The 70,658-nt window shown below is 43.9% G+C and overlaps 2 protein-coding genes across 5 annotated transcripts; both read left to right on the top strand.

The window, feature by feature from the left end:
- The first annotated feature begins 20,492 nt into the window (after positions 1–20,492).
- MTHFD1 (methylenetetrahydrofolate dehydrogenase, cyclohydrolase and formyltetrahydrofolate synthetase 1) lies at positions 20,493–60,844 on the top strand. The gene is made up of 28 exons (XM_063399535.1): positions 20,493–20,751; positions 28,547–28,631; positions 30,893–30,952; positions 31,635–31,688; positions 32,035–32,171; positions 32,294–32,394; positions 32,711–32,847; positions 34,299–34,410; positions 38,228–38,355; positions 39,021–39,118; positions 39,665–39,838; positions 40,350–40,486; positions 40,776–40,822; positions 43,104–43,211; positions 43,313–43,387; positions 45,175–45,277; positions 46,444–46,520; positions 47,480–47,620; positions 50,151–50,219; positions 50,750–50,861; positions 51,049–51,188; positions 51,606–51,647; positions 52,667–52,767; positions 53,476–53,653; positions 54,032–54,139; positions 55,304–55,456; positions 59,435–59,543; positions 59,725–60,844. Exons 1-27 carry the CDS (start codon positions 20,711–20,713, stop codon positions 59,522–59,524), a joined length of 2,808 nt encoding a protein of 935 aa, XP_063255605.1. The 5' UTR covers positions 20,493–20,710; the 3' UTR covers positions 59,525–59,543; positions 59,725–60,844.
- Positions 60,845–62,630: 1,786 nt separating this feature from the next.
- AKAP5 (A-kinase anchoring protein 5) lies at positions 62,631–70,341 on the top strand. 4 transcript variants are annotated; one of them, XM_063399530.1, is made up of 3 exons: positions 62,631–63,440; positions 63,922–64,042; positions 64,730–70,341. In XM_063399530.1, exon 3 carries the CDS (start codon positions 65,363–65,365, stop codon positions 68,018–68,020), a length of 2,658 nt encoding a protein of 885 aa, XP_063255600.1. In that variant the 5' UTR covers positions 62,631–63,440; positions 63,922–64,042; positions 64,730–65,362; the 3' UTR covers positions 68,021–70,341. The 4 variants fall into 4 exon arrangements, with proteins under 4 accessions (XP_063255600.1, XP_063255601.1, XP_063255602.1 ...); XM_063399531.1 differs by having other exon boundaries at positions 63,922–64,053; XM_063399532.1 differs by lacking the exon at positions 63,922–64,042.
- Positions 70,342–70,658: the final 317 nt, after the last annotated feature.

Raw genomic sequence — 70,658 nt, 5'->3', positions numbered from 1 at the left:
AGATTTAATGTGGAGTTCTTGTCCAGTGTCTCCAGTCTAAAGCCCTGGTGCAGATGTGGGAGCAACCCACGAAGGAGTGCTGTGACCCCAGAGGGGATGCTGCAGACCATGAAGGGGTGCTGTGACCCCAGAGGGGATGCTGCAGACCACGAAGGAATCTGTGGCTCAGGAAGGGATGCTGCCTGTTCCTGGCAGCGAGTTGCCATGGCTACAAGGTGAGGTGCTTTGGGGGGAAAAAGGAAAAGATGAACTCTGGCAGGCCTGCCAGTTTGCAGCCTGCCCTGGGAGCCACGGTGATGCCTTCTGTGGACAGGACAAGGACAGGAGAAGCTCCAACCCCTCAAAAGGCCACTGCCTATGCTAGGGTTTCCAACTTTGCTGTCAGATGCAAATTTAGATGAGCAAAAAATTATTAATTCAAACCTGATTAGTTCATTTTCTCATTCTTCACGTACACTTCTTAGCCTTTCAAGCTTACTTAAAAAGGGACAGAAAGATTAGGCTGGCAAGGGGAGGCCACAGCATTCTCCTCAGAGCAAACACCAGATTTTGTGCTACAAATGGGAAAACAGCCTGTGTGTCATGAGAGAGCAGTGTTTGGTCTTTTCTTATCCTGAATGTCCAAACCCTGTGCTGATGATCTTTACTGATACATATTCAAAATTGTCATGCTTTGTTGAGGTGTTTGTTTGTTTGTATTTGTGGGGGTTTTTGTGTGGGTTGTTGTTGTTGTTTTGTTTTGGTGATGGTGGTGGTTGTTTTGGGTTTTTTTAAATATTTCATTTTAGAATATTTTGAGTACTGTGAAAACTGTTCCAGGGGAGTGGAATACTACAAAAAAATTCTTCACTTGAAAGAGTGGTTAAGCACTGAAACAGTCTCTCCAGGGAAATGGCTGAGTCACCATCCTTGGAAGTATTCAAAGAATGAGTAGACACAGCACTTCACAAAATGGTTTAATGGGCATAATGGAATTTAGCTTAAGGCTGGCCTTCATGATCTTGGAGGTATTTTCCAGCCTTAAGAATTCTATGATTTTATGACTGGCTTGAGCTTACATTGGTTGATAGCTCAGCTGGCCATCTCCTGGCTTGTTTGCTTCTGAAAATCCTTTGGGTACACCTTCACTGCAGGACTAGCTACTCCTGCCCCAGACTTCCCTCCTGGGGGCAGGTTCTGTGAATGGCCAGCTTTCCCCAAAACTATGATAAAGAATGATGGAGAAAATCTGATTTTTTAGAAAAAGGTATATGGTTCTGTATGCTCTATTTTTCAAATTCATGTAACTGCAGCACTTCAAATCCTATTGGAAATAATTTATACTGTAAAATTGCAGAAAAGTTATGTACCCAAAGTTCACATGGAATATTAAAAGTCTGGGTTTGAGGACTTACTATGAATCCCAAGGGAAATGGCAATTTAAATTGGACAGCTCCATCTTGCAAATTTCTGGAATATTCATTGCCACAGAACAATTGTGTGTTTTATCTTGGCATTTTTGTCTTAATATGCCAATAATTTGTTGCTCACAAATGTAGCCAGCCAAGGTAAGATGAGAGTTTTAACTTCAGGGGGTTTTTTTCCCCTTTTTATGTGGAATTTTGTGGAATTAGACCTTGGGAAATATTTTACCTGTCTCTGTAATAAAATTACTGTTTCATTCAGTATTTTGCATGGTCAGTACAGGCTCATGTCTGTCAACAGGACCGAACTACATCAAGGCATTGCTCCCCAGGCTGTGAAGGTGGTCGTGATTAACTAACACCAACCACCAGCTTCACTCAGAAAAACAGCAATTATTTTCTCCTGCCTATTAAATACTGCATGTTACTTGTGTTTTCTAAAAGAAAGATTGTGACTTTGTGCATTTTTGCTGAATCTTTTTATGATTCCTCAATACACCTGTATTCCCGCAATGCAATATTGATAAAGATACTCTGTTTTCTTGCAAGTTGTACATCTCTTAAGAATATAAAAACCCTTTTATAGTCCACAATATTTTGATTGTGGTTTTTTTTATTTGTTTATTTAATTTCATTTTGTTTTATTTGAGAAAACCAGAGTAGTTTGCTCTTGTCTGTGGCAAGGCTGGTACCTGTTCTTTGTGCTCCTTACTGAAGGATTGGCTTCAGGGCCTGCATTGTCCACTGCCCCCATAATGTTTTAACCAGGAAGGATTTGGGCACTGAAACCCAACAACAGTGGAAAGTGACCTACTTTTAAACTTGAGAAGAACAAGTACTTTGCCCTTGATAAGAACTTCCTCGAACATCAGCTGGTAGGAGTCCAAGGTATCATAAATTAATGCTGTTTTTCTCACAAGGAAAAAAGGGCATCATGCTTTCCTTTTATTGCTAAATAACATAGTTCTTCACAATGAGGTAGCCAACTGATAGCAATCAGGAGAGATAAATAAGAATAATTCACTACCTTTTCATTGTATCACTTGTTCAATGAAGCCCACTGCTGCTGTTCAGTTTTACTCTATTTCTCAAGATAAAGCCTCTTTAGCTTCTCTACTAACTTTAAATTTAATTTCCTGAATAGTAAATGCCTTTTAAAGAGTGTAGTGCTGGTCTTCCCCAGTCAATGTTCTTTCAAGTTATTGTGAATCACAGAGCTAGAAAAGGCAGATGTGCAGGGGAAGTGACACATTTTGCTGTCCTACTTATGGCTCAAGTCAGGGAATAAAAGTAATGAACAGGATATAATGCAATATGGGAACACCACTGTCACTCAACAGCAAACTCCTTTCATTATTTACAAAAAGCTTTAATGTACTTGTGGATATAAAAAGTGAGTGGCAAGCCAACAAAGGAGTTATTTTGTACCTCTGAGATGCCATTGATTACTCTGACCTGGAACAGCTGGTGAGAATGTATTTTCTAGGAACATTTCACCAGCTGAAAATTACTGTGCAGGAACATGTCAGCTGCAGCGAGGAATCCATGCACATAATGCGTCAAAAAATTTTCCTAGAACTTTTTTATTTCAGCACAAAAAAAATGTGTACCATGGACGCCCCACCAGCATTGTCATTTTTTCAGCTAGAGTTCACCTCAGGCAGGAATTGAGACATACTGCTTCAAACTAAGAGAGGAGCTACTACTGGTTTCTTGGAGGAGCTGTTGACTCTCATCACACCTGCTGAGGTCTTGGTCCCAGACACAGCATGACTGCGGATGCTCTGCATGTACAGGAAGATTTGGAAAGCTAACCCACAGCTAAATCCACTTGTGCACTCTTAGGAAGGACTGGTCTCAGGTGGGAGCTGGCACTAATAGCTGAGGGATGATGAGGAGCATGTTTTCACATTTCCATTCAGCTGTTACTGCCTATGGGTGTGTTTACTGAGCATCACTGCAGAGCTGCAGCATGAGGCTTTAAATTCACCTCTGACTTTACCCAAATATCATTCACAGTTGGATATCACAACTCACCTCCTCAATAGCCAAGCCTCCAGACTTCAAAACTCCACAGCAGGGATCATGTGCTCAGTCCTTGTCACCCTGAAGGATCAATATTTCAGCTGAAATTCAACTGCATCCAGTGACAAATAAGCTCCACATCTGCTGGAGTTTCTGAGCTGGGCACAAAAGCTCCCTCATTATCTATTAAATGAGTGGTGGATCTGACCAGAGACAACAACAAAAGCATGTCCCCTCTGGACAGAGTTGTTTAATGGACAAAAGTTTGTTTCCTTTGGCAGTATGGAGGAGCACAGGCATGAAAACTATCACAGCAAGTTACTGCAATGCTTCCCCTTGTAATCTCTGCAAATAAAGAGGGACTTGAATACCCTCACCTTTATTAGCAGAAATCCCAGCAGATCCTCTTGTCATTAACGTCATATAAGAGGATAACCTGCCTCTGGCTTCTCAGATTCTTCTTAGGCTGTTGCTGCTCTTCTTTTCCTCTCTCTACAAGGATATCAAGAATAAAATATGAATGAGCATTCTTCAGAACAAAATTGGCTGAAAATGGTATCTAGGGATAAGCAAATATCAAGAAAGAAAAAATTGCACATCTCTTGGATATTTGATGGCTTCTCAGGGTTAAAAAAGCTGATTTAAGTTGGGAAAACTTTTCAAGAAATAATTACTTTGTTTAAAATGAGCTACAGCATAGCCTGTGTGTGAGGGCTAGAATATCTTTGCAGCCTAAATCTTCCCAAAGATAATGAATACTCATATATTGGACATAAGACTATACATGACAGTCCATAATAGTTATTTTTAATTAAAATATTTGAAAATGCATGTTAAGATATTGCTTTGGTTAGTGTTGAGGATTTAACATTGTTCAAATTTTATCTCCTTAGATGAAACAGTAAATTAAACTGCATACATACTGTTCTCACAGTCACTTCTATTAGTCAGAGGCAATCCCTTGATATTTTGGTAGCATAACAGTCCTTAAATGCACATCATACTACTCAATATCAAATTATCCATACTCTGAAGATATTTGAAAGGGTATTCTTGTATACCTCCTGCTGTAGCCTGGATCTAACCAGTACCACCCTGTCATATTGTCTCTTCATATGTCCTGCCCTTAGAGGCTGCCAGCATTATTTGTGCCCATGTACCACTCCAGGGGTAGGGAAGGGGACAAGAGAGGCTGTGATCAGGTAAACAAACAAGAAGAAGAGCAGGGTTCCAGTGTCCCCAGTCCAACCTCATGGTGCAGCTTCCAATGCTGCATGAAGTCCCCAGGAAGGGTTCCAGACTTCTCCTGAAAGAGTCTCTAAACCCCCATCATCTGCTCTGAAGCACCACTGAAACCTGCCTGGTGACACTATCTGAAAGAATAAAAATGTCACTGATTATGATTATTACTCATGGCATTTATGACACTAATCACAGGAAACGCTTGGATGATCCTCATCTTGTCACTCCAGGGGTAACCATGCTCCAAATCCCATCATTGTGCACATCCCTCAGCCACTCCCTGCAGCCCTCTAAGATCTGCACTGGGGCTGAGTGAGACCTGAGCTCTGTCCTATCTCCTGGCAGAGACACATCATGGGTGGGCTGGATCCAGACAGGTTCTGATGGTTTCCCTTCACTTGGAGTACCACGTGTCACCACTTGGTGCAACTGAATTGTTAATAACTGTAACAGCAATAACAGTGACCAATAAAATGTCAGGAATATTTTGTTACTGCAAGGAACTGCATCAATTACAAGCTGTCAAATCTCTCCCTTCAAAAGCAGCATGCACATGAGTTACTTGCAACCTCAAGGCTTTATTCCTTTTTTTCTTGAGGGTTTTTCCCCTTAGGAAAAAAAACCCAAACTTGCCAATTAACTCAATCCTGTTTAATGTGGCATGCAGCAACTTATTGAAGAATGAGCTTAGGAAAAAAGACTGCACAATTAAGTACCTGTAACCAGATACAGGAAAAAGGAGGTTTATACCTTCACACAAAAACTGAACTTAGTTTACCAATTGCCAGAAATAGTCACAGCAAGGAAGGATCACTCCATACAGGAACACGTCCTTACACTTTTTCTTAAACATCAATTACTGATCAACATTAAAAACAAGATATTTTTCTAAGTAGAACTTTACTCTAAATGTTATATTAAGTCATAGGTGTTATGGCTCATAAATTATATTTTTAAATACACTTTCTGGATGAATGGTCTATATTTCTTAGGAGAGAGAAAATTTGTGGAAGAAGCAGGAAGCTGTCATGCTTAGTTCAGGATTTCTCAGATCTGATACTTTGCAAACATTCAGAAATTTTGCACAAATGGCCCACAGCTCCATTTCACATGGCAGACATCTGAACAGTAACTTCCACAGAAGTAGAACACTCCATCAGGCTGGTGGTGGTCCTTTCCAGATTTTACAGTATTGCCCAACTAAGTAGGAATTCATGCCTAAGTTTTCCATTCCAAAACATTTCTGGTCCAAGAAAATATTTAGGTAAATCACATAGAAAAATAAGACTGTTCATTGTAACAAACTCCAAGTAAATATATGATTCAGCAACACACAAAAAGAACTTTTGCCAGCACATATTGAAATTAGATTTAAAGCAATACCATTAAGGAAAGGATGTGATAAAAGGCAAATAAGTGTCTATCAGGCAGTTTTAGAGGCACACAACAATACAATAATGCTGTGACATTAAGTGTTTCTTTTCCAAGCCTCATGTTATTAGCTGCTTGAGAGGTGCAATTTTTCCAGGCAAAATATACTTCTCACTGATAATTTTAGCTTTAAATTGAAAATTACCTTTAATTTTTTTTTTCCTAAGAATAACAATAATATTAGCTGTAGGGAGCTCCTGTAAGTGTGTTAAAGAATTTTAACACACCATGAAACCCTCCTCTTCTCCTGACAACACTCTGCTGAATGGTCCCAAAGCCTGTACATGGTATCTCCAGTTTCCTGTGCCAGTGCAACCAACAAGAACTCCAAACATGCCATTTCTAGTGCTGCTCCTGTTGTCATGGAAACAGGTGCCAGAAGTGGGTACTTTTAAACTAATCTCAGTTTGATGTAAAAAATGAGAAACTGTGGTTGTGTATGAATTTCCCCCCTCTTCTATTGTGTTTGGGTGGGTTTTTTTTGTTTTGTTTTGTTTTTGTTTTATTTTTAATACAATCTTTGATAGACATTTTCCCTCCACTGATTATTTGCTATACTTTTGGTGCAATCATTGGAGTGAGAGCTAATGAGTTCAAATCCATGCATGGGTGAGGTGCTTGGTAAAGTCTCCAGGTAACAAATTACCAGTCCTTATCATATCTTTGTATAATTGATGTAGTATGAATCTGCTAGAGCTATTGCAATTGTTTTGAAATTCTGATCTATTTTAGCCCATTACTAAACCCAAAGTCCAATCAGTCCCTCCTAGTTATTTCCTGCTTTTTTGATTAAGTATGACCATAATGGTCCTACCATAATAGACTGGCTTTCCTCACTTGCTGAGTATCCAAACGTCACTTCTATTTGGATCTGATCTGGCTGGGTCCCACCAGCCTTGGCCAGTTTGGTAATATCCACTGGCCAGTGGAAAGAAGAGCAGCTGCAGATGATCCATGATTTTTTTGGCCAAAAACGCAATATTGGTCCCAATTTCAAGAACAAATGTGCTTCTCTGTGGGATCTTCTTCAAAAAGCTGATCTAACAGAGGAGACAACCAGCTAGCCAGAAATAAAAACAGTGAAGTTCTGACTTCTGTGATGATATACAAGTTTAATCTGGGAGATTATGGGTGTGAAATTGTCCACCTAATTTTAATGTAGCTACATACCTGTGAAGAGCGTGATTAGATTGCAGAAAATGCAAAATCATAAAGTGAAGGGAAGCATCTGAACTACTTAGTGGGCAGGTGCAAGCCATAGAACAGGAGCAAGTAGTCATGGCTTAGTATCAGAAATAAGAGGTGTGTCAGTGTAACTACAGGATTTTTAAAACAGGGAGGACACAAGCAACCTAATTCATAGGTAAAATTCTGGTTTGCCAGAAGAACTAACCAGGTTTTCATGCAGACAGTGTTACCTTCCTAGCTGCTACCTGCCCCATCACACAGTTCCACCTGACAAAATGTGAGGATTGTGAGACCCACAGGAAAATGTCAGAGACCCTCTAGATGAGATGAAGACAGTACTAGCTAAACAAGAAACTATCACATCTTGTTGATTCCAGGCTCTAGAAATGTCTTCCACAGATAAATCTTTTGGTGAGGCCCTTACACCGAGCAGTATCTTCCTTAAACAGCCTGGACAGTCAGAGGAGAGAAATGCAACTGGGTTAACTGAGGTACAATAATATAAAGGATAACAGGAACTGTGTAAGTTCACAACAAATGATCTGCCATACCAAGAGTAAACTGCTAATATCCTGCTCAAACCTCTCCAGATGCTGCAGGAAGTGTGCAGTTACATTAAACTGCTTTCTCTAAAAGAACTAAGTCCTACTCCTTCAAAAAGCATAAGAGTTTGTTTTTCATGAATTGTGCTCTTTGGGTGAAAAGCAAATGAGAAGTATTAAGCAAGTTATCATTTGGGTATAAAGGAGGAAACAATTTATGGCATTCAGGCTGCTGCTAGGGAAAGTCTGCAATGCAGATTGCAGTGCTTTAAAAGCCCAATGACAAAAATCCAGAAGAGCCATGATTAATAATCATTTTTCTCTATCAAGACTAAAACTAATCTTACAGAAGGCCAAATGATTATTTTTTCCCACCACTTCACCAAGCCTCTGAAGAATCTGCAATCCACAATGCAGGATATCAATATTTATTTTATAGATCTGGCTCTGACTTTGGACCCATGTACTAGCCCTGTCTATAACCCTGTCTCCACTTGCTCCAGATCTGAGTTTGGACCCTGGATTTGGTTCATTACTTGCCTGGGACTGTTGATGAACTCTGTTATCATCATCCATCTCTGCCCATCACATTCAGACAGGATATGAAGACATGAAGACATTCTTCTTATGAAATCAGGATGAGAGAGATGGGATTGTCCAACCTGGAGAAGAGAAGGCTCCAGAATGAACTTAGAGCACATTCCAGTACCTAAAGGGAGTAATAAAAATAAGGAAGAGTGACATTTTACACAGGCAGATAGTGATAGGATAAGAGGCAACGGTTTTAAACTAAAAGAGAAGAGGTTTAGATTAGATGTTAGGAAGGAATTCTTTACTCAGAGGGTGGTGAAGCACTGGAACAGGTTGCCCAGTGGATGCCTTATCCCTGGATTCAAATGTTGAATGGGGCTTTGAGCAACGTGGTCTAGAGAACAGTATCCCTGCCCATGGCAGGGGCTTTGGAACAAGATTGTCTTTAAGATCTCTTCCAGCCCAAACCATTCTGTGATTCTAAGTTCAGCCATCAGTGAAGACACTGACCAGGCTGGAATCACCCTCTGCTCCTGGCCCACCTTCCCTTAGGGAGCAACCAGCCCTTGCTGCTCCCTGACAATTATTTTGCAGTGCAAAAATTTATGCAATTTTTACTTTCCTTCTGCCTTTATTCTGCCCATAGGAAAACAGAAAATAATTAATTAAATGATACTATTTTATTTCCTTTGTTAAGAACAACGGGGTAATACATACGAGATTATTTTATAACAGAACCTTGATAAAGTATGGACGCTGTTTTTCAGACTTAGCACAAACCAAGGGGTCATAGGGTCTGAACTAATTTGCAGTCAGTAGAACCGGGGCTGAAACCTAAAAGATGAGAAAGACAAAAAGAAATCTTTTGTCTTCAGCCAGACAGGACACACAGGCGTGACACACAGGCGTGACACACAGGCGTGACACACAGGCGTAGCACACAGACACAGGCGATTATCCCACCAGCTGTAGAGGCTTTAGCTGCCTGCACAAAAAGAGCTCTTTATTAGCAAATGAGATAAATACACTCAGGTTTTGCAAATAAAGCCGTAGGACCAGACTAATGCTGGGAGCAGCCTTACACCATCCTTTCCCGTTCAGTGTCCGCAGATGATGCAGGGCAAGCTTCTCTTCTCTGTTACCAGAGCTCCCCTTTGTGTCAAATATCTGAATAACAGCTTTAGCTGCACAATTTACTGAGCATCTGCCTTGGGTCCAGTCTCTCAGATTCTGACATGCAAGGGCCATGTGGTCACTAAACTCAGTGTACAGTGGAGCATACTTATTACATGTTGGAGTATAAACACAGTTCTGCAATACTCTGATAGAAAAGTGTGTAACCTATTTTATTCTTACAGCTATAGGAGAGGTTCTGAGGAGAAAAGCAAAGGCAGGTCACCTGGCAGGAAAAAACACTCTATTGTCTATTCTCAGTCTAAAGATCTCACAGCAGGCATTGGGAAATTGCTTTATCTATTAACATTTTTGATTTTACCAGCTTAATCCCACAAATGGTTTTGGTACTAGGGCAAATGGCAGAATAAACAGTTAGGTCCACAAACTTGAATTCTTTGTTCAAGTTAATGGAAACTATAAATATTCATAATGCAGGCTTGAGTGGCAGGTTGGGCTTAATTCACAGGCTGCTAAATTCAGTCTAACATGTTTCCTATTTTTTCTGAATGGTGTAGAGGGCTCTCCAAATAAGCCATAGGATATCTGGACTCTTCCAAGAGAGACTCCTGACAATATTACCACTTGCAGGATATAGCATTGCCAAAATTTTTCTTGAGGAGCAATGGTTTGCAAGGAAGAGACTGATACAGGAGAACTCACATTGCTTTCTATAAATAACTGGCTCCCTCCAAGTAGAATTGGGAGCATGGAAAGGCCTTGGGCAAAATGCTGTCTGGCCCAGCCAGTTCTGCTCCTGAAGCTCAGGGGAGCATGTGCTCTGCTGGGAATACTGCCACTGTCTGAATGTGTGCAGCATGTGCTGTCACTGTCACTTGTCATGAGAGGGTGGGGAAAGGTTCAGCTCACGTCCAAAGCTCCCTCGGAAGTGACAGCACTGCCTTTTACCAAGAGAGTCCTTCAGGATTGCTTAAACACTGCTGTTGGTGCTTTGTGTAAAAGCACAGAGAGAGTGAGCTTGTGACATTTGTTACACAGCTTAAAATGTCCTTTCTGCTCTGTGCAGATTTTCAGCTTGTGCTGACCTTCACCATTACCAAATGCAGTATCTGCCATACCTGTGCTCTCGGGGACATGCTCAGAAAGTCTAAAACTACATTTGAGGTGATTGCTTTTAGCTGGCTTCTTGACTTTCAGGGGAATAGCCTATGGACATAGGTGACAGGTAACCCCATCTAGACCTCACAGAGTAAAATTAAAGAAGTTCTTTGTGAAATTCAAATTTCTCCAGGAAAGAAGCACTGATTCCTGCTCTTGCTATGTGAGGAGCATTAACTTTGAACTTGTATAACCAAAATATTTCTCACTATTTAAGAAAAGATGACTAATTCTTTTTCAGAGCTATTTAACAAAAATAAAAATATTGTGTGCATGCAGAACATGTCGTAAAAGTTAAAAAAAATCCTGAGCAACTTACTTTCTTCCAAGTTTTATTTGCCTTGGCTGGAAGCTACTGTAACTGTTTGTTTGCTTTTTTTTCCCACTGGGTCAAGCACCCACATTGTGACGTTTGCATCATTGTACCACAGATGTTGCACCACCTGTGATAACAGAAGTCACAGGCAGTCAGTGGCAGAACAAATGGCAAGATTCCCACCCATTGCAGTGGGCTGGGATGTCACAGCATGTCCCATCACAACACCACAGCAGGAACAGCACTATCCTAGGATCCTGCCATAGCAGTGACACACAAAACCAAACAAGGACTTTTTAGCCTGTTATCTTGGTCAAAGCTTGAATGGGTGGCAGCCCAAGGTTGGGGTTTGGTGTGGGTACTCTTCACATCACTCAACTCTTTATTTCTCTGTTTCTTAACCTACCACAAGGAAGTATTTGAGATTTGCTAATTCTGGGCCATGGGACATAAGTTTTTAATTCAGCATTGTCATGAGCAGTGTTTGCTGCCTGTATCTTCAGGAAAATCCCTCTTTCTCCCATCAGAAACATCAGCTCTCACTAGGCAATTATCCTCATATCTTCCATTAACCCAGAGGACTGCAGTGATCAGCACAAGAGACCATGGGCTGGGAAGTTTGGTATGGATCTGCTCTATTAGGTTTGAATGGCCTGGCTTTGGTAGCAGGGATGCTACAGGGGTGGCTGTCCAATCCCTGGCAGCTCCAACCTGGACATGCTGCTGGCCAAGGCTGGGCCAATTAGAAATGGTGATAACACCTCTCTGATAATTAAGAAGAAATAAGTTATTGTGCAGATGTAACTGCAGCCAGAGAGGAGCAGGATGAGAATATGTGATGGGAACAGCTCCGCAGACCAAGGTCAGTGGAGAAGGAGGGGCAGGAGCTGCTCCAGGCACTGGTGCTGGGATTCCCCTGCAGCCCGTGGAGGAGCACAGGGATGCAGAGATCCACCTGCAGCCCCTGGAGGAGACCCAAACCAGGGCAAGGGGATGTCTGAGAAGAGGCTGTGACCCCGTGGGAGGCCTGTGCTGGAGCAGGGTCCTGGCAGGAACTTGCAGAGCTGTGGAGAGAGGAGCCCAAGTGGAGCAGGTGTCCTGGTAGGACTTGTGACTCTCTGGGGGACCCATGCTGGAGCGGCCCATCCTTGAACGACTGACCACATGGAAGAGTGACCCACTCAGGAGCAGTCTGGAGAGAAGTGTTGCTCATGAGATGATCTCACGTTGGAGAAATTCATGGAGAACTGTCTCCTGTGAGAGGGACCCCATGCTGGAGCAGGGGAAGGACTCCTCTCCCTGAGCAGAAACATGCGATGAACTGATCATAACCCCCATTCCCATCTGTCTGCACCACTGGTGGGGAGGAGTTAGAGCTGGGAAGGAAAAAAAAGATGGGAGGAGGTGTCTTTAAGATCTTGTACTACATCTCATTATCCTACTCTGATTTTGTCAGTAATAAATTCAGTTGATATCTCTAACTGGAGTCCAGTTTGCCTGTGACGGTATTTGGTGAGTGAGGTCTCTGTCCTTATCCCAACTCATGAACTTTTATTATTATATTTTCTCTCCCCTGTGCAGGTGCAGACGGGAGTGAGAGAGGATTTGTTGGGTGTCTGGCACCCAGACAGGGTCACCCATTACTCCTGTGTACTGCTGTTCACTCACTCTAAGCCAGTCTGTTCAGATTTAAGCCCAAATTCATCTTGCAGTCAAGCTGCCTGGTTTCCAATCCAAGCTCAGAAACACGTGTTTATGTCATGGTGATCTTTGGGACAGTTAGAAAGAAAGCCTGAGCTCACCCAGCTGCTCAGCACAGGCCCTGCCACATGTACCCTGCAGTGGCAGGACACCAGCAGCCCACCAGACTCCTTCATTCCCTACCTCCCAGGGCTTTCAAGAGATGTCATTTGGCCAATGGCAAATGGACAAATTGGCCTGTTCTCCTTCACAGAAACCCTCTGTTATAACATGATACAAATCTTCCAAGTCTAAGCCTGCATTATCTGTAAGAAGGTAATGGTGGGAAACAGCCAGGATAAAAGCCAAGCACCATATCCTGACTGTTTTTCCAGCTCATTGAGTAGCACTGGGGCAATTGAAAATGGTAAATCACAGAGTAAAGGGAAGTGTGAGTGTATGCTGGTGTTTGTAAGCAATTTTAGCTCTAACGTGGATGTTCTTCCTCTCGTAATAATCACACTTAAATAAGAGATAATAAACCTCACACTGAGAGCTACCAGCATCATTTATCACATTTAAAAGGTAATTGTGGAATGCTTCCCACTGGGTGCAGTGAGGTGGGGAAGTAGCTGCTGAGACACAAGCTGAGGGCAGTGATGATGCACACACAGCTCCTCATGCCCAGACTCTTGCCTGCAACCACACAAACCCCTGAGCTAAAGCTTCTCCCTATGCAGCAAGAGAAAGCACCCCAAATGAATCCTTTCCTGTGTGATAAGCACTTTAGGTTATTGATAGATTGGTCAATTCAATTCCAGCATAGAGTCACTTTCAGCTTGAATTTATGGTTCTTAATCTGCAGCTGTGAGAGGTGTCAATGCCATAGGAATGGAAAGGCTTCCCCCAACTCCCAGTAATCCAGTCCTGATGTACAGCAGTAGCACAGCTGAATATGCTGAGTTCAAAGGTCTTAATTCTGTTAGTGGTGCAAATAAAAAGTTATCTATATAAAGTCAATTGAAATATTTATCTTAATAATGCCACTGATAGACTCCTTTTCAACAAAATCCAAGGCCTCAGCCTGGATGAGGAGATCTGTTTCTTTTAACAGAATAACCAATTATTAGTTTTCATACTTTTCACTCCTAAAATCCCATTAATATTGTTAACATCAGTGATGATGAACAATAACATCACACCTCAAGAGACATCCTATGATAAGGGGGTGGAGACCTGATGACACATAAATTTCCTGAACCAACAGGGGCAGAATTACCCTCACTGATTTCAACAGCATTTGGATCCAGCTAAGCCAGAACTGTTTGAGATTTTGGACAAAAACACATTACACAGTGTTTTCCCAAACCAGAAAAGTACTCCTGCACAAACAACAAAAACACAATGACTCATGTTGCATCTAACAAATTCTGGGATGCTCTCCTTCTTCTCACAGAGCTGTGGACCTCCATGGAAGGCAGGAGATGGAACAGTATTGCAGCCACACCTGGGAAGGTGACATGGGGACACAAACCACCTCACAGTGGGCTATGGGTAACAGATGGCTGTAAAAGTAAGGGTGTCTCTCTTCCACTCTGTCCTCAAGGCCTGATCCTTTGAACTCAAACCCATATTTGGATACTCATCATCACTGTGGATGCAGGCTGTGGGCAGTTCTCTGCTTAGTTTTTTTTTCCAAGGCTGAGGAAAAGAAATAAAACATTTTCTCCACAGTCCTAAGTCTCAGCATGCTTCGCCCCCTGCCATCCAGAAACACCAGCTAGTAAGCACGTTTCAAATTAAACTGCTCTAAACTGTGGCAGCAACTCAGACCATACTGCTTGTCTATTCCTATTCTGACACCCTACCACAAATGTCCTGCTCTGGTGTCAATGTTAAACTGCAGGAGAGGGCTCAGGGCACAATCTGTTTGTCTTGTTGACTCACTGCTACAATATTGTCTTTGCTGATCCTGTATGATTTGTGTGGGGACTCCTCCAGAATCTGCCTGCCAGTCCTACACTGCTCTGGTGAGCAAAAGGGACACCAGCAACATCCCAGCTTGGCACTGCTCCTCTTGGAAGGATTATTCATTTTCTACTCCTGGCTTCTAGGCCATGAAGAGGAACACAGGCCAAGCAGACTCCTCCCTGCTGAGCTCACCATATTTCTGTTCCACTGAAGTCTACAGGCTCTGAATCTTCCTGTGGCCCAGGCAGCACCAGCCACTGTCTCTGTCTCAGGAACACTTTGGAGCACAGGCTCATCACATTTTTATCTGCAAAACACTGGAGCTCCAGAGCAGAATTACTACATATAAAAGCATCTACACCAGGGTGCTCAGGCTACAGATGTCAAAATCCAAATCTTCAAAACAGAGAGAACCAGAAAGGTGCTTATTGTGCTTCTTGCCAGCTATGGCTGACATAGGACAAAAATTGCCTTGCAACCACTGCCTTGCTGGATTATTTAAAGGTCTTGGAGACAGGAGCAAAGGATGGACCATTTCATGGCACAGACTTTCTAGTGAGATCTCCAGCTGGTTTATGAATCAGAAGGCTCAGAGAGAGCTCACCATAGCAGACATGAGCAAGTCTTGCTGTTCTTTTGAGAAATCTTTTTCCCAGAGATGTGCAGGACAGGCACTAGAGCTCTGCAGACTTGTGAGATTAAATCACTGGAATCACTGCTTTTCTTCCCTGATGCAGCTGAGCATGAGGGAAGCTGCACAGCTTCAGGGCAAACATTAGCAATGTCTCTCTGAACAACATGCCTCACCAGGCTCTGCCTCATTTATTAATGGAGCAGTTCTTGGTGTGACCACCAGACAAATCACTCAGCTCTTAGGCAAAAGAAGGGAGATACATAGCAGTGTCTGTAGCCATACACTGTTAACTAAAAATTTTTAGGCAAAGAGAATTAGGAGGAGGTGGAAATGTCAAGGTGGTTAATCACAGCTCCATTGCTTCCATTTGTATTCTGCTTTAGGCAATCAATATTCCCTTCTTTATCAGCTATCTTATCTGAAAAATGTGGTAATACAGAACTCACAGGCAGGTTGGGACAGTGAATTAGGCTTTTGTTTACTGCACAGAGTGTCCCAATATGCTGCAGAAGTATTAGGAATGGTTATTGTGTGAGAGAGGGAACTACTTAGAAAATGGTCTCTGATCTGAATTCTCTCTTAACATCAGAGAGTTGAGACAACCTAGGGTTCACATTTATCAAGCACTCTGGCACTGTTCTCAGAGGAATCAAGAGTGACACAAAATTCTTCAAACTGTTACCAAGGCCTTACACAGGATCCCTACGAGGTCAATGGGAACTGTTGGATTTCTGTGTGAAGGTGAGATGATGTAGCTAAAGGAAGCTAGCTGGAAGAACATGAAAAACAGCCAATGGAAAACTCACTCAACTACGTACAAATTTGTGTCATTGGCATAGTAACACAAGTGGAAATCCAGAGATAAACCGAACTGTTATTGCTGTCTTTGGAGTGACAGATAAACCATGGTCAATACAAACTCCCTGCACAGTAGGCAAGTGGTCAGCAAGCTGGGGACAGGGGTCAGGAAAGCATTTGAGAGGTCTGTTTGTTACAACTCTGTGGGGCACAACCAGCTTTACCCCACTGCCAGAAATACCTACAATAAAAGCACCCTTCATGGGTTTAACAAAAAAACCAGTTTGTTGGAGTTAAATCTGTGCTTGGAAATGATTTGGTTAATTTGTCTGCCTTTGCACTGAAATGGACAAAGAGTACTCCAAGTATCAGTTCTGCTGGTTCAGCCATCAGATCAGGAACCATGAAGAAGCCAGAGAGGAAACACCATCCTAACCCAGGAGAGCAACTTCTGTAGTGACTGTCCAACAGCTGGCTGTGTCACCACCTTATTTCAGTGATGGAACACCTGATATGGCTGAACAGACTAGGAGACAACTACACTTGGGAAACCCTTTATGATGGAACGAATCATAGCTCAAGCCATCCACTATTTCATTAACACATCTGAGCTATAAGGGCTGTTCCAAAGAGCGTGCACTGAGATCAATCTCAAGCCTTCAGTCAAAGTTCAGCATCTTCTGATCAAAGGGAGAGTGGACCGATAGCATGTGTTTAAATGTGTCACTGTTACCCCGTGACAAAGTTGTGTCCCTTATGACAGATAAAGGTACATTCTTGGGTAATGTCATTCATTGTTCAGTGGGGCAGCTTTAAGCACAAAAAATTCCCCATAAACATTTGAAGTATCAAAGTCTAATACCGATTTTCTGGTGTGCTTCTGAAAACAGGTTTTCTCAAAATCCTTTTTCTGATCAAGGTTTATAAACCTAATCTAATTTGTCTGTTCCTCCCCTTTATTAGAGACAATGTCCTATCCTAGCCATCCCACCTAATGGGTAAAGCAAAGCTTAAAGTTCTTCACTTTGATGGTTATGGATCAGTTTCTTATGACAAATCACAGTTCTGGGGCCCTGTGTCATCAGCTCACCAGTAACGCTGAAATTCTTTCTGGCATGCATTTTGCAGCCTTCAGAGTTTTTTTAAAGAGCAAGCTTCATAACTTTTGACATGTTGGGTAAGAGGGGGTGGATGCAAAGGTAAACAGTCACACTGTGGGGGCTGCCAAATCAAACCCAGGGATTCTGGCAGGGAGGTGAGGGAGGGAGAACCACAATGCTGGAGCAACACTCAGAGCACAGAGAACTCTTACACTGAGGCTTCAGCCTATCTCAAAGTAATTGTTTTTATCTTTCTTCATCCTAACAACCACTAAGTAGTAAGCCTGTTTTGATACTGAATGCATAAAACATTGATTTTTGCTGTCAACTTTGTAAACATTTTCACAATGTTTGTCTCCTTTGCACTGTGTTTCTCTGAGAGTTCTCATATGTGAATAGGAAATTTAACTTTTTTTACTGAATTTCAGGGCTGGATATGGCTCTGAGCCGGCCAGGAAATCTGTTCAGCCATTTCTCATCACATAATCCCTTTTCTGTTGCTTTCCCTCTCCATTTCCAGCATTTTGAGCTCAGGATGAAAACTAAGAATAAATGTTAAAGAACATGTTCTTACTTAGAGACATGATGTGCACAACTTCAGAGGAAAAATCCCAGCTTGACTGCCACATCAGACAAGTTAGAAATACAAAAGGCCTTCCTGCTCTGACAAAAGAAGGTTAGTCTGATTTTCTGGCATAAGTATATTTAAAATTCATGAGTTCTGTCCCTTCCCGAAAATTAGAATCTGGATCAAAATGAAAGAAGTAATAGAAGAAATTGTTTGGAAGTATTCTTAGTTCCTTTCCTGCAATAAATTTGGATAATATTCAAAGTTTTATCTGTCATCATGACATATGTATTATTCAAAAGCTAGGGCATTAAGAAAAGTAAGAAGGGAAGTTTATTGCTCATACACACATGTAAATCATGCAAGTTAGCAGCTCTGGGTAGGAATCTCCAGCTCCTGATGGCAACAGTGTCTTCTGCTCACTCTGCAAGTAAGGTCACCTGAATATTTTAAACAAAAGAGCTTTCTTTTCTTTTCTTTCTCTGCCTGATATTTTTACTCTGTAATCCTGAGTGTTAGATCTATTTTTGGCAAAGGCTTGTTTTTGTGAGCTTGTCCAGTCCTTAGCTGAAGGAATTAATCTTTTGTAGTTTTTTTCTTTTTTTCTTAACACTGGGTCATTCCCTCCTCCAAGAGTTCATTCAGGCCTCAGATAAAGGCAACAGGAGAAACAACTAAGGCACAGAATTTTAAGCAGCCTAGAAAAATCCCTCCTCTTGACCAATTGCATAATCTTAGTTTTGACTGTATAATACTGCAAGTGTCTGTTGCTGCATTCCAGGAAATACAGGGAATACATAATGAAAGAGGAAAAGAAGTTTCTTCTACCTTTTTGTACTTATTTCTATGGTTTTGCTTATTTAACATATAAAAGCCTTAAACTACAATGTTTTCCTTTTCCAAGTCACTACTAAAGAGAAATTTCTGACCTTTTATCTTACAATTACAACATGTTGTTAACTTAAGGTAATTTAATCATTCAAGGTAGCAATCTCTACCTTCAACAGAAAAAAAAAGGCAGAAAAAGGCAAAAAATATGTCACTGTTTAGTGTATGAAAGAAAACACAAAAATAACTTATCCTCAGATGAGTTTAGAACTATGTATAGTTTATATTCCCCTCTTAGAATGCCAAAGAAGCAACCTTAAAGCCTCTGACCTTCTGAAACTGAAGAGCATGTATATTTCTATCCTCACAGCTCTGTGCCCTCCGTGGAAGCTGCAAGACCTGCATTGCTCTCTTCTCAGAATCTGAGAGCTCCCCAAATCCCTTTGTGAGCTGATTACATTATGGAGCAGCAGAACTGAAAGTTTCCTCAGTAAACTCTTTGGAACAGATACTATATTTTCCCAAACTATGCGTTCTATGTAAAGCAAAAATCGATGTGCAAGCAACTTCACACAAGCCTCAAATTCTCATGCAGGAACACTGCTGTTCTAGCATTCAGTCCTGGTTCTCCACAGCTTGCTGATTTGCAGTGAGATTATTCCTTTTCTTTGCTGTACTGCCGTGTGGCAGATGTTGCCAGGTCCCAAAACCATAAGAGCACTGATTTACTGGGGCACAGGAATGTGCTACTATTCCCCAGCAGCAATCCAACACTGTGGGGTCAGCCCAGCATCAATCCCCATCCGCCAGTTCTCTGCCCCAGAACTCTTTATCTCCAGTTCCTTGAGTCATGGCTCTGTTCTCTAACCATGTGCTAGACATTAGCAGGGAACACTGATGAGTTCCTTAACATTTTTCTGGGTCACAGCATTATCTTGCCTGGGCAAGTCTGTCCCAATGATATTTAACTGCTCTTTCCATCCCCAGCTCTGGCTGGATGCTAATCACTCATTTGCCAGATGTGTGAGAAAACCACTAACAACCAACACCCTAAGAAAGGTCCTAAAACACATGCACTGGTCTGCAGAGCAAGGAAAAGCATTGGTTATGCAAATAACAGTACATGTGGACAACTGCATGGATCTGATGAGAAACTACCACCTTCACCAATTCTAATGGGATTACTTAGTGCAAATACATCCCTTGGAAGCCACTGTTAGGAACTTGTTTCTCACTCTCGAGAATTCTTAGGAATTTAGGTCACAATCCCACCTTCCTTTTCATTGCCCTCTTTCTGGTCAGCCACTGGTTTGGCAGCTTTATGTTGGACAAATGTGTTGAAATCCTGAAAAATAAAATTACTTATTTTTATGCAAATAAGAATGATGGATGCTTTACAAGGGCATGGAACTATTGGGCAAGGGGGGGTGGCTTCAAACTGAAAAGTGAGTAGATTTAGATATTGGGAAGAAATTATTTACTGTGAGGGCGGTGAGGCCGTGGCAAAGGTTGCCTAGGGCAGCTGTGGCTGCCTCATCTCTGGGACTGCTCAAGGCCAGGCTGGACATAGACCCAGTCTGGTGGAAGGTGTCCCTGCCCATGGCTGGGGGGTGAAACCTGATGATCTTTTTAAGTCCCTTCCAACCCCAAACCATTCAGTGAATCTATGATTATACTCTTAACTTCGACTCTTGGCATAACCTCTTCCGAGAACCGCAGGACAAGAAACACAGATTATTCTTTCACCGATATGGGGTTTTCCAACGCATTCGCTGTGCACAGCCCGGCATCAGCACCCCTCACCCTCAGCTCCCTCCGGGACTCCCCTCTCTCTCCGTGGAGCAGGGGCCGGGCCCGCCCGGGAGCGCTGCCTCGGAAGCGTTCCGGAGGCCGCTTTGGCGGCCATTTCGCCGCGGCCTCAGCCCCGCTCGGCCTCGCTCCCGGCCCGGGAGGGAGCGGAGCGGCCGCGCCGCCCGCGCTGAGGGAGCGGCGGGGCGGGGCGGGGGCAGCGCTTGCGCGGCGGGGCCGCCGAAAGTTCGGGGCCACGTGGGGCGGGAGTGGAGCGGCCGCGGGGGCAGCGCGTCCCGCAGACCGCCCGGGAGCCCCGCCGCGCTCACCTCTGCAGGCCCGCTGCTCGCCCGCCCGCCCTCCGGCCCTCGCCATGGCCCCCGCCGAGATCCTCAGCGGCAAGATTGTCTCCGGGTACGTAGCGGGGCCGCCCGCCCTGCCCGCAGCGCCCGGCCGGGTTTCCTCGGGCCGGAAGGTCTGGGAGCCGCGGGGCTTTTGCCCTTCGGGAAGGCACCGGTGTGGCCGCGGAGCTGAGGGATGCCCCGGCGGCCCCCGGGTGTGCTGGCAGCGGGATGGGGCTGTGGGGGCTTTTACTCTGGTTCTGTGGAGGAAGCAGGTTTGGAGACACCCTAAAGCTTTTCCACTATGCTGCAGCCAAAGCTCGCTTCCTCCTGGCTGTAAACTGGGAGTCATTAGTCGAAGTACACTATCAAAGGTCTTCAGGAGAAAGCAAGGTGCTGTCAGTGCTCCCGGCAGAGCCCCGGCAGGTGTGAGGCTCGGGCTGACCTCCAGCCTCTGTGTGTGTGAGCTGGGCTCTTGGGATGCTTTATGAGCAGGAGCTGGGAACACGTGCTTTAGGTATGGGCTCTGTTTTCATATTCTACAAGCGGTGACTGTTCCACTTTAAAGCAAAACAAGTTAATCCACGTGTTGGATAACACATAGCTGAATGTTCAAAGGTGTCCTGCCAAACCTATTTAAAAGCTTTGGGAAGCCTTGAAGGAAAAAGTGTTCTCGTACTTTTCAGTATTTACTTAGCTGCCAAGCCCTGGGTATAGGTGAGCCTCTGTTGTGTCGTTTAGTTTGCTTGTTTTTCCTGCTGCCACTCAACATACACATTTGGTAAGAAAGCCAAATAAATAATCCTGGGGAAAATGCAGTGTAATGATTCTGTTATATTCTATGGAAACAGAGTTTAGTTAGGTAGGTTCAGAGTGTATCTCCTGTCGATATAATCACGGAATTCAGACAGAAAGGTTACATTTAAAAACGTATAATCTCAGCAAAGCAGTTAATCCTCCTCGTAGATATTGCTGTGTAGGACACAGCTACATCTAACCAACAGTGGAGTAGTTCTGAAAAGCAGGCCTAATGCTCCTTGAATCTGAATACCCATGAGAAAAGGCTGGTTTTTACCTGGTAATTTTGGAGCCAGTCCCACCTTTGTATTGCAGTCTCTCAGTTTTACATGCTTCATTCCACCTGATCCTTTTGGCAGTGTTGGGGCCAGCACACTCTGCAATGCCTGTGCTTGCTGCTGGTGGGACTTCATGATTCACCTGTTGCAGGTTTCCTTCGTGTCATAGAAAGTCACCCTGAAGTGCAATAGGTCCTGGAAAGATGCTAGTTTGGGTACAACGGTAATTCACATTAAAACTTTTAACTTCCTTGGCATGGTGTATTGCATTGCTTACTTAATTTCAAAGATACAGGGGTGAAAATTTTTATTTCTGTTTGCTTTCTGTACTGTAGTAGCAGCTATAAACTAGCAGTTCTCAGAGGACATCCATGATGTCCAAATACCTGGGAAGAGGCGTGAGCTTTTAATAGGCACATACAGGAGAAAGGTTTAACTTCCAGCACATCTCTTAAGGTGTTTGGCTGAAGCCTATCTTCCAGAGTCATCAAACCTTGACCTGAAGACACCATAAAATGGAAAAATAATTGCTGTTGTTCAGCTGTCCTTCAGTTCTTTTATTTGTGCTGTATTTATGTTCAGTATAGCAAAAGCATCACCTGCTCCCCATGGCCTTAGATAGTTCTGCCTTTTTCTACTGGAGTACTTGAAGGAGCCATGAGGAATTGGGCTGTCCACCCTGGAGACAGCTGTGCCTTTCTTCCAGACCCATAGAGAAGTGCTGGTCCAAAGGATTCTCACTGTGCACAGTTCACCTCCAGGTCAAGATTCTGGCAGCAGCAGAAGTGATAGGCATGTGGTTTTTCTAGGAATTTTCAACTGAATTGCCTGTTGTAGAAAGGGAATGTGACTGACTTTACATCGACTGCAAAACCTTTTCAGTTACTATCTTGTAGGGGGTGGATTTTGATACTTTACCCTTTAATCAGAAAAATGTTTATTTGTCAGTCAAATATTGACAAATGAGTCGAATCAAACAAGTAATGTTCCAGCTATGTAATACTGAGTTTCTGTGTGTGTTTTAAATCAAAGCTCATAAGTATTGGGAACTTTCTCCTCCAGCCATCAAGCATCCCTTCTTCAAAATAAATGAAAAAATACCTAATTCATAATCACATCAGGTATTTGACAAAAATCAGATAGATACTGGCATTCTTGTGAAACATGTAAAGAGAATAAGTACTTTGAGAGAGTTTCCTTGCCTCTATAAATAAGGAAAACTTGATGAGGTGATAAAGCTAATTCACACCTTTGGAAGGCTCAGAAGAGGTACAGAGGAAAATTGACATTTTGAGTGGCTTTGAGTATTACCTGTGAGGATGGAAAATGTGATTAGCCTGGGCATGGGAAGGAGAACATAGCAGACATTATTTTCTCTGTAGGATTTTGGTGTTGATGTTAATGTATCAACATCAGAATGCATCTAAGTCTGCTTCTGTCAGTACAAACAAGAAGCCTGCACAGTCTGTGAAATATCTTAAATATTGCATGGATTTTGCATCAGTCTGAGTTGGCTGGTTACCTCAGTGTGGCTGTCCTCTACTTCTGAGTGGCTGTTCAGTAATTCTGCCTTAGATTTTACTACAAGTTAAATTTGCCTCATTAGCAAATGAGTTACAAAAGTGAGTTATTGTGTAACAGCACAGTAAACAAATGACTGATGGGAGGAAGAGAAGCAGTGCTTTAAGTATGCAGTATATGGTGGTTTGAAGGTAATAAAAATACAGTATTCTCCACCTTCTATTGCTGGTACTCCCTGAAGAAAAAACAATCTGTGTTTCTGTGTCCAAAGAAAAAATCAGAGCAAAACATGGTAGTGGCTCTTTACAGTTCATGTCCACTGAGCTGTGTGTGCAGGTTTCATTATCTGAAAGAGCCCAGGTTTGGAAACCTGTGGCTTGGCCTGAATTGGTTGGTAGAGCCAAGAGTGGACCAACATTTCTGCTCTGGAAGAGTGGCTGATGAGTTGTGATGGCAGGGAAGACTTAGTCCCCCTCACAGCCCCTAGGGATGTGCCAGGTAGTGCTTTGGGTTTAGAGTGCTCAATAAAGTGGTGATCGGGCTGAACTTATAACTGGAGATGACAATGTAGTAAAGAACTCCTCAGCCTTTTCAGTCTGGGCCTTAAATGGTTTGTTTTTGCAGTTCTATTGTAACTCCAGGTAAATCTAGCCAGAAGTGGAAAAAAGTCCCTAATCTGTGATCTCTCTTTTACCAGATCCTACCCCCAATTTTTCAGGCTTGCACTGAAGGGTCCCACTCTGTGGATGGGCTGAGTTGAAATGAACTGCCAATGCTATTGGATGGTCACAAATATGAGCAAGAACCCCTTGTGTTTAGTGCTGTGCAGATAAGCTTAAAAAATGGGACCTTGCTCTAAAGAGTCGATAAGAGAGGAGAAAACATTGTCTGGTGGGCAGCAGGATCACAGATCTGTGATCTGTGCATATCAGCACCAGCTTACAGGGAAGGCAAAGAACCTGTGGTACTGCCGTGTCCCCTTTGTGGAATGAGTAAAATCTCAGTATCGTTCCTTCAGAAGGCAAACCTTTATACATAGAGCCTAGAATATTGTCTGGAATGCTTGCACCCACACAAAGGTGGATTCAGTCCTTACCTATTGCTCTTGTGTTTTCCTCTGATTAAATCACCTGACAGTAGGGTATTATATGCAGTATCCATTTTGGGAAAAAGGCCTGGGTAGTGTCACAGATGTTGCAGCATGGGAACATGGTGTCATAACTCATGTTTGGAACAAACTCTTCTGAGTTTTAAAGACTCAGCTTTGTGTTAAACTCTGTTGTTCTGTTGTCAGTCATCCACAATTTCAAAGTGCCTCAATTGCTGCCTGTCTCTCAGACCCACCTTTGACTGAAATTCTGGACGTGATGAAAGAGCATCTAAAACAGCAGAAATGTGTTTGTGTATTTATTCAGTTTAAAGAGAGTTCGTGCGTGTATTTGTGCTGACAGAACCAAAAAAGTGGTTAAAAAACTTTGTGAGTGTGGAAGTGGTAGAAAGTAGCAGGCATTTTTCCTAAGAGGTAATGACAGTGAGCCAGGAGCATGCAGTGGTGGAGCACGAGACAAGAGGATGGGAGATGTGAACTCATACCAGCTCTAAATGATGTCTTCCTGCAACTGGAGCCATCTGTTGAATTGCCAGCAGTGTTCAGATGGTCTTTCCCAAGGTATTTCCTATCCCAGCGCCTCTCATTGAGCCAACCTGTGAATTCCCTCAAGAGAGACTGCTCTGTGCCTCCTTTGGGTGCAAGTGGGATGTTCTGTGACTTTCTCCTTCGCAGCCCTCTCCCAGCATTTTAAGATAATTCAGTTGGCCTGGGCTAGGACGTGGTGCCATGGTGGATTGGAGAGGGAAAGCTTGTTTTTCCACATTGTAGTGTTGGTCATGGGAGCAGCAGGAGGTGAGCAGTGGCAGTTCTGCAGGCTGTAAGGAGGAATGGGTGCAGGGAGAACAGCTCTGACCAGGATGGTGCAGGACCATCAGCCTCATGCAGCTGTTTCTGCAGGGCTGCAGCAGGAGCTTTTCTGCTGCATGTTTATGAAACCCTTGGGGAATCTGTGATCCAGGCAGTAAAGCCAAACCCTCCCCTCTGGGGACAGGCATCTTCTGGAGCATCACTGTGCCTGAAGAGGTGTTTGCCAGGTCCTGTGTTTGGCACTATTTGCATAGACTCTGCACCCTGTTACTCACAGAAGGGACAGAAACAGGCTGGTGTCATCTTCAGTCTGGTGCTGTGTGTCCTCCCCAGCTAAGCACTGTGTCCATAATCCCACAGGAGGGTGTGGGGTTCTGCTAACATGGGAGCCATGGTCTCTCCATTTCCAGCAGAGCTAAAGGAGTGTGGTTTGTCTTTTGTTTGAATTTCTGGGAAGTTGACTTAATAAATTTAAATTCAGCTCACTGGTGGAGTCTACAGAAAGAAATGCTAACAAGTTCTTTAATCTTTGGAGCTGACTGTTGCATTGTATGCTTAGAACCATGTGCTGTCCTTAACCCCTGTGGACCCTGGACTTTTGTTTGCTGCATGAGTTTGTTTGCAGAAGGGCACGTGGACACAGGAGGGGGCTTGGAGTCAGAGAGAAGGCTTTTGGGGAAGCAGCTACATAGAATTGCAAATTTTTTGTTTGAAGACTTAAAAGAATTTTCATACAGCTAATAAAAAGTGGTGTTGATTTATCAATATGAACTTTTATCTTTGGGAAGGCCTAAGGTCCACAATAGAATTTTGCAGACTGTATAACTAAATAGCTGCTGGTTTGCAAAGATTATTTTTATGCCCATGTGAGACTATGGAGTTAAAACAATGATTTCTTCTTTTTTTTCTTGAATTTTCTCTCAAACCTTTGCCCCTGTGGTTTTTGTGACCACTGGAGAGCAGTGGTACCCAACGCTAGGTGGCTGTCTAACAAGTGATTTCTTGATTCAATGCTCCTGAAGAAAATCACACTGACAGTACCACGTTTGTATGTTTGTGTGTGTTACCTTTCTTCTGGAGTTAAGGGGAAGTGACCTAGAGCCTAACTACATAAAATGACAGCAATGTAGTGTGTGAATAGCTGTGGCTGCTGGGGGTAAAAGCACACCACAGCCCTGCTTCACAGAGAACAGAGGAAGTTGGGTGAGCTCATTTCTCCTCAGCTGAGAAGACTGGAATAAAAGTAATTCCTAAATCTGGAGTCCTTTCTAATATTTCACATTTATTTGCATTTTTTTTTGTTTCCACAAACCAGTGCTGCCCTTTCCTTACTGGAACACCAGAGACCTCAGAAATAGTTCCCTTTGGGAGAGTTGCCCACAGCCCCCACTCACAGGCTGTATGCAGCAGGTTTCTGATGCTCCTGTAGATTGTTGTGCTGTTATTAGAGGCCAGCTCAGGTGCCTCCCTAGGGGCTGACAGCTGGAGTGGAGGGAGAGGCAGCTGGGGATTTTGCTACCCAGCAGATGAATTTTTGTCACTTAAGCACAAAGAATTCCTGGGATAAGGTTTGCTATGAGACTGTTTTCTGAACTCATCAGCTGGTCTTGATGTCATCTTCTACAGAGGTGACAGCCAAAGGAAGGCTCAGAATCACTGTTTCTTGAGTAAGGCTGAAAAAACTGTTGTTTTTTCCACTGAAGCTTGTTAAGAGAGTTTGAACCGCTTGGCCAGATGCAGACACCTATAAATACTCTGAACCCACTTCTCAGGTGCAGCAGAGCTCTGACTGTGTCATTCAGAATGCAGCAGGAGAGGTGCATGATTTGGGATGTAGCTGGAGGCTGTGACTTCCTCTGAGATGAGATTTAAAACAGCCTTAGGGCTGCTCCTAGCTGGGCCAGCTGCAGCTGTCCCCTGAGATCAGTGCTGCTGGGTGGAGAGAGCTGTGTGCTCCTCGTGTTTCCCTGTCTTCCTGCCTCTGGTGGTTCTAATTTGGAGTTCTTAGTTGCAGGGTAGACTTGCTTCACTGGCTGTGTTCCTGCAGTTTTCCTCTATGCAGGAATCACAGCTGGCATCCACTACATACCCTGTGCCTGTGCCCTTGCTGCTCACATTTTTTAATGAATTGGCACCAACAGCAGCTGCTCCAGTCTGGGAAGTCTGGTCTCACTTGGGAAGTAGCAGATCTGGTGATACTGATCTGAGGGTAGATGAGCATAAGGAGACCTGTGTTTTAAACAAAAGGGAGTTTAGTGCAGGGTAGATTTGCTGAGTGTGGTGGTACCTTCTCATCTCTGAGAATGGGGATGAGACACAGGATGGAGATCACATGGAGGACAGACCTGTGAGGCCTCTCATGTCCTCTGAGGTTTTTCTTACCTGGCTTTTGCTTCTGAGTGTCTCTTACATCTGCAGTGCAGTGCCACAGCCTCCTTCCAGTGCCGTGAGCCTGTGAGATGGACAGAACTGGTCAGTTCTTTCAGAATCCTGACTGCCTCTGGTGAGGAGATGGAGCAGTTGGGCCTGGCACCTTCCCTGATGAAGGATTATGCATGTGGGGCCAGAGAGTGTTTGAGAAATTAAAGAGACGTGCAAGGCTGGGGAAGAAGTGGTAACAGTGGCTTTTGAGCTGCCTGTGGCTAATTTATGTGCTGGGTACTCTTTGAAACATTGCATGGTAAACTGCGTGTGAGTTCACATCTGAACTAGAACAACTAATCAGTGCTCTGTTGCAAAGTTGTGTTTTTTACAATTGTATCCTCAAACTTGCCTTTCCTGAAGAGTTACCCTAGCTGTGTAGCAGGGTTTGGCGACTTTTCCTCACCTCTGTGCACCTCCCATTCTTCTCCCTGCTTTATCTTTGGATACCTCCCGCTTGTTTCATTATTTCCCAGAATTTTACCATTGTAGATTCCTAATCCTTCACTAGGACAGCCTGTGTGACAATGAAAACTGGTGCCTCTGGGTTTTAGGTAATTTAAGTACAGCATAGGTGGAAATAGGATTTCCTTTTGAGAAAGGAGTTTGAAATCCCAGGTGTTTCCATGCCAAATTTTGAACCTTTTTTTTTACCCTTGTATCCTGTGAAAGCATGAAGAAGCACAATGTGGACTTCAAAAAAAAAAAAAAAATTAGAATTAACCTGGTTCCAGAGTGTCTTAGTGATTTTTGCACATCAATCTTTTTTGGAGATTGCTGGGAGCTGTATATTCGAGACATAAGTACATGTTTGCCACTCTGCCCATCTGTCACCTTTACAACTCCTGACTGTATCAAAACAACTGTATCAGAATTCAGCCCTGTGATTAACTTCTACCTTTTATTTGTTTTCATTTTTTTCCCTTCTTCAGACAAGTGAGAGACAGACTAAAGCAGCAAGTTGTTGAGATGACTGAGAAATTTCCAGGCTTCAGACCAGGACTTGCCATTTTGCAGGTATTGTGTTCTTTAATGGCAACTACAGAAAATACCAGTTGCTTTGCAGTGGTAAGGGCACAGCTGATGAGATTCATCAAAGCTGCCTTGTAATTGGTAGCATTTTATTAGGAACAATGTTCTCTGTGGGATGGTAACACAATCCTGTTATGTCTTTTGCCAAGTTTTACCCAAAATTTTTGGGGGGGTTTCAGTGGTTTTATTTCTTTTTTCAGACCCTGCTCTCTGTTGGAGTGTTGTGTTTGTGAAATGGTGAAATCAAGTTGTTTGCCTATTAAGAGCAAGCAGGGCTTGTAGGTTCCATTCCAAATCTCTGCACTGGAGTGAGCCCTGAAGTTTTGCAGCTTTCAGAGATGTGTTTGTACCAGAAATCCTCCAAATGGGATGTTCATTAAGTGATTTGGTCTGCTGTTATGTCAAAACATAGAGAGAAAAGAGAGGCAGAGGAGGGGAGGGAACTCAAACAAAACTAAAACTACCTTTGGCCAAGATGGCTTTGAGTGCAAGGGATGGAACAACATCCTGTTGCTGAGTTGGAAATCTCTCAGAAGTGAGCAAGTGTTAGAGTCTACACAGAAAGGCTTACAGAGATAAAAAGTACATGTCAAATACAGGGGTTTGACCTGTGTTTGGCAGATTTCTTTCCTTTGCAGCTATAAAAAATGGAAAGTCTTTTTGCTTAGGTCAGAAGGTGACTAGCAGTAGCAAGTCATGCTACAGGAAGGATCTGTGTGTCCACAAAGGATTGAGGGAATGTCAGTGGCTGCTTAGAGAAGTGACTTTTGTCCTTATTTAGTATTGAGGCTCCTGCAGAGCCTTTGGTGCCTGTCTGTGGATTCCAGTGCTAATGCCACCATAGCACACAAAGGCCTTGCCCCTGTTTGATGCCAGGAACAAATTTGTGCTTGTGTTTTGCATTTTTTTTCTGGTTTCCTTTCCATTAGCTTTAAGTAGATTGTCTCTACAGAAAATTTGTTTGCAGATGCTTAGAAGGAAGGAAGGAGGGTCTAAAAATTTAGTAGTGCTTTGATGAAAGCTGCTGAGCTGTTGACCTCTTCAAAACTGTCTTCAAAAATTGCTGTCTTGTGGCATTATTGGATTGTTTATGGTGGGCCTGTATTCAGTCCTGGATTCTCTGAGTCCTTTACAACCTCTTTGCTCTTTGGCTGTCTGACACTTTTGTAAGCTGCCAAACATTCTGGGCTTGGAGTTCATCTCTAATACTGATATTTGCAGCTGTCTGTTTTTCAGTGAAGTTGGGACAATGAATAGTTTCTTATTTGTAGCACACCATACATTATGTGCTCCATTTTTGGGAGGCATCTGGTGTCCTCTGAGCTCGAAGAATAAATCGGTTAATCTTTATTTTTTCGTCCTGTAGTCAGTAATTCCTTATTCACAAAACATGTTTGCTGACAGCTCCTGTTTATCTGCCCTGTATGAAGCAAACTTTTTCCTAAACCCAGCAGACTTTACAGGGGAGGCAGCCCCTTTATCTGTACCTAGGGGGAGAACCAATGTGTTCTGGATGATCAGGTAATGCAGTCACCCCTGCAGCTTGTAATCTATGTGAGAACTAGGGATGGCTCCCAGCTTTTCCTTATTTGACCCCTATTTTCTTGAGGTTAGAAGGAGTATTACCTTTAATGAAATATACTGGATGATGCAGGTGGTCTCCTGAAATGCTGTTGTACTGTAAGCACCCAATACTTCCAAAAACTGCAGGCATTTGTTCTACTTGCTGCTTTCTCTTTGTGCATCACTTTGTTCTTGCTTTGTTTCTTGTTTACCAGGAACATTCTCAAGGTTCAAAACAGCAGTGGAAGAAATGTCTCCATCAAAGCACACACATAAGATTAAGGTTCCTGGTTATCAAAGAGGGCCGATGTTTCTGAAAGCCTTAATCAGATAATTGAATGTTATCAGCACCTGCTGATCATGTTAATTAGCTAAGGATTTAACTTTCTCAGATCAGATGGCAGGCAATATTTTCTGCTTTGGAGGCCACTGTGTTTTTAAGGTTTTTCAACAGGTGCAAATAGTGTTTGTGCAGGAGGTCAGACAACTTGTCTTTAGCTGCCTCAGACTCGAAAGAACTTCCCTGTTAGCTCCAGCTGCTTATATCCTCCATTGGTGTGTTTTACAGTAATTCAGGAATGCCTCTGAATCCTTGATGTAGATCCAAGGAAGCTGAGGGTTGAGCCCATCTCAGCCTGTGTCTGGGACTCTGTGCTGTAATTCAACTGTCTTTCCATCCTTAGGTTGGAAATCGGGATGATTCAAACCTCTACATTAACATGAAGCTGAAGGCTGCTGCTGAGGTAATGCCTGGACTTTTAGGGCTGCTTTTTACCCTCCTACAGTTGGTCAGATCTGAATATGAAAAGCCAGATGCAAGTCAATAGTTTTGTCTAAGCTTTGCCAGTATTGGAGGAAGCAGTGTTGGCCTGAGTTCTCAGTTACAGGAATGTAGTGTAGGTGTGTAACCTGAGAGCCAAGTAGGGTGCTCTGGTCACAGCAGTGTGGGTTGGTGCCACTTCTTGTGTGATCATCACAGGTTACATTTTTCTGAAGTGCTATGTCTTTCCTGACCTGTGGCCTTGTCCTTATCTTCCCTGAATGTCTTGTACCTGCAGTTTCCTTGTGCTTGTCACAGGTGGAACATTGCATGCCAGAAAAGAGCAGAAGCACAGATAAGTGCATTTTTCCCTAGGTGATACCTGGCATTTCTGCTGGCATTTTAAGGCCGTGTGCTGTCAAGCAAAGCTGATGTTGTTCATGTCAAAAGGTGCATAGGACAGTTAAAGGACAGACTCAGTAGGCAAAACACTAATCTTTCTTTGATGGTATTTCTGAATCATTGGATTTGGAGCCTCAGGAACAGGAGATAGACTTGGGAAATGTGACAGAATGCAGCTGTGATTTAGCTGGATAGAGAGATTAGCCAGATCAATTGGATGTCAATTCAGAAATCAGATAATTTGTTTTTATTCTCATTTACAGATTGGGATCAGTGCCAATCACATAAAATTGCCAAACACAGCAACAGAAGCTGATGTAAGTAATATAGCCAGTAATGGAAGAATACTTAACTTTGGTGTTGAGCTCAAGATATCTTTGCCCTGTCATTGTATAAAAAAGGACTACTTGCCTATTGATACTAACTCCTGAAAAAAGAATTGGAACCTGCTGAGGTGTTTTTGTGTTTCTTTAAAGAAAACTAAAACATTACAATGTAAAATTTAAAGACTTTAGAAGCTACTTGTTTTTTACATAAAAAATGTAAGCGGTTTATACTTTTGGGTGTTCATATCTTTTAATCCAGATAGGATTATGTTTTTTCCTTTGCATCACTCATATTTCAGTTCACCAGCCATTAATTTTTTGGTGTTTGCTGTTATAGGTGCTCAAGTGCATTGCCTCTTTGAATGCAGACCCAGCTGTTCATGGCTTCATAGTGCAGCTGCCTCTTGACTCCAATAAACCCATCAACACAGAAAAAATAACCAATGCTGTTGCACCTGAGAAGGACGTGGATGGGTAAACTGATTTCACCCCTGGAAAGCATGACAGCTACTCCAGAAAGAAACCTTTTTTCCTTGTTTTCTCTTGAACAGTGAGGCTGGGGTATCTTACTTCGCCTTTATTCTTTCAAAATGCAGCTTAAGTAGCATCAATGCTGGGAAACTCTCTAGAGGGGACCTTGGAGACTGCTTTATTCCGTGTACGCCAAAGGGATGCATGGAACTTATCAGGCAGACAGGTAAGGGGGTTTCCATACATTATTCATGAGTGCAGTAGTCTTCAATAAGTGTGTAAATTACACACATTGCAAGGCTCTGCTTCACAACTTCTGCTGAGATACCACATTTCATCTCTGCTGCCTTAGATAGTAAAAGAACTAGGTTAAAATGATCTTTCCTCCCTTCCTCCCAACTGCAATTCCCTACCACACACAACAAAGAAAAACAGTATTCTGAAGCAAGGGCCATACTTAAACTGCCCAAGACTCCAGAGCAGTTTGAGTTAGTGTGTGCCAGGCTGCACAGTGACCTCTTTTTGCTCTCTCTGTGGTGCAGGTGTCCAGGTGGCAGGGAAGAGAGCCGTGGTGATCGGTCGCAGTAAGATCGTGGGTGCTCCCATGCACGACCTGCTGCTCTGGAATAACGCCACAGTCACCACATGCCATTCCAAGACCTCCACCCTGGCTGAGGAGGTGAGGGCAGGCTGTAGTTACTCGTTCCAGGCCACTGCTGCTCCATGCACGTTGCTGCTCAGTGTGTTGCTACTGTGAGTCATTAGGTCTGGGGTTCATCTGAATTTCTTTCCCAGTCCTGCTCATTGTGTGGTTGTGTAAATACTTCCGCTGGAATAGGATCTTGATTATTTTTGGCACTTAATTAGAGGGGTATAATTATAACAATAAAATTATTATTTTTGTTGTCTTCGAGCAAATGCTGAGAATTTAATCATCCCTTCCTAATCTCCATGTAGGGGTTGGCAAAACAGCATATGCTTTTGTTGTGGTGGTTGTTGGTGGGTTTTTTTTGTTGTTTTTTTTTTTTTTTCACCAAAAAGACCAGGTGGTCTTCTACTCTAATGGCTGAGAAATGTTAGGCCAAACGATTTCTCAGTTGGTTTATTTTTTTAAGTCGATTTTCTATGACAGAGAGTTGGTACCATTTTCCTCTTCAGCAGTGAGAGTGACAGAAATAGTGTTTTGCTGTGCTGCCACCTACTTGGATTTCGTAGAGCCATCAGCACTGCCAGGCTCTGTAGGCAAGTATTAAAGCTGAAAAGGGAGTAGGAGTGTTTGAATATAACTCGCAAAGTAGATCAGAAACACTGCAATGCTTCACGCCGTTAAGTTGCTGTTCAGTAAGACCATCATTAGGTTGATTAAAAATTGAAGTGCTAATACTTAATGAAATCTTAAAAATAGTTTATCTCCCCTGAAGATTAAAGGAAAAAAAATTCCAAGGGATAGCAGCTTCCTAAGCAAATGTGAATGAAGCACTGCAGGAATTGATGACGAGCTTTAGACAGTGTCTTTAACGCCAGCTTCATGACTGGATCTGTCAAATTTACTGAGTAGTCCCAGAGCGAATATTAGTGCTGAAGTACAGTCAGCTTTCCCTGGAGTTGTGTGTTGTGCAGTCCTGGACGTGAAAAGCACAAGACAGTGCTGTCACAAGTGAAGTGCTGCTTGGTTCTGTGCAGGGGTTGTTCTTGGTTGAACAAGATGAGAAGATGAGTTCTTGCTGTCTGATGAGTACTGGGTATATTTCTAGCACTGAATGTGCAGGGATATCTGAAGGAAGGAAGAGAAGAATATTCAGAAGGCTTTAATTTTATCTAAATGTAGCCTGTATGATCCACTTGGGAATCATGGAGGAGTTTAGAGGAGGTTGTGAAGTGTTGACTAGCGATAGTTTGGGGTAGGAGTGTGAAAACCAGCCATTATTTCTAGCTGCAGGAATTTGTCCTTGCCAAGGAACTGGCAGCTACCTTTAACTGCTGACAGTGCCCTTCCATGCCTCCAATGGCAATGGGTGAGCTCAGTTTCACTGCAGCTGAAGCTGATCTAACTTGCTGCAGAAGCACCTCTGCATTTTCCCACTGCCAATGTGATACACAGTTGTTTGTTGTTTTTAATTTTTTTTATAGGTTGGCAAAGCTGATATCCTGGTGGTCGCAGCTGGTAGAGCTGAAATGGTAAAAGGTGAATGGATCAAGCCTGGTGCAATCGTAATAGACTGTGGAATTAACCATGTGCCAGGTGCGTGGACAATGTATAACAAGTGGAGATGTGTTTGTTTGTATATAAATGCAGCTGCTAAGTTCATGAATACTGTTTCCTTGGTGTCTCTGGTCCTCATGGACTTCTTTCTCCTGTAAGTTTGTCTGAAGTGATGATGGCAACTTCTGATAATGCTAAAGCAAGGAAAACACTGGTCTGAAGTACTCTCCTAAAGCAGATCAGTGGCAGATTTGGTTCTGCCTTCAACGAGGCTGATGATTAATAAAGGAAAGAGGAGGCCTACGAAATATTGCAACAGAATATCCATTTAATTTGCCCCAGCTGTATAGTGAAGTCTTGTCGCTGTTGTCACTTTGGAGCGCAGGGCTTTGCTGTCATTACTTCGTGGCTGGATCTGGATCTGATGAAGCTGTTCCCTTTGAAGTACAGAAATGACAAGCAGCCCCTCAAAGTAGCTGTGGATTTGTTGAATCACAGCATTAACTTCTTAGGCTTGAATGGCTGTTGTCTTGAAACAAAGCAGATTGTGCAAGAGTATTGGTGACAATGGCTCAGGCATAGAATAAAGTGCTTTAACATAATGGATTTTAGGGTAGGGTTTCACTTAGCTGCTCCTTATAAAGATGGTACAGACAGTCTGGCAATTTCTGTTTTCATCTCATTTTAAATCCAAATTACAGATATTGAATGATATGGAAAATTAGTCACTCTTTCTGTGCTACACCCACAAGGCTTTTAAAAGGTAGTTTTCATAATTAATCAGTCATTTTGTTGCCGTTATTTAACAGAATGTAAAGAAATTTCTGCTCAGTGGTCTTGTTACTCAAAGTTGACATTAGGCTGCTTTTAAAAACACTAGTCCTCTACCTAATTAAAATTTAAAAGTCATCTGCTATTGCCATTTGTTGCTTGATGTTTTTGTTCCAAGCTACCCAAACTTAGACCGTTTGCCAAAACCCACAGGGTCACTGCTGATGTGCGTGAAGCAGAATGGGTTGGAGTCTCCCCAGCTGACATGTTGCAAATAAAACCCCCATTGTATTTCTGAGATATGATGGTATGACCTTTTTTTCAGGCTTTATGTGAACTGCATCTCTGAGGACACATCCTGTTCCTTTGTAATTAGCCTGCCTTGAGCAGTGCACTGACATCTGAGCTTCTTGTGCACCCAGCCCAGTCAGTGTCACATGGAATACACTTAATGGCATTGAGATTTGATAACTGAGACTTTAGAGTATCATGGAAACTGTCATGTTTTGAAATGATGGATTCTACAGCCTCCTTTCTCTTTTTCTTTCCAGTGGTTTTCTAAAGCTGCTGAGTTTTCCAGACCTTTTCTCCCTGTGATATGTTGCAGAAAGGTTTTCAGATGAATCTTTTGGGAAATGAGTACCAGAATTGTGGGAATTGCAGTGCTACAGAAAGAACAGCAGCCAGCTTGCTGGCTTCTCCAGCTCAGTCACTGTACAGATAGAATATTGCTGCTAGCTGTGATGGTGCTTTGAATGTGATGGGGTGAGAGCAAATCCATCTTGCCACAGCTGTAAGTGCACCCAGCTAGGTGCCTCCCAGGTGCAGCTGTGAGTTGCAGCTGGAGGACATGGCAATCTCTGGATATGCCTTTGGTTTGTTAGTCAGGGTACCTGTCCAGGGAGATCCCTAATTGATTTGATATATCAGGACATTACCTCATACAATCTTTTCAAGCTGGAGTTAGGGTGAGTTGGAGCCATGTAGCACCACACAAAGGCAGCTGTTGTGCTTTTGAGTGGAGGGTGGCCTGAATGCTCCAAGGGTACCAGTTTGGAGGCTGGAAGGGACACTTCAGCCACATCTGGCTTTGTGTGCTGCAATGAACAGAATTTCCTCCAGGTAGAGAGGAAAAAACAATCTCCTGAAACCTCTACTAGAGCAGACAAATGCCTCTTAGTTTCCAAACTGGGTTGTATTTTTCTCTCCCCACTGCAGTTGGAGAGCTGGTCCAGCAAATACTCTGGATGCCTTATTCCAGGCAGAAGAATGTTGCTTTGCTACAGGAGTTGTTTTGCAACAAAAGGGAAAGCAGTGCAGGTAGAGGATATTCCCAGAGATGGTTGTCCCTGGAATGTCCCTCTCCGAGTCCTGATGGAGGAAGCAACTCTGCTCAAAGTTCCCTGCTATGGGATTTTGCAGCCCTTGCTAACAAGGAGCCCTCAGAGTGGAGTATGAGAGCAGCTTCTTTGCAACATGGTTATAGTGTCACTGCTACTCCTGTAACTAGTTTATATTTTTTAAGAGTGGGATGATGAATATTGAGAGGGTGAAATTAAGGGGAGAGATGGCAAGTATTGTGTGCGAGCTTTCTTTCAAAAGAATATTTTGCAGGTAATTGAATAGCTCCTAGGCTGTGCTCAGCAGTGCCTGGCATGAGGTGCAGATGCAGAAGCAGGGGCTGAGGGATTGTTTGGCGTGTGCTCATCTCTGTCTGTGGAACAGATGAGGCAGTTTGGAGTGCCAGCTTGTTTCCTTCTCTCTTGGGCCGAGAGCCTTCCTGGCCAGGATGGTTGATGAGCCTGCTTGGCATCCTTGGAAGAAAATAAAATTACATTATTTACCGTTTGCAGCCTTAATTAAATTGGTCTCTGGGGGGGAAGGCCAGACTGGTCTGCAGTTCAGGCAGCAAACTGACAGCAACTGCAGAAACACTGGTTACCAGCTGTGATGTTGTTCAGGCTTGGAGCTTTAGGGAGAAGTAGTGTTGCTTAAAACACACAGCAAAGCATCCAAGCTGCTAATTGCCAGTAACAATGCAGCTAAAAAATAATGTTGGCAGGAGCTGCTTTTGTTCTCTCTTTGGTTTTAACATAATCAGCTGTTGAGGAGTTTCGTTCCTCTTCCACTCTTCCCCCTCACCAGATGTATATAAAAATTATTGATTGTGTTCTGTTCAAACATGCACTTACGGTATGCAATATAATATTTCAATATAACAACATTAAAATCTATTTTTGGGTTTTCACACTGGTTAGCAGCTCCCTAGAGTCCTTCTGAAGTGAGAATCTGCCATTCCAGAAGCAACTTAAATTTTCTGGTTTTATGTGCTGTAATCAGTGACTTCCTTAGATGACTGTGCTAGTTTATTAATTCATTTTGTGTCTTCCTCTCTTTATGGGTGAGTTTAAAGGTCACCACTGGAAAAAAGGACTGTATCTGCTTCTGAATTGTCAGGTCATATAGTGCAGCAGGATATAGCAAAAGATGTTGCCCAAGAGAAAGATTATGCTACTGAAGCTTCCTTAAGCCACCTAAGAAGTTTGTTTTGATCTCTGTGAACTGCAGTATTTACTGGTCCATCATTAAACTAGCAGTGATAATTGAAAAGTTCAGTTTCTGTAAAAGTAGGTGATTTTATTCAATAGTAAAGCCCAGATGCCCTCCAAAATGGAACAGAGCAAATGTAAACCTGGGAGTTTGGAACAAGTCTCCCATGTTTCATCTCTCACCTCTTCCTGACTGTTGGTTTATATCTCGTTCAAACTGCCCTGTGGGCCATGAGCCACTGGGAAAAGACTTGCATCCCCAGGAAAGGGAGATCTGTCTGGCTGAGGATAAATGGTGCTTAATGGGAGGATGTGTTGCATGAGCTGTTGACGCTCTGCCAGTGAAGTATGATGATAACAGCTTCATCTTGTGATGTTGTCTTAGCTTTTTTATCTTTCTTTGCAGCTTCCGGGGTACTCAGCTTCTATTTTGTTTGCTCCAGCAGAATTAAAGACTTCAGCTCCAGTCAGTGCTGTCTCCTCTGTTGCTGTGGTGAAATGTGATGTGTAACTTACTTTTCTCCTTAAATCCCCAGACAGCACAAAGGCCAGTGGAAAAAGAGTTGTGGGAGATGTGGCATACAATTCAGCAAAGGAAAAAGCTTCCTTCATCACCCCAGTTCCTGGTGGTGTTGGGCCTATGACTGTGGCTATGTTAATGCAGGTACTGAGCAGACTGTGGCCATCTCCTCTGTGTTTGCCTGGGGGGTGTTGCTGCTGACCATGCACCAGCCAAAGCAGCTGGTGCTCCCTTCTTGTTCTTGCAAAAACTATTTACAATTTCCAACTTCTAGTCCAGAGAATTTGGATTCAGTCAACTGAGGAAGAAGATGGACTTAAAGGAAATGTTAGAACAGAGGTTTCTGGTTGGTCAGTTTGGGGGGTGGGTTTAGGGGTTTTTGAGTGCTGTCACTCAAAACCGTAAGAATGGGCCTGTCCTATAATGGTCTGCCTGTAATTCTGAAACTATCCTTAGGGTGATTGGATGAAAAGGAGAGTAACAGTATAAACCAGCTCCCTCTGTTTGCATGCTTTACTTAAGAAACCCTGCTGGCACAGAACACAAAAAAAAAATCCAGCACACTGGAGGATCACTAGAGAGAGAGATATGGTGGGATTTTTTTCATTTAAGAAAACAGCAAGCAGAATCTCATTTTGGATTATTAGCAAATGCCTTAATAAAAAGTGAATAATAAAATGCTTCATAAAAGCATTTTTAATAATCCCAAACTGAGACAGATAGGAGGGGCAAACCTTTCTGGTCTCTTTGTTAACCAGTGCAGTTCATGCAGTGGTGGTTGCTTTAATACATTCACTTGCTCATTTCAGAGCACTGTGGAGAGTGCACAGCGTTTCCTGGAGAAGTTCCAGCCTGGGAAATGGACCATCCAGTACAACCAGCTTACCCTAAGGATGCCTGTTCCAAGGTAATGCTTTCAAATGAAGGCACTCTTAAGGTCTTCCTGAGGAAGCAGAGCTAAGCTGCAGTGGTCCTGTGATACCTCTTGAAGTGTAGTCTTCTTGGACTTCCACAAACTTCAGGCCGGCTAGATGGTTGTTGATTCAGGAAATAGTGAAAAATTGTATTTTGGAAAGTTTTCAGTCTGGCATGCCAAAACCCTATCCTCAAATAGGAGTTACTGGTGTCAAGTCACCAAGGAGCAGCTGAAAATATGCAAAATACCATATGGAATTGTAACACATTGCCTACAAAGGCACTCGGGAAAATGGGGAGGTTGAGGAGAGGGATTGTTTGTTTTGGGTTTGGCCTTTTTTTATTTTTAAAAAGGCAACTCTGAGGATGTGTCTGTTCTAATGTTCCTGATATTGGTGGGATTGATCCATTTAACTAGAGGTGTTTAAAGATTGACTTCTAAAATATAGATTCGGTGTTTGTAGTTTATTCCATCCAGAAGCGGGGAATTTGTGGGAAATCTTTGACTTATAAACTCATCTTGCTCTTTTTCTTGAAGTGACATTGAAATCTCAAAGTCTTGCATGCCCAAGCCCATTGATCAAATTGCAAAAGAAGTTGGCCTTTTTCCTGATGAGGTGGAGCTCTATGGCCAAACTAAAGCCAAGGTTCAGCTCTCAGTTCTGAAACGTCTGCAGAACCAGCCAGATGGCAAATACGTCGTTGTTACTGGGTAGGTGCTTCCTGAACTGAGACATCACTTACAAGATGAAAAGAAATTTTATTAGCATGGCTTGTTGTTGAATTGTCTTTTGGTAGGGTGACTGTAAGGGGTCCTCTGGGTTTTAGTAAATCACTGTGAAAATGGAATAGTTTGGGAAGTAGATTGATCACTTGTGGCAAACAATGGGAACGTAGCTTGACATTTCTGTCCAGCAGATGGATTGTTTTGGTCTACAGATCAGGGTTATGAAGGGTAGCCTGGTTCCTAGCCAAACTTCTCCTGGTCTAGTAGCCTGCCTTCAGTAGGAACTAGCAAATTGTTTCAGAGGAAAGTCATCAGCATTTATGTGATAATTTGCCAATCTCTTTCCAGTTTTGAAGTGATGAAGATTAGCTGAAGTATAAGCCAGTTCAGAATTTGAATTCTTATTAACTTCAATCACTGTGTGGTTTTATCCCTGGTATTTGATTCTCACCCACTACAAGGGTGTAATTGTGTCTCTTCTGCTTTGTTGCTGCAGAATAACTCCCACTCCCCTGGGAGAGGGGAAGAGCACCACCACTGTTGGCCTTGTCCAAGCCTTAGGAGCACACCTTCACCAGAATGTCTTTGCCTGTGTTCGGCAGCCTTCTCAGGGACCAACTTTTGGCATAAAAGGTATGATTGTTCTGTTGCTTTTAGCTGGCCTAAATGGACAAAGATGGCATTCAGAAATACTATTCTGCTGCACTGTAGTTTTACATTATTTCTAGTTACAAGTGCATTTATTTTAAAGAAAAAGAGCTTTGGGTAAGTTCTTCAGTTGTGTCTTCAGGGTGCTGTGATGGGATTTAAACTCAGCTGCTCAGCAGTAGCTCCCCTCGTGGAGCCATGAAGCAAACAGATGCAGTAGAACTCTGGGCTGAGACACCTGGATTGGTGGGGTCTGACTGTTGTCTCTCTGCAGGTGGAGCTGCGGGTGGTGGCTATTGCCAGGTTGTCCCCATGGAAGAGGTAATTCTTTATGCAAAGCCTCATTGCACTCACAGCTCACAGACCTTGAAGAGATACTGCAGTCAGATAACTTAGAAAATGTATGAGTTTATGACCTAGTGTAGCACTTGGAAGAACTGGCTGATTGATTTCAGCAAAGATTTTTGGGTTTTTTTTTTAGTAAACAACCATCCTTGTGTTGGTTCAGAAGTGTGCCTTCATGGTTGGGGGACTTCATAGAGCTAGGAATTCCCAGATCCTCTCTTCCCTCCCCTTCTCTGCTTTGAATTGCTGTGTACCCTGGAGCAAAGTACATCCTGTGCCTCATTTTCCCAGCACTGAAATGAAGATGATAATGGCTTAATGCATTTTTGGAAAAGTATTGCATAGTTCTGTCAACTGTGGTGGCCACCGACTCTTTCTGTGAGCCATATTGGTGTACTTGTGTTTTAGATTACTAACACGAACTGGGAAAAGGGAATTTTGGAATCAGCAGTGCCAAGACTTCAGCCCCTGGGGGACTGGCACTGGAGCATATTTCTGGTGTGACTTGGCAACAAGTAAAGTTCTGTGTCTGGAGGCAGAGAATTAACAAAACCACGTGTAGTGTGTGCTTTCGTGCCTCTCTCAGCTCTCGGAGTAATTGCCTGTAGAATTCTACCTTTGTCTCGTGCATTGTAGATTGACACAGGACAATTTCAGGAAGAAAAGCAGAAACGATCAAAAGGGCTGTTTGTTCTAATTGATGCAGCAAGTCCATAAAAGAAAGATGTTCAGGAGGCAGAATATTGATTTAGTCATGTGCCAAGAACATGTGTGAAAGATGGATGTGACAGGAAAAATAACCTCCTCCTCTTTGGGAGTGTGAATAAGACAAGCCAAAATACCTGACTGTGTGCTGCAGTGGGAAACAGCCACACTAGGAACCAAACTGGCTGGAATGACTTCTTTTAAGTATGACCCACATGGTACAAATACACATGGTTTTGTGGGAGTATTTTAGTCAATGCATGTCTGGTAAAATTAAAGTAAATGTAGTCACTAGGTACAATAATGACCTTGATACATCATTTAATAATTCTGCATGCAGATTTCATCCTATGAAAAAAATAGCAAGTGAAAACTTTTGAGTTCATTCTGCAGAACAAAGGTAATAACAATTGCTTCCTGTTGCATGTATGCAGAATGAGACAACAGTTAGCATTTACTAATTATGGTTTATAATCAGTGTGTGACTAGCTGCATTCTGTTTTAGCTTTGTGGGTTTTTAAGACCACAGTAACAAGGCTTCAGTAAAATGGTGTTGTAAGGTATTCTGTCATATCACCTTTTCTGATTTCCCCTTTTCATCTTCTTCCTTTGCTGCTTCACTAGAGATGAAGAGGATTGTTTTAATCACACCTTTTACTCACCTGCCATTATCATAGGATCATTTAGGTTGGAAAAGACCTTTAAGATCACCAAGTCCAACCATTCCTCTGGCACTGCCAAGCCCACCACTAAACTGTGTCCCCAAGTTCCACTGCATGTTTCTGAAATACCTCCAGGGATGGTGACCCCACCACTTCCCTGGCAGCCTGTTCCCATGCTTGACAAACCTTTCCATGAAGAAATTTTCCCTCACACCCAATCTAGATCCTTCACCAGCTTCACAGCTACAGTGCAGCCAGATAACTTATGTAGGCAAACCCACTCAAACTATGTTTTAATGAGATAGAACTAAGAAAACTACTAGCAGTGTCACTGTGTAGTACGTGGTCTACAAGTTCTGCCTGTGATTCTGTGTTTGGGTGGTTACCTTAAGCAGAACTCTGTGCAACCACAGCTCCACTGCTAGTGCTGCACAAGGTTGCTAGTTCCAGTTTAGCTCAGATTCCCTTGTGGGAGCAGCAGCCACTTCAGCTAATGTATGTGTGAAAGCTGCTGTGCAAATGAGGGGGTCAGTAGGAAGGTGAAGGAGGAGCAGTGCAGAGCACAGAGTGTGCCAAGTTGGTCCTTTTAAGTGCCAAGGAGCCTGTGAGAACTTTTCTGGTGGAGGGGAAAAGGAAAAAACAAACAACTTTTTATTTGGGAGCTTTGTTTTAGAAGTTTGTAAAATGACATGAATGTGGGGGAGGCATTTTTATGTTTTAGAGAAATTCTTTCCTCCCTTCCACAATACTGCACTGAGCAATCTCTCCCCCTCCACCCTCACCCACTTTAACATTACTATTAATACTCCTCTTTCCATCTGTCTACGGTGAGTTGGAATAAATGAAAATTGCAGCAGGATGAGGCAACTGATATGTTTTATGTCCTCTAGTTTAACCTTCACCTCACTGGTGACATCCATGCCATCACTGCAGCCAACAACCTGGTCGCTGCTGCTATTGACGCACGTATATTCCACGAGCTGACTCAGTCTGACCAGGTACAATCCTTTCTTACCTTGTATTTGATCCCAGCCCACTTTGGCCAGGCTGGTTGGGATGTGCCAGCAGTGCTGATGACCTGCTTCTTTCATTTTGTAAGGCTCTCTACAACCGTTTGGTGCCATCTGTCAATGGTGTCAGGAAGTTCTCAGACATTCAGATCCGAAGACTGCAGGTGAGCTCACTGCTTTTCTCGTTGGTTTATGGTTCTGGTCCATTTACTTATCCTTTAGGTAGGCAGAGCTATGTTACCCCTGTGTTGGCCCTTAAGTTATTCTGCTGGCATTTATTTTTTACATGAAGTGTGCAGAAGTGTGGTAACCCTTCAAACAGCACAGAAAACAGATGCAGCCCCAAGGGGAAGAATCATTGGTATAACTCTGTCAAATACTCTATGATTAACACAGTGGGAAGAGACACAGATTAGTGTCCTTTATTAGTGGTGTCAGTTCAGTATCCTTAATGCAGTTTAAGAAGAGACCAGAATCAGTCTCTGTACCTAACACACAGTTACAGCTAAAGATTAGTGGTTCTCATGTGACAGCTGTGTAGATAATGCAGCACAAAATAAAGCAAGTTGTAATATTCAGCAGAAGGAGAACATACAGAATATTCTTTGCCTTACCCAGATTGGGAAAACAAAGAAAAATTAAATAAACACCTGTTCCCTACATGGCCAATTTCTCCTCTGAAAAAAAAACAACCCAAAAACCAAAGAAACAAACAAAAAAATCCTGGTTAGATAAGTAGCCCTGTCATTGAATGGCAGTCCCTGAACAGCCCACAGCTCCTGTGATCCTGAAAACTTAAGGGCATGTGCAAGTTCACATTGGCTTCTGCAAAAATGAGGATTAGCAGATGAATAGTTTTGCACTGGGCTGGAACCTTGCAGCTAGGCGGACAGACTGAGCCCTGCTGAGCTCCTTCAGGGTACAAGCCTGTTTTGTGGAATATTCAGGCTGGATCAGTTGCCCATTTGGAAGTCAGGAGCAATAGTCATACTACTTAGGAAGGTAAAACTCTGACATATTAATTGGCTGTAATGTCTTAACCACTAGAGAGTGTGTGGTTTGCTTCCACTGCTGAGCAAGAAATGATGTCATACTGCTTGGTGTTCCTGATGGACTGCTGAGGGAACTCTACCCTAACCGCTCTTCTGGTTATTAAATGTCAAGATGTGAACAGGATGCTAATACTCCAGAAAGATGATATCTCTGTCATTGTTGTTGTTTATTTCCTTTTCTAAATGATATGCTTGAAGAGGAAGAGAACAGACTTTCTTCTTCCCTGCTGTTCTTCAGGAGAAAAATACGACTTAACTGTCTAGTTAATTAAAAAAACCTTGCTCGTTCATAAATCAACTGAATCGTTTCCCTCGTGCCTAAGCTTGCACTTGTATCAGGCTTCTTGAGATAATTCTTCTCTCAATTAAGCAACTTGGCACACTGCCCATCCTCTCAGTGTGTTCAAGATCAGCTTTCTGGGATGCTGACAGCCTTGTGACTGAATTGTTTAATTCCTCCTTTGTGCTGCTTTAACCAACATGCTGAAAGCAGTGGCTTTAAATACGTGTAGCTGTGTGCAGTGACCCCAGGCAAACTAATGAGAAATGGATGTAAGCATGTGAGACTAATGACAAGAACAAGGCATGGAAGGAACTGCAGAGCTGTCTCTTACTCTTTCTGTAGGTGCCTTGCACAAACCTTGGTGACAACCTGTCCTAATGAGCTCCATTGTCTGCTTTGCCCTTTTTTAAGATGGACAGCAGCAAGCTCTGTCCAGTATGTGCTGATATGGATCATCTTATGTTGTTGTGGGGTCTGGAAGAAAGGGTCCCAAAAAGGCAGCCCCTCCTTATTTCTGAATATGCAGATGTTGCTGTCAAAACCTCAGTGCTGCAGTAAAAGGTTCATTTCTGTGAATCTTTTCACTATATCTTTTATTTGTCTTTTCTTCCCATAGAAACTGGGCATTAACAAAACTGATCCTATGGCTTTGACAAAGGAAGAAGTAAATGCATTTGTGAGACTGGACATTGACCCAGGCACCATAACATGGCAAAGAGGTACTAGAGACATTAAATGAAAGAAAATGTGTCAAAATAGACATTTGCAGCTGGAGCTGAAGAACTGTGTTTCCTGGGAAAATGGGAGAGAGGGCAAAGCTGGTTCTTCCTTCCTTAAGTTTGGTGGGATAGTTGCCTGCAGCTGGGATCCCATTTCTAAAAGGTCTGACACAGGGTCTGAATCTGCTCTGAATTCACAAACATTAAGAGTTTAACGGGTGCAAGTTCATGTTTCTGGATTTGTCAGTCACTGAGAGAGCTGAATTTGGCAATTGTAGCCAACAGCCTTTTTACCTTAGTGCTCTGTGAGTAAGGGGAGGGTTTTGCTCTGGGATTAAACTCAGTTTTAATCTGCCCACTTGCTCTGTCAGGGACTGACAGCAAATGAAGACCAGATTTTTAAAAAGGTTTTTAAGGATAGTTGAAGGTAAAGTCATTCTCTGGTCTGGCAGATTTAATATTTCACTATCAAAAGAATTTTAAAAGCAGGCTTTTTTCCTGAGTTAGGCTCCAAGAGTATTGCTTTTTCTTCTTTCTTTTAAAATACAGTATGAAATGTATTCTCCAGAATTTGCTTCATAACCTGTAATGAGGCTAAAGTAGTCTTCCTCATGGGAAATACTTCATAAAACACTTGTAATATTTCAAGCATATAGAAAGAAACAGCAAATTTAAGCCAGTGTTTCATAGTTTGTGTTTCCAAGGTAATTTGACATAATGGAGCTATGTGAAACATTTCTCACTAAGTGATAGTATCTGACCATTTTATCATTTAACTTATAAAGTGTTAATTTTATTTCTTTTTGACTGCAGTAATTTCCTGGATTCATATTGGTTAATAATGATGAAAAATCAATTGCAATAACATTATCAGCTCTGCTTTTCAGAGAAGCTTTGGTCTGGTGATTAATACACACAAAGGGATGCAGACTCCCTCTGGATGCAGTGCAGGCTCTTGTTTATCTGTGGGTATCTTAATTTCATTGCGGTTTTTGTGTAAGAATCATGTTGAGAAGCACTTGCCATTCTTTAGGAGAGGCTTCTCAAACTGCCATCTTCTCTTCACTGGTGACCTGGCTGGGTGTTTGCCACAGGGCAAAGATGTGAATTTATGACTTTATGAATTTATGGCAATGTGACATCTCACCTCTCTGCATTCCTTGCAGTACTGGATACAAATGACAGATTCCTTAGGAAAATCACTATTGGACAGTCTGTAACAGAGAAAGGCTTCTCACGGACGGTAATTGTTCCCTTTTCTCACATGTTTTAAAAAGTACTTGGAAAAAGGTGTTCCTAAAGGAAGTTTCTGTAACTCTAGATGTTGTCATCTTTTACCATTGTCTTGTTAAAGAAAAAGCAGAAAGTCTTCTCAACCAAACAGTTAAATTTTCTACCACTGCTGTGTTTAGTTTTATTGTCTCTCCCCTCTTTTCCCTGTTGTCTCCTGAATATTGACTCTCCAAACTGGGATGACCGTGGCATAGCAGTGGTACAAGAGTGCCCTTTCTAAGGGTGGTCATGACAGTGATTCATTTTCACTACTGCAGGTGTTTTGGGTGGGGTTTATCTGGTCAAAACTAGACACAGTGTCTGAGCTTGTCTAGATTCATTGTATAATCAATAGAGTAAAAGAGGCAATTGGGCTGTGACTCCCCTTATCCCTTAAGTAACTGTCAAATTTATAGTTCTAATGAATTGTGCTCCAAAAAGCCTTTTTCTTTTATCTCGAAATGTCCTTAGGGTGCTTTGCTTCCCTAAGGTGGAAGTGTCTGCATTATGTCAGATGAATTCTACCCTTCATTTCCTATGGAATCTGGTTTTTCTGTTGGTGGGCTTTTTGTCTTTTACTGTATTGTTTAGCAATGATCAGATGAGTTAGTGAGCTCAGTCTTCAAAAATATAATTTGTTAGTGTTACGTGTTCTTACATGAATCACTAATGTACGTGCCAGGAGAGACACGTAATAGCAACAGAATGAGTAGGTTTTATTTAATTTTGCAGAAAAAAAATCCAGTTTAAAATGGCCAAATTAAACGAAGTGTTCTGAGAGAAATGCTTTGGATTTCTTGTATATTGTATGTCTGTATTTTTCTCTTTCTTTTTTTTATGACAATGGTGATGATTTCAAGAATTGAACAGAGGTAAGAATTGCTGGGAGGGAATCTTAATGAGTTCACATCCTTCATTTATCTCTTGCAGGCTCAGTTTGACATCACGGTGAGCAGTGAAATCATGGCAGTGCTAGCCCTGGCTGATGGGTTGGATGATATGAAAAAGCGATTTGGCAGAATGGTGGTTGCTTGCAGCAAAAAAGGACAACCAGTCACAGCAGATGACCTTGTAAGAGTCATTGCCATTAAATGCTTTTTCCTCTTACTGCTGAAAGTCCTTGGATTAAAAAGCAGAGAGACAATTCCGTGGAAAAAAAAATCAACATATAGAAGATGAAAGATAAAATCCCAGCCCCTGCAGTTAATGAAGGTTTTTTTCCTTCAGCATGGCTGCCACCTTATCCAGAGAGGGTGTGTGCATAACCTGGGCAAGGACAGGGGTCCTGTGTGATGTGCTGTGTGTCAAGTTGAAACTGTCACCATGGGAGGGAGAAATATGTGGTGGCTTCTACATAAAAAGGGTGTTTATGGATCAGAAGAACTCAAAATGCATCCTGCTGGCCATCCTGTTTCTTAGGCTCCCTGGAGTGAGGAAAACATTGAACAGGAACAAAGCATTGTGCAAATTCAATTACAGACAATGAAATATCTTCTTCTGGGAGTCTGTGAATGCTGTAAAAGCCAAAGCATTTGTGAAAAGTGTGTGTTCTCTGTAAGGCAGCCTTTGATGAGGAACACAAATATTTAATTTCCCTTCATGAAATGCTGAATGTCATAGTGCTGGTGATGCCTGTTACCAGTGTGTAAAGCAGCCCTAAGCAGCAGTTGCAAACTGCAGCACTGTTTTGCAGCTCTCCCTCCAATAATTGTTAGTTCTTGGCAGGTCTGTGGAGTGTGTCAAACAGTGTTTTCCCAAAAGCTGCTTTCAGTGTGGTTTCAGGACAATGCCCTGTGTCCCAGGCACTTCTTCCTGACCTGTGTTTCCAGCTAGGTGAGACAGGGCATGTAGGCTTCCCCAGCTCTTGCTATCTTGCTGCAGGTTTTTTGTTTCCTTCTGGTTTCTGTGGGAGTGTTGTTTATTTGTTTTACTTCCTCTCAGGATAAGGTTAAGAAACAGTAGATTGATGGCCTGACTCTGGCCTTGCAGGAAAAGTGCCAGGCTGGAACAATTTATCTGTAAATCCCTGTGTGAGACATTTGTTGGGAATGAGAAAGAGCGTGTGCCAAAGTTCTGTAGGCAGCTTTGAGATTTTAATTCCTACACCTAGCATGCTGCCAGTTTAACTTAAGTGACTGAGTTAAACCCTTTTTCTGGAAAACAGGAGTGTTTCTTACTGCCCATCAACTTGGCTTGGGAGTTACTTCAACTTTCCTGTAGTGTCTAGGTGATAGAAGTATTTCATGTCAATTTTTTAAAACTTTTTTAAAAATCTATTTATATTTAATTCTGTCCATTCCAACTGCAGAATGGAGGATGGTATCAGACATCCAGCAGGTTCTCTTGTCTGTTACATGTTTGCAGTTGATGGCAGCCAGTGGCTTGTGTTGTTAGGACCATGTTACCCACTCCTCATGCAGGCAGAAATGTGATTGCAGAGACCAGGCTGGGTCCTGCTGCTGTGATGCAACCAATGTCATGTGTACTACCAGGAAATGCAAAAAAAAATCTGGGAAGAAACGTGGAATCAAAAACTGACTACAGGTTTTTAGAGATGGGATGTATGAGCGACACAGGTCTGAAATGTCGCCATGGAAATCTTGCTCTGCAGTTTTCATCACTGTGGAGATGACTGAAGTTTAAAGCTTATCCATTAAATGTTAAATAAGCTTTCATGTGGCAAGATTGAAACTAATGAAACAAAGCAGTGAATGTCTTAAAAAGAAATAATCTTTCATATCTTTGAGTGCTGCAATTCAGTTGAAGTTGAAAGGAAGAAAAAGAGATTATGGGTCAAGGCTTTCATAACTGCTGTGAAACATTTGGCTCAGGACTCGTGACAACAATTTTACTTACTTTTTCAAGTGCTGGATAACAGCTACTTTGGTTTCCACTGGACTGTCAGTCACAAAAATGACCAAACCCACATCTTCTCTTCCCAGAGCACATGGGGATGAAATCACAAACTTTCATTGCACAGGAAGCAGAATTCAGCAGGGTACATGTCTGCACCTGGGAGCAAACATGGGCTCCAGTGTCTGCCTTTCATGTCAGTTTGCTTGTTCTCAATCAGCACAGAGGTTCACTTTAAAAGTTATTTCTGCACAAGAGACTTGAGCAGGATGTAGCAGGTTGTTATGACATTTTAAGGCCAGTATGTAGACCAAGTTGCTGAAAAGGAAGAAAAGAAAGAAGAAAATCCAAGACAAATGCACCTACAAAATCTAAGAACCTTGCTTTGTGCCACTGAATGAGCTGCAGTAAACCATACTAACTGAGAGGTTCCTCCCTTGCTGCTCTTATCTGTTAACCTTGCCATAGCATTGAAACATGAATTAATTGTTCTTTATGCCTTTGCTACAAAGTGATGGCCCTGCAAGGTCACAACCAAGAGGCTGCTCCCACCAGAAATCACAGATCCTCTTAGAGGACTGTAAAGGTCATTTTTCTGCTTTGTCCTGACTAGAGTTAGTTCTGTATTGAGTGACTTCTGGTTCTGGTACCAAAAGCCCACAAGGACAAAATCCCAGCCTTTACACTGCATAGGAGCCATCTCAAGGTCTTGGTACATCTGGAAAGTGATTGTCTTTTTTTCTTTTAGGGAGTAACTGGAGCTCTGGCTGTCTTGATGAAAGATGCTATTAAACCAAACCTCATGCAGACACTAGAGGTGAGCACAGATGATTTGCTTCTTGGCTCTCAGAAGGCACTCAGAGCAACTGGTTGAGTTCAATCATCACAGTCAGTGTGGGTCTGCTCAGCTCAGAGCTGAGAGTTTTGTGTTCAGGGCCAGGGGAGAGGGCTGGAATCCTTCTAGGTCTGCCACTGGCACATGGGAGTATGCTGAAGAAATGCACTGAACTTTGCTGTGTCTTTGGTCTGTTGTCTTTAATGTCAAGGGGTGTTTTGGGAATTTAAATGGTGTGGATGAAGGAGAATGACAAAGAGTTGCTGGGATTTAGCCATCCTTTTCCTAAGCGGATTAATACCTCCACTTGTGGAGATTATAATAATCCTGTTTGCCCCGTAGTCCTTATTGCTGATAACAAATGTTTGATCAGAAGGCTTTAAGATCTGTCTTCTAAAAATGTTTCTTCTTTACTTTCAGATACCACAGTACTTAGCTTCTGACATGCTGCATATTTGCAAAATTGCACTTTCTGATTTTTCTCTTTCTCTGCTGCATCCCCCTTGTTCTAGGGAACACCAGTGTTTGTTCATGCTGGACCTTTTGCCAATATTGCACATGGGAATTCCTCTGTGTTGGCAGACAAAATAGCATTGAAGCTTGTGGGTAAAGACGGTTTTGTTGGTAAGTGTGTGGAATGTTTTTCTTTGCTTTTTGTTTTGGAAGGATCTTCCTCTTTTTATCATGACTGTCTTTGGGCTTTTTAATTTTATTTTTCCTTGGAAGAAGTTTCTGGTTTATATAATCAGAGTATGATTTCTCCACCCAGAAATCTTTCACAAACATTTTTTTTTTTAATTTCCTACTCTAGTTACAGAAGCAGGATTTGGTGCAGACATAGGCATGGAGAAATTCTTTAACATTAAGTGCCGCTATTCTGGTCTCCGGCCTCACGTGGTGGTGTTGGTGGCCACTATCCGAGCTCTCAAAATGCATGGGGGAGGACCTGCAGTAAGTACTGGGGAAGGTTTTCAGTAGGCCTGAGGGGCCGTTCCTCTTGCTCTGTTCCAGTCACTTAAAGACCTGTAGCATTTGATCAGCTTGAAGTTGTCTTGAAATTCAGAGATGTGAAAGGAATTGGTATTTACCCGTTTGTCAAGAGCTTCATTGTAGCATGTTACAGGTTCATACCTGCTTGTACTGCCCTAGTGAAGTGCCTGCATGCTGGGCCACTTCTAACAGTCCCAGAGTGAGTCATGTATTTCATGATGCAGTCTCTTTTTTTCCTTTTATTTTTTTCTTAGAAATAATAAGGATCAGTGTGGAGTAGAATGTTGTATCTTGTTACCGTTTAATAAGAATCAAGTGGGGATTGCTGTCATAGATAAAAAGCCTTATGGGGCTCCATTTCTTTCCCTTTTTCCACAGGTCACTGCTGGGGTACCTTTGCCAAAGGAGTACACAGAAGAGGTAATCTTTAAGCTGTTGTGACAGTGGGCCAGCTAACTGTGGTCATGACATGATGATGTCATGCCTGGATTACTAGTGTGTCACTTACTTAGCTGCCACAGAAAGGCTTCTTCAAACAAGCTGTAATGTTCTTTTTTTCAGTGATGTTACTTTGGCTCTGCTCTCTCAAACATTTATTGTCCTTGACCTAGCCAGTGTTCAGAGCCTTTTTATTCTCCCTAACTCACGCAGTTGTCTGTGTGCTCACTTTTTCATAGTAATATCTACTCTGTTTCCCCAGCCTTCTCAATGTGGAGTAATTGCTTAGCTGAAATATTGTCTCTGAAAATATCCAGTGTGCCTCTCTAATTACTCTCTTCGTAGCAACAGTTTTTGTTTTTATCCTCCCCTCATTTGCAAGCAAGGATAGTGAACTAAAGCCTCACCTTCCATCCTTATGCTTTGAGTGGTTGTGTAACCTTGGATAATTGATCAGGCTCTTTACACTGCTGTAGCTCTTTCACTCGTGGAGCTTCTGTATATATTATCCTTTGCATAGGAAGGGATGAAATGTCTGAATTTCCAGGAATAGTCTCTGATGCTTGCAAAATGTAAATATATGTAAACTGAAAGCTGTTGCCACAGACTTCAAATGGATGTCATGAAATGCACTGCTGGTGATATTTGATATATAAAGAGAAATGTGTCAGAGAGGAAGCTGAAGCTTTACTGTGGGGAGTTAATGAAAACAGATATTAACTTTTTAAACATAAAAAAAGTTATAAAAAATGGTTTCTCTTACCTTGACTTGGGAGCTGAAAGCAGTGATCATGAGAAGTGGTCAGTCTTTTTCCTATCTCCTGTCCAAGAGCTTGCAGTGGTCTGAAGTATTCCAAAAGCAGCACTGGGGATTTGCCTTTAAAAATGGGTTTCATTCCCATTTTGACACTTTTACTGTTAGCTTCTGGATTTATTTGGTTTGTAACAAAGGTTTCCCTGCCCTGATAAAATATGTTTCCTGCTTGCTGCCTTCTCTACAGAATCTTCAGCTGGTGGCAAAAGGCTGCAGCAACCTAAACAAGCAAATCCAGAACGCGCAGATGTTTGGTGTCCCAGTGGTCGTGGCTGTCAATGCTTTCAAGTGAGTGAGCTGGGATGGGGAGGTGATGCAGGGGTGTAACATTGTGGCACTTCATATACTGTGTTTAACACAAACTCTTGTTTTCAGTACTGTTGATGTGTTGGCAGCATTTCCATGGAGTCATAAAATCATAGAATGGCCTGGGTTGGAAAGAACCTTAAAGATCATCTAGTTCCACTCCCCTGCCATGAGTTAGGGTTACCTTTCACTACACCAGATTGCTCAGAGCCCCATCCATCCTGACCTTGAACACTTTCAACACCTGGGCAACCTGTTCCAGTGCCTCAGCACCCTGACAGTAAAGGATTTTTTCCGAGTATCCAAGCTAAACCTATTCTGATAGTTTGAAAGCATTCCCCCTTGTCCTGTCACTACTTGTGCTCTTGTAAGAAGTTTCTCTCTAGCTCTCTTGTAGGGGCTCTCTAGATACTGGAAGGCCACAGTTTTGCATTGTTGGAAAATGCATGAATTGGGCTCTGCTTATTGTACTGCACAGCAGACAACCACTGTGTGGTCTTTTTATGCAGAACTACTTTGAGCTGTGGTGTTAAAGCTGATGCCAGCCAAGGAGGAGGCTGTGCTGGATAATCCCTGAGCAGCTTTCTGGCAGCTGTGATTTCTTAGAACACATTTTGGATCTTGTCAAGAACAAACAATCCTTTACTGTGTGTGCATTCTGATACAAACATGCAAACTTTCTCCTTGCAGGACAGATACAAAGGCTGAACTGGCCCTTGTAGTACAACATGCAAAGGAGGCAGGAGCATTCGATGCTGTGGAGTGCACTCACTGGGCAGAGGGAGGGAAAGGAGCCCTGGCCCTGGCCCGAGCTGTTCAGAGAGCATCCCAGGCACCTAGCAACTTCAGGTTCCTCTATAATGTGGAGGTAGGAACTTGCACTATTACAGTATATAAACGCTATTTGTTTATATCAGTTGGTTTCACTAATTTAAATTGCTTAGGGCTGTCTAAAAGGCTGTCTGAGAAATTGAGAAGAAACGTGATGCTAGAATTGAAACATTGATTCCACGAGTTTCAAAGACCTAGTTAGTCAGTTCTTACTGTTTTGGCTACCATTGAAATACTGAAACATGTTTTGAAAACCCTCAAATTACTCTATAATTGGTTCTACAGCAAATGGAATTAAGCCTTATGTCTGTAGATGTGCACTTGGTAACACATATGGAGGATCTGAAACTGCTGTGATGCTGCAGGTCTTTGCACTTTGGCCACATTGACTTGCCTGTCCTTTTTGTTTTTCTAGCTGTCTGTTGTAGATAAGATCAGGCTTATTGCCCAGCAGGTCTACGGGGCAAGAGACATTGAGCTACTTCCAGAAGCACAGGAGAAAGTTGCCCTGTACACCAAGCAGGTGGGTTTTCCACATCACTGGTGCTTTTCATGCAAAATTATCAAACCAAATGGTGGTGTTCAAGCTGTGTTTGAAGGAAAACCTCACTCAGATTGTGTCCTTATCCAGGACTCATTAAATGCTGCTATGGCAGAGGAAGAAAAGGATGTGGGAAAGGAAAAACTGTGTGTTTTAGTGAAGAAGACAGAACTCACTCATGTGGCCCAGTATCACTCAGTTTCCATCTGTGATAGTTTTGGGGAGAAAGGGTAGGAAGATTTAGTGATCTTTGCCTACTATACTCTCCAGTCTTTCAGCATTTAGAGAATTAGGGAATTACAAGTCATTATGCTGGTTTTAAATAGTCTCTGATTATTTTTCCATCTTGTTCCATTGAGATCAAGTTCCACTAATCAGTTTTTAAGTCCGTGTGGATTTTTTGTCAGTCACAATTATGTTGGGGAAAGAGTTCTGTGGGTTATACAAGACTCGATGTGGAAAGTGTTTTAAGTTTTGAACCTGCCATCTGGTTGTTGAACTCAATGTTTTCTGGTTGCTGTGTTGCTTCTGCTCTTCTCTAGCATGATGTTGTGAATTTACCTGCTTCTGCACTATTGAAGGTCTTCAAAGAGAAAAGCAATGTGACGACTGGCAATTCATTGGTTGCTGTAACCAATTTTCCTTTTGCAGTCCATTTATTGCTGGCATATTCAGCTTCTCACTTTCATGCTTATATCTTCCAAGTTCATCAAAATCCCAAAGGCATGCAATTGCCACTTCCTCACGACCTGCAATTGTATTGATCCAACTTTTCTAATTAACTGACTTCATCTGAATGAAACTGCAACTCTGAGCTGTTTAACATTTTGGGAAGAGAGTAGGAAGTTGGCTGTCAAGGTTGTGTATCCAGCACTTCCATACCATTCATTTTTTCCTCAGCTGGATGTGCTGAGGGACATGGTGGTTCTTTCTTTAGTATTTAATGGGGATGGGGAAAATTTTGAGGGAGAAGAAATGGGGATGTAGAATGATCAGTGGATCTGACAGGCTGTGGATGAAGCACTTGCTGGGAAATAAAATGCCTGATGTCTGCAGAGAATGGCACAATAGAGCAATTACATTTTTGTACTGGAGAAATTACTGTTTTTTCCACTTATGTCATTCCTTTTCTTTCTGTTGTCCCAGGGATTTGGAAACCTGCCAATCTGCATGGCTAAAACTCACTTGTCGTTGTCTCACGACCCTGAACAAAAAGGAGCCCCTACAGGTTTTGTTCTGCCAATCCGGGACATTCGGGCCAGCGTTGGGGCTGGATTCTTGTATCCACTGGTGGGAACGGTATGTGATAGCTGTGGGGTGAGGAAAAAACCTTCATGTGCATTCCAGGAATCACTTACTGTTGAGTATCCTAAATTAGGAGACTCCTTGTCATTTACAGTTGGTGTTTTAACAGTCCAGACTATCTCAGGGGGAAGAGGGAGGCTAGACCATCTGACATTTGATAATTAGCAAGCCCCTGCTGTATCCTCAGCTCCCACATCTCTTTTCCTCGATGTTGAGAAAAGGCTGAGCTCTGTAGTTAGTGAATTGTAGGAACAGCAGTCTGGTAGAGGGAGAAATCCTTGGCTCACCTGACTGCTGTTGTGACTTTGCATTCCTGGTGAAAGCACTTTGCAGGTGACCTCTGTGTGCACCTGTAGCCGGGCAGAACAAGGCAACCCCTCCTAAGCTTACAGAGCAGATGCCTCTGGATGAGACACCTCCAAAGCAAAGCTGAGCTGTGCTATCAATCATTTATCAGCTCCCCTCCTCTTTGCTTCTCACGGTTTTGCTGACCATCTGTTTGCTGTTCAGCCTGCAACAATTCCAACAACTCATTTCACTGTGCCCTTGAGTTTTGAGTTCCTGTTCTTTGATATGATTGGCATAATGTCATCTGAGAGGGGAGAGAGTAGAAGCAATGCAAACAGCATCCTGGAACAGCTTTGATATGAATTGCCTGGCAGAAAGAGGAGCTGTCTGCAAAATGAACCCATGTTCAGGTTTGCATCCGTAGAAACAACACTAGGATGAGAGGATCCACTGGAAGTCTTACCTGGGGAGTATCTTCTGGGCAAATGTTGAGTAACTAGTTAGATTACCTTAGGGCATGAGGCAGTTGGAGCAAGCAGCTCTTTCTCTTGTTTACTAGGCCTGAACCTTTTTCTGAGGTCTTCATACCAACGTGTTTGTTATACTGAAGTTTCAAAAGCCTTAGGGGTGCATGATTGAGTTGATGAAGTTTGCTGATTTAAGAGTTGGATCCTCTCTTCCTTCAAATGCTAGCTAGACCCAAATATTGGCTGTCTTTTTCTTTTAATTCTTAAAAAAAAAAAAAGGTAGTTAAAATTTCCAGATTATCCAGCATAAATAAGGTAGCCACATCCTGATTAAAGTTTGGCTTATCCATGTTCTAAAGACTAATGTGTGTTTTGGGATAGAATGAAAGATAGCATGCCTTTTCCTGTTATAAATGGTATTTTATGCAAGCCAAGATTTAGTCCAAACAATGATTTATTTTATTATTTATTTCATAAGCATTGGAGAAGGAAAGGGTACACTGCATTAATGAGTAAACAAGAGAAGGATGTTTTCAGGCATTAAAACCAACATTTTGGCTCCTTTTCTGATGTCTTTAGTTTCTATGGAGTTGGACTTTTTCCTTTCTGCTTCAGTACCCATTTCCTAATGTTTTCTTGGCCATGTAGCAAATCATGATGTTAATTCTGCCAGAGTTAACAATAAGTCTTCTGGCTGGGATGTGATCACTCTTCTGTGGTGTCTAAAACCCAGGGAATGGATGTCCTTCTGAGAAGCAATCTGGGGCATTTTGAATCAGATCACTATTTTAAACCCATTCAGCAGGGGATGTGTTAGCCTCAGAATAAATTTTTGGCAGCAGCCATTAAACTGTGAGCTGAAAATGCAACAAATATGTAACTCTGTGCAGAAGCTTTTAGGATAAATGTGAGGTGAAATTAATCACCAGTGTGTGCCTATTCCTGTTATGTAAAGTTAATCACAAAGGTACATCACACTTGATTTTTTTCTCAGCTTCTGAGTTTTGGAATTTTCCTTTCTGACTCAAAGTTGAAACTGTTGTACATCCATGAAATACCATGAGATTTTAAAGGAAATATAATTTCAAAGGTTATCTAGATTTAAAATTAAATAAGTCATTGGACTCAGATTGATTTGGTCTTTTTTCTGGTGCTGCTGCTGAATTGAAAACAATTCTGTTATCCAGCTCTGGTTTTTTTAGATCCTAAATGGCATTTATTTTGAAAAATCCACAAGAGCAACAAATAATATATGTTTGGTTGGTATTAATTGTATTTGAAATCTTGCAAGGAGTTTGATTATACCAATGCGGTCCAAGTCTTTCTTGTAAGTAAATAGTGTGAATTGCCCTATGTTCTTTTTGAGCACATGTGGTATTAAAGGGGAGGAGGATAAATGAGAAAAAGTTCATTCCTTCAGTTCTGAAAATAACTGAGTGCATGAAGCATTGTAGACACTTGTACAGAAAATTAGTAGCCTGGATGGAAATTATTCTTCACTGCATGGAAATTTAGGGTTTAAGCAGACTGCCTTGAAGCAATAGATAGCAGAGTAGCCACTGTGGGCTGCCCTCTGAATAGGAAAGGAGGAAAAATTGACTGTTCATTTCAAAATAGAAAGTGCAAGAAATGGCAAAGTCAGGCACATTTTCAGCACCTCCTACTCTATTGAATGTCACTCTCTCAGCTCCTACTGTGGCCCTCTGAATCTGGAGGTGGAGATCTGCAAAGCTCCATGATTCTCCAGTGGTACATAAATAAATAGGAAGTTTCTTGCTCTTCGTGGCCAGAGACTGGGAGCTGAGAACAGGAAAACCCCTCTGGGCACTTTCAGCCTCTTAATACTCTCGTGAGATGTTCCTGAGAGCAAAATATTTATACAGCTGAGCACAAAGACAAGGAATGGGGGTCCTCTCTGTGACCCCTCTCTTCCCTGTCTGGGAAGGCAATGGCTCTCATAAAAAGCTAATGCAGCCCTAGAATTCATTACAAAGAGGGGATTAAAGTGATTTTTAACTCTGTGTGACCCATGACAGACCTGCAGTGGTACAGTACAAGTGGGACTGTGTTAGCACTTGTAAATGGCTAAGGAAAATGGGCTGGGACTCCAGAAGCTCTCTGAACAGTTTTGGGAACTGCAGAAAAGACCTCACCAACACAGCTCTGCCTTCTTGCTGCTTTGCTTATTCTCAAAAGGAGGATGGGGAGGTAATTTGATTAGCGTGCAAAATACTTGCTCAGGGAGAAAATACCAGGTTGCCAAAGAGATCTTTAATCTAATGGAGACAGGCATAACAATACTGACTGTGAAAGCTGAGGCAGGGTGATGCAGATAGAAAATGAGACCTTTCAAGTTCTCCCTTTTTATAAAAGCATTTAATGACCATTGACACCAACTACCAAACATGGTCACAAGTTGTCCACTCTTGTAGAGTCCGTGTTCAGCCTGTGTGTGCTGCTGGGCTAAATGCTGAGTTAGGGGAGGGGAAATGCTGTCAGCTGCAAGAATAAATCAGGCCAAGTGTAGTTCCTGCCAGCCTTGTGTTCTGCATCCCTGAAGCTGGGTACTCGGCAGTGGGACAAGTGCAGAGACTGGCCTGAGGCAGCAGTGCTGGCAGCTGCTCTGTGAGCTGCAGTTCTGCCCCTGCACAGCCCTTCTGAGCATGTTCCAGTCACAACTGACTTCTTCATCTCTATTTCAGCTTTATCCCAGTTTAGAAAAAACAAAACAAACCCCAGACTATTTAAAATGTCTTCTCAACAGTAATTATTCCTAATTATTTAACATGTCTTGTTCTAGATTCTCAAGGAATTGTAATCAACTGAGACTTTACTGCCAGCAAAGTTGTATTAAAATTTGTATCTTCACTTTAGAACCCAAAAAACTGCCAGAAGTAATTGTCTCATCACAATAAAGTCCATGAACACTCTCCAACAGTGAACTGGTCAGCTGCATAGCCAAGTACTTTGCCAGATCTTGGGCTCTGTTACTTGCAGCTGCAGAAACCAAACTTAATCCTCATCATAAAAAGCAAAAACTTCATATGTGTCTACTGAGCCAGGAGTTCTGGTTCTCCTGGGGTGTTTCAAAATGGTCCACGAGCATCATTCTCTGTTCTGTTGGTGTTCAGGGAGCTGTTGCCATCCAAGTCTTCAGAATTAGATCTTGTTCACAAAATGCTGCTGCTGCCATTTTAACATTCTATCTCTTGTCCAGATGAGCACCATGCCAGGACTTCCTACAAGACCCTGCTTCTATGACATAGACCTGGACCCGGTGTCAGGAGAAGTAAATGGGCTCTTCTGAAAGGAATGATTAACCAAAGGTTGGTGTCTTTTGAAGGCCTTCAATATTTGGGCTTTATTTTTCCAAAGATCTTGAGATAATGGAGTTAAGCCAATCCTATATCATGCCATATGTTTCCAAATGACATTTGATTATAATTCAGCCTGAAAGTTGCCTGCAGTACTATATAATAGTAATTAAATTTTATTTTTTGTTTTTAGCTCCCAGAAGAACACCTGATGAGTCATGTAAATGGAACTGTGCTCTAATCTTTTTTTTTTAAGTCAGAACGAGAGATCAGTGAGAATATAGTGCAAAAAGTGACTGGAAGGAGGAGTGCTGAAGAATCAACCACTACCTTTTAATCTGTAGTAATTTTTAAACAGCTGTGATCCAAGCTAGTTGACACTGAGCATATAAATCATACTTCCTCTACAGACCTCCTGCTTCATAATTGTAGCTGAAGCAGGATACAGAAACTTGGGTTTAATGACCTCTTTTGATTCAGTGACATGATTTTAATAATTAAAAAAACCTTCAAGCTGGAGCTGTTTGAAACAGTCTTGGGACTTAATTGTCCTAACCGTGGGGCTTTTGCAGCACATGCCATCTTTGAAAGCCCCATTTGCCCCGCGGGATTCTCCATTGCGCTTCTCACGCTGTGGGAGAAGCTGCTGTGCCTGGCACTCACCAGTGTCCTTCCAAAGGAGCAGGGAGGAGCCCCTTCTCTGCCCTGTCCCCTCCAGGAGTGCTCTCCCTGCCTTCTGCCAGCTCCTCCTGCAGCCACCTGAGCCACATCACACACCCCAAGCCCAGCTGTGACTACTGTGTTCTTCTGCCAGTGCCATGAAACCTCTGGGTGTCAGATGTGGAGGGGCTGGGGCCCTGGCCCAGATCTGTGCCTTCTACCAGATGTGTCCTTTGAACCATTTTCTGCTCAGCCATGGGTGCAGTTACACCATTGACAAGCCTTGTTTCTGAAGGTACCTTGTTGAGATTAATAGTGATCAAGTGACTCGTAGCAGGTTTTGTCAGCAGGCCAAAAATCATTTTGTAACATGAAGATAGCGTTGCTGCCAATTTTTTAACCAATACAAATAAACTGGCAAATACTTCAAGTGCTTTTTGGGTTTTAATGTATGCACTGAGATTACTGAATTAGAATTTATTTCTGTGATTAACTACACACAACAGCAATCCTTGTATTGACAAGTAGGAGTGATTATTGCAATAATAAGTAGCCTGCAATGCACCAGGGTGTGTTTGTGTTTTAATCTGGTTTCCTTCCCTAGATGATGTATGTCGTCTGTAGGAAATAAACTACCTGAATTATTCTGTGAATGTGAGATACTTGCATCTGACTGCAGAATATCTGAATTAACAGTCATGAGGCCCATCTGCTTGTATCAGAACTGAATCTAAAAACATTCCAAATTTGGAGAGAACTGGGAGGATCAGGATGTAGGTGTGCACCGACGTAGGGGAGCATCTCTAGTACACAGACACTGTGTGTGAATGTATATATATGTATATATGGATATGGAGAGAAAGAGATCTCTATCTCTTCAGTTATTCAGGAGGGGAGAATAATTATATAGAAGTTACTTGGTTGTGACACAAGCAGACAGAACACTTTAAACAGTCATAAGAGCATTTGAGATGCGTTCACAGCCTCCTAAAGTTTTCCTTTTGATGTTACCCACCCGAGGATTTCCTGGCAGCCAGGAGAGCAGGCTCAGTCCCCTTGCAGTGGGTCAGGAGGGGTTCCCCCATTGCTGCCCAGCCCCCCAGGCTGCCTGAGGGTGCCTCTTCACCTGCAGCTCCTGGGCCCAGCCTTCCCTGGGAGCAGGATGCCAGAGCGGATGCTGCCAAGTCTGCTGTCAGTTCCTACATTTAATCTTCCCTGCTACACTGCTTTCCTGCGAGTGCTCTGTGTTCCACCTTCATTTTATGCTTATGAAAGATGGGATAAGTGCAAATTTATGCTAAGATTAGCCTCCTTTTAGTTTAGCATGAGATCATAGCCATGTGCTTGAGAGAGATGGTTCAAGAGGTTGCTAGTCCCCCTCCTGCAGTGAGGCACAGTGCCGGATCAGGCATGAGCTTCTGAAGGGTTTGCTGCACAACAACAAAGCACAAGGGCCAAAAAATAGCCGCAAGCATCTCCACAGATTAATGGGGAATGTTTTCTAACCTGCATTTCCAACCTCTCTCTTCCCTTGCAGGATGGATATATAAATAGGTTATTTTTTAATACTCTCCTTTTCAGCTAAAGGTGCCAGCTAGGTCTTGTCCTACCAAATAGGACACAGAGGACACTTAATTTCTTCTAGCTAAAGTACTCAGTGGTTCTCTTTTCTTCCTGTTGCTTAGAGAAAAAACTAATTAGGTACAAATTTGTTCTCTGTGGGCTATTTGTGGGCCTGGTCCTTAGCTGGTGTTACGGCCATCCATCCCCCGTGCTGTGCTCTTGTGAGAGCACTGCATCACATCCAGTAAGAAATAACAGGGATTTATGTTTTTAAGGAGTGCTGGGGACAGGGAAGAGGAGAAGGTATTGCTTGGCTGGCTCGTTGCACGTCACCAGCTCCTCAGAAAGAAAACATGGGCCAGGATCTTCTGTCCAGCTCACCCAGCTTCTGCCCTGATCCTTGGCTTGCCACAGACCCTGCCTTTTATTTCCCTCTCACCACAGCCCTCGGTGCTACCACCTGCCCCTGGGGCGTCAGGAATAACTGGATTCCATGCAAATGCTCCCAAGGGGATTCATGGCAGCTTGTCTCCATCACACCTCCGCCTTCCCCAGCCTCAGCTAGCCATCCTCATTGTCTGCTTCCCTGCCTCCAGCTGCAACGAGGGAAAAGCTCCTCGCACTGAAGGACCTCAGTGGCTTTAATAAAGCAGTGGATCATAATTAGAACCCACCACCCACCTCAGAAGAGAAGCTGTTTCCAAATGAAGTTTATTATCCTGACTGAATGCGAGCAAACACATCTCACAGGGGAGCTTTTAAAAATTCAATTCCTTGTGATGCTCAATGCACTTTTTCTGTGCTCCTGGCTGGCGTTTCAGCCTAGCTAACCCATTTTGTACCTTTTTTCCCATGATGAAGCTGAGGAGGGGGGAGGCCATGTGTGTTTTTCTAAGCCTGGCCTACACTGGAAGCCACTTGCAGGTTCAGAGTGCTGCTTTGCTCGGTTTCTCGAGTGCAAACATGCTGGGAAGCAGTTAATGTCTGTAAAGCTTTGTGGGCGTCGGCTCCCCGTGGAGATGAATGGGGACGTTCGGGCATCTCGACTACAGTTTCCTGCAGTTCGTCAGCTGCCCTGGGTAGTCCTTTTTCTGGAGGCTCTCCCATCAATCATCACAGCTGGAGACGTGATTTTTTTAAGTCAAATCTCAGCTGCTTTGGAGAGAAGAAAGGCTCCGATGAAAGAGGCACGTCGGTGTTTTGGGCATGGATTAGTTTGAAGCCAAGAGCTGGCTGTCCTTATCTCCACCTCCAAAAGTGTAGCTCCTGCAGGGCCTCCAACAGCGAGTGCTGAAAGCTGTGAAGGTTTCAGGTGGGACACAAAAAACAGCTGCCAAGAGCGAGACCCTCTCCCTTCTCACAAAGCCAGGAAAACCCCAGCGGTCCCTCCGGGCTCCCTCACAGTGCCTCCTGCTGCCACTGGCACCCAAACTACAAACCGCAGCTCGATTTTTGGGAAGACCTTTACCTCGAGCTGAACTTTTTGGTTTTGGGGTCTGCAGCTGCTATGCACAGCCTGGGAGGGGACGGAGGGTTACTCTGCCAGCGGGCGAGGCACCCTGCCCCACCAGGAGGGATCACAGGAGCGGTGCCACCCCGCCCCAGGGCGGGACCTGCCCCGCCGGAGGACAGGGATGCCGAGCGGCGAGATGCGCTTTCCCCCGGGAGGAAGGAGGCGGCTTGCAGGTGCCGGCAGAGCCGTGCCGGGGCGGGGGGCGGGCCGGGGGCTGGCGGGGGGCGGGGGGCTGCCGGCAGCGCCCTCCCCGCCGGCCCGGGGGGCGCGGCTGCGGCGGAGGCGGCGGCGGCAGCGCAGCCGCGCGGAGCGGAGCGGGCCGGGCCGGCTGCAGGTGAGGGCGCGGGGGGCGCGGGGCCGGGGGCGCCTCGGGGGCGGCGACGGGAGCGGGGGCCGCGCTCGGAGCCCCGCACGCCCTCGGAGGGCTCTGGCCGTGGGGGGCTGCCCGTGCCCGGGCGGGGGAGCGGCGCTGCCCGCGGGTCCTGCCGCGAACGCCCCCGAAACTTGGCGGGCGCGGGGGCGGCGGGGCCGGGCTGCGGGATGCGCTCGGGGCAGCGGCTGCGGCGGGTGCGCGCTCACACGGCTCCGACAGCTCCGCTCCGTGTCCCCTTACAATAGGCTAATTAAAATAATAATGATTTTTTAAAAACCCAGATGTGCTGCGGGGGAAGCGTGCCCCGGAACCCCCTTTATATCACCCCGCTCCTGAAAAGCAGAGCACGAAATGCCGTGTAAAGCCCTGCCCGGAGCCCCCGAGCCTGTCCTGCAGAAGTTGGTCTGTTTGTGGTAACACCTTTTTGCATCGTTCTATCCAAAAGGTTCTGATGATATTTCGAGGCAGAGCTTTTTCTCTTTTTTTTTTTCTTTTTTTCCTGCCAAGGTTGACACACATCTTACAACATCATGTCTTTGATGAGCGCACACGGTGTTAATTGAGGTTGCCATGGGAGGCATGCACGTAGTATAAATAAGCTCCCTTCTTGCCATGTGATTTCGCTTTTGTATTCCTCAAGCCTCCTTTTTGTATTCTCTGTTTTTGCATATTTGTCATATGGTGCATTAAAGATAAAAATATCTGCTGTCTCAGGGTGTAATTTCCCTAGCTGGAACTATAAGTGCATATGGAGCAGTGGGGAAAGGATTTAGCAAACCGTAGGAGAAGGAAGTATGTGTGTGCCTGTGTAATAAGTATTCGCCATAATATGGGCAGTTATATTTAAAAAGTCCTATTTTACCACAAAAAATAGCAAAATAGTGCTTTCTGTGATGGAACATCACTGGGTTGACATCTTGTGGCCTTATTTTGCCTTTGGATATTGACGCTAATTAGTGAAAAAAACCCCTGCTATAGTGCACCCAGCCATGGTCTGACTCCCAAAATGAAATGTTCAGGGAGAAAAAACTTTTTAGTACTTTTTAAATATTTCTCTACGGGTCTTATCACTCATTTATTGTATTCCAGATAAAAAGATGAAAGCCTCGGTCCTGCTTTGCAGCAGATTTCATGTAACACGTGAGGGGAACTGAAGCAGAAACCAAAGCCAAGGCAAAGCAGCATCTGACCTTGTCACTGGGGGGCAGAAAACAGCCACTGGTTCCACTGGTGCTTCAATCAAGCTCCGTGGGCAATGAGGAATCGCAGAGAGCTCACAAAGTGCAAGTTCCCTCCAGGTCCGTGGGGTGAATAAAAATTGTTAATTCTTGGCTTGATTTGTCATCCTTTTGGGGGAAAACAAAGGTATGTGAGACTGGCCATTACACAGTTAGACCAAGCACAACTGGGAGTGGATTGCTCCGGAGATGAGAGTGACTGAGGCCAGCAAAGCCAAGGAGAAGCCTGTTCAACTCCACATCTCCCCGGGATTCCTTGGAGAGGTGATAAAGTGAGTAATAAGGCGAAGTGGGAGTTATAAAGTGGATGCGACAGCTCCAGCAGAACTTCTTCTCACTGCCACATACGCTCGTTTCAAAGCAGCCAACGTTATTTGGAAATCTATTTGAGGAAAAAATGCACTTTGAGCATCTCTGCAGCTCTTGTGTCTGAAGCATTGATCAGGAAAATTGGCAGCACAACGCCAACAAAGGAGAAGAGGATATGGTGAAGGCAGCTAAGGAAATTCAAATGGAGAACCCAAGAGAGGCAGAGACTCCCAGCACAGGGGCCACATGTTCCCCACCAGAGGAACAAGCAAAAAAACCCTCCATGCTCTGTTTTAAGAAGCGGAAGAAGTCCTGTAAGGAGGGGCTGGCTGTGAAGGATGCGTGCGAAGGAGCCTCAGAGGAGAAAAGCCAATGTGTCAGCGCTGACCAAGAGGAGGCAAAAGCTTCCAATCCATCACGATCCTCCAAAGGAACCTGGGCAGCCATCAAAAACCTCGCCAGGCCTTGGAGAAGGCAGAAGTCCTCCTCACGGAAGAAGGTGCCCTCTGATTCCCAAGTGCAGCTGGAGGTGGATGCTGAGGAGAGCTGTGCGCAGGACCTCCCAAAGAAACGGGCGAGCTCCGGGGTGAAGATACCCTGTGTGAGGTTCTCCAGAGGCAAGAAAAAACCCAGCCCCTCCGAGGCAGTGGAGGAGTCAGAGGGCAGTGTTCAAGCAAATGAAGTGATGGGTGTTGTGAACAAGGCTAGTGAAGAGCCAGAGGATTTGGCCCCGACGGACAAATCTGAATCCTTCAGCCCAGTGTCCGCACAGGAGGAGCAGGACATGGTGAAGCAGGAGCAGCGTGGAATGAAAGAGGATCGGGATATAGTGAAAGAGGATCGGGATATAGTGAAAGAGGATCGGGATATAGTGAAAGAGGATCGGGATATAGTGAAGGAGGACCAGGATACAGTGGAGGACCAGGGTACAGTGAAAGAGGACCACGATAGAGCAAAGGAAAGTGACAGCTCTGTTGGGAAGAGTGAGCCCTTGACGGAGCCCACACGTGATGCAGAGGAATATTCAGAGTGCACTGTTCAGTCTGAGATAACTGATTCAGAGACAGTTGATGAAACAGCCCAGGACAAATTGCAGGAAGGGAGCCTGCCCCAAACCCCTGACGATGTGGAGGGCAGGGATGTTGCTCCCGAAGCGCCTGTTTCTAAAGATCAACCTGACAATGCCCCTGAAATCACAGAGAGGCAGGAAATCCCTAATGCCTGCACAGAGATGCCTGAAAGGGATGAACTGGAAAAGAGCATAAGTCCTCCTAAGGAGTGCAAAGCTGAGGAGATTGTAACTGATTTCAGTGAGCTGGCATCTGGAGGTGATGCAGCAAGTGTGCAGGAGGCAGCAGGTGTGCAGGATGCAGTGAGTGTGCAGGATGCAGTGAGTGTGCAGGATGCAGTGAGTGTGCAGGAGGCAGCAGGTGTGCAGGATGCAGTGAGTGTGCAGGAGGCAGTGAGTGTGAAGGATGCAGTGAGTGTGAAGGATGCAGTGAGTGTGCAGGATGCAGCGAGTGTGCAGGAGGCAGCAGGTGTGAAGGATGCAGTGAGTGTGCAGGAGGCAGTGAGTGTGAAGGAGGCAGCAGGTGTGAAGGATGCAGTGAGTGTACAGGAGGCAGCAGGTGTGCAGGATGCAGTGAGTGTGCAGGAGGCAGCAGGTGTGCAGGAGGCAGCAGGTGTGCAGGATGCAGTGAGTGTGAAGGATGCAGTGAGTGTGCAGGAGGCAGCAGGTGTGCAGGATGCAGTGAGTGTGAAGGATGCAGTGAGTGTGCAGGAGGCAGTGAGTGTGCAGGAGGCAGCAGGTGTGAAGGATGCAGCGAGTGTACAAGAAGCAGTGAATGTACAGGATGCAGTGAGCATGCAGGATGCGGTGAGTGTGCAAGAGGCAGTGAATGTGCAGGAGACAGCAAGTGTGAAGAATGCAGTGAATATGCAGGATGCAGTGAGTGTGCAAGGTGCCATGAGTGTGCAAGAGGCAGCGAATGTGCAGGATTCAGTGAGTGTGCACGATGCAGGGAGTGTGCAGGATGCAGTGAGCATGCAAGAGACCATGGATGTGCAGGATGCAGTGAGTGTGCAGGATGCAGCAAGCGTGAGGGATGCAGCAAGCATGCAAGATGCCAAGAGTGTGCAGGATACCACAAGTGTGCAGGATGCAGGAAGTGCACAGGATGCAGTGAGTGTACAAGAGGCAGCAAATGTGCAGGATGCAGCGAGTGTGAAGGATACAGCAAGCATGCAGGAGGCAGCGAGTGTGCAGGATGCAGTGAGTGTGCAGGATGCAGTGAGTGCACAGGATGCAACAAGTGTGCAGGAGGCAGCGAGTGTGCAGGATGCAGTAAGTGTGCAGGAGGCAGCGAGTGTGCAGGAGGCAGCGAGTGTGCAGGAGGCAGCGAGTGTGCAGGATGCAGCAAGTGTGCAGGAGGCAGCAAGTGTGAAGGAATGCTCCAGCCATCAGGTATTAGAAGCAAATGCAGGTGCTGGTGTCAGCATCGTCATCACCATCACCGAAGCTGAGGACTCTGACAACACCGACTCTGACCAGGCCTATGAGCCGTCCCCAGTTTTGCACCACAAAAAGCAAAAAGGGAATAAAAAATCAAACAAGAATGCTGATGTTGGTCAAAGAGAGAGCCCCGAGGCTGGTGGCGGTTCCCAGGCAGAGGAGAAAGGCCTGGCTGACCAGGGGCACAGAACTGGGGAGCAGTACGAGCTGCTCCTCGTAGAAACCGCCTCTTCCCTGGTGAAGGCGGCCATTCAGTCATCCATAGAGCAGCTGGTCAGCGAAATGGCCCTGGAACAGAATAAACACAACAGCTTTCTGTGATGGCAGCCTTGCCCCAGAGAGAAAGAGCAGAGGGAGTGATTTCAAGCTCCATTTGGCCTGCGGGGCGTGTGGAGAACTCGCGAGCTCCCGGGGCCGAGGTGTAGTTAATTCTGCATGCCCGTTCAGTTGTGTGTCCACGTGAAACGCATCCTGGGATGTGGGCAGACCCTGCTGAGTGCAGTGTGTCCCCTGGGGCTTCAGACAGCGCCACTGACCACAGCTGCGGAAAAATTAAGGTGTTACAGTGACTGTGTTTTCACTTATTGGCACATTTATGTCAAGGCCACATTTCTGCCCTCACCCATGCCCCGCTTCCCCGCTGCTCATGCTATAGATGTGTACATACCATGTGTTTGGAGAAAGGTGCTGAGAGGCAGTGAGTGCCTGACCTGCTGCCAGGCTGGATTTGGGGCACACTGGAACAGCTGGAGGCTTGCTGGGGCTTTATTCCAGATGAGGAAGAGCAAAGTGTCTGCAATATTAACATGAAAACACCGATGCCAAGCTGTGCTCTGTGCTCTGAACAGGCCCTCGCTACGCACAGGCGCCAAGGACCGAGGTCACCGCTGTTGCATGAAGCCGGCGGCTTCCAGCAAGCTCTCGCTCTCCTTCACTCGGCCTCTCCCCCTGCCATGAGCAGCCAGAGCATCTCCAGACACTTCAAAGCTCAGCATCAGCCTCGTCTTGCTGACCCCGGGCTGCCAAGAAAGCGACAGCGCCGCGTTTGCTGGGGGACCTTTCTCGCACCATTGAACTCCACGGGCAAAATTCCCTGCGGCATCCCGGGCGTGGGCTGGGCGGGAGCAGCCCTGCCGCAGGCAGCCCCTCTCCTCCCTCTCCTCCCTCTCCTCCCTCTCCTCCCTCCGTCCCCATCCCCGGTGTCGTGGTGAAGCTCTCCTCGGATGTAGCATATTTTTTTATACATGGCATGCGATATAAATAGCAGTGAGCTGCATGCGTGTTTAGCAGTCAGCATAGTTCGGGAAGCTGCAGTGTGCTGGGATTGCTTTGATTTGATCTGGGTGCTGCTGGCACCCCCGGCTGCCTGTCCTGCACCACTCCCCGCTCACCACAAGCCCCTCCTGTCCTCATCCAGCCCAGGCATCCCTTGGGAATGGAGCATCACGCCCGGCTCGCTGCCACCAGGCTCTGGCACGCCATGTAGCTCGCTCTGAAACAGGCAGGGAAGTGCTGGAGCAATCTTACCAAAGTCCTCAGGGAAAAAAAAATAAAAATCCAGACATGAGGGCCTGAGGACACGGCTGGAAAATGCCTGGACAAGCCTCCTGCTGTCAAACACCCCAAACTGCCCTGCCCCGAGGGGGTTTGCAGTGTGTGTGTGCCAGCATCGCCTCCCACTGCCAGCTCCGCGGGAGAAAGGGGCCTTTGGATAATATGGGATTGCATCTGCATGGCTGGGATTTGCTTCCAGCCGTGGGCAAAGCAGTGTGCTCCTCTGGGAAAATCCTCCTGCGTGTTCCTCAGCCGGCACGGAAAGAGCAGCAATTGCTCACTGACCACGCACTGAGATTTCCCTCCCCGGCGCAGACTTTGGATTCCTGCTAAAACACAAGGGCTGTACCTGTCCCTCGTGCCCGGTGCACAACCACGTTTTAAACCTCGATAAAACACCTCCTCAATGTCACAAGAGGACTGCCAGCAGCAAGAGCCACAGCTCGTCTCTGTGCAAGTAAAATTTAAAAAAATCCAGACGGTGGTCAAGAAAAAGAAAAAAGTGTCTTTTATTTTTTTCCTGTGAGTTTGTTTATTAAGTTATCAGCTATTGATAATTCAGTGTGTATGATTTTAATGGCTTTGTACTTCATACTGGTCCTTCCAGATATTTTGCCATCATTTTGAAAAAGGGACTTTTAAAGGACTTTTAGCTGTACCTTTGGAGCTGCTGCAGCACCCCGGGAAGAGCCATCCTGATGCTGGGGGTGGCCTGTGGGATTACACTGGGCACTGTGGCAGGTTGGTGCTGAGCAAAGGGCTGCAGCAACGCTGTGGCATCCCACTGGAGTCAGCTGCAGAGGAAAATGTCCAAGCTTTAGTAAATAAACATAAAATTACCCCACAGGGCCAGGCTGTCATCCTCTGTCAGCCTGCTAAGCTGTTTGGGGAGGATTTCGTGTTATTTCAGTATTGCCTTTTAGGAAACCACGTCTTCTAAAAAGGAGGAGAATGGCAGAAATGCTTAGTCCAGGCCTGCCCTGCAACTTTCTCCATGTCAGGGGGGTGGGTTTGCATCCTCTCTTGTAGCTGGTTTTCCCTCTGTTACAGCTGTACAAAGAACTGATGATTATTTCATTAAAACTGAATGTACCTGTTGTTTTCTTGCCTTGTGACTGAGTGGGCAGCTATGGAGAGATTTTATATGTGAAAGGATTAACTCACAGTGATGCTCTGTTGTGTCCAGCTTTTTCAGGCAGTCATAAGGTGAGCAGAGAGAAATCTTAATGTTGGTGGCAGATCCAAATTCGTTGGTGGTTTGTTCCTCCTTTGCCCTTTTTATGACACTTCCTTTTGGTTGCTGGTCAGTCACTTCCACTACAAAGTCCTGGCTGCCCAGGGACTGCTGTAAGGATTTTGTGAAGGATCACAAATCACTGGCAGCTAAGAAAAGCCATCGTGCTGC

Source organism: Prinia subflava, chromosome 5, assembly GCF_021018805.1.
Source record: "Prinia subflava isolate CZ2003 ecotype Zambia chromosome 5, Cam_Psub_1.2, whole genome shotgun sequence".
NCBI lineage: Eukaryota > Metazoa > Chordata > Aves > Passeriformes > Cisticolidae > Prinia > Prinia subflava.
This window is presented reverse-complemented; position numbering and strand designations above follow the sequence as displayed.

Coding starts and splice junctions, on each gene's coding strand:
- MTHFD1 (XM_063399535.1), top strand. CDS start 20,711: ATGGCCCCCGCCGAGATCCTCAGCGGCAAGATTGTCTCCGG. Junction 28,632..30,892: donor CAGGACTTGCCATTTTGCAG/GTATTGTGTTCT, acceptor TTCCATCCTTAG/GTTGGAAATCGGGATGATTC. Junction 47,621..50,150: donor CAGTCACAGCAGATGACCTT/GTAAGAGTCATT, acceptor TTTTTCTTTTAG/GGAGTAACTGGAGCTCTGGC.
- AKAP5 (XM_063399532.1), top strand. CDS start 65,363: ATGGTGAAGGCAGCTAAGGAAATTCAAATGGAGAACCCAAGAGAGGCA.